The following is a 72,089-nucleotide window of genomic DNA, read 5'->3' as shown; positions in this document are numbered from 1 at the left end:
CAGCTCCTCAGGCCCCTTTGTGATATTCCAGTGGTGCAAAGTGACCTTAGAATTGGTCAAATGGGGCCCAATAGAATTCTTCCGGTTTAGGGTAATCCTGGAGTTTCACCAGGCACTTCTGCACCCCTCCACCCCTGCACATGGGGCATGGTCGAGCAGACATGGGGCTGAAGGAGCATGACAAGGGAAGAGAGAGTCAAGCTGCAACATGATGAAGTGATCCCCGGCCACTGAGTGGTCCCCTGGAAGACTGTTCTAGCTTGTGCAAATGATATCATCCCTGCATAAATCCAATTAGAGTCTGACTTGGCCCCAGATGCTCCAAGAACATGAAGAAGCTTGCAGGGGGCTTATAGCTATCTTTGCCTATCCTCCTCTTGTCTCATGAGTGCATGACAGAGAATTATATTTTTGCTCTAGAATGCGATGATTGGTTTCAACGGTCTATAGAAGAATCATCATTCTCTGCTAAGCTCAATAGGACTTCTTGCAGAGCTTTGTATAGCTGTTATTTGGTGGGGGGGGGTGTCTGCGTTTTCATTTATTGTGGAATGTAATAAAAAGAGACGTTTAAAATGTTGCTAGGGAAACCTAAAGCAGATGGAACTTGTTTGGACTTTTGTTGCAAACTCAAAACTCAGAGACGTCTTCTGCTGAAACACTGATTAAGGGTCATGAACCTACCGAGCGTCACTGGTCCCCTCTTTAATTGAACCTGCACTGGGTTTACTGTTTGCCATCTGCTTCCTGTTTAATTTTTGCAGTTTTGAAGGTCAGCAAACCTAGAATGTTTGAGACCAAGGGAACATGAATTCCAAAGATCAGCAGCCCTCACAGAGAATGCAGTGCCAAACAACTTTTCTCTCTGAAAAACTGTAGGTAGTTCAGCTCAAGCACATTCACTGATCTCAACTTTGGCAAGATGCTTAGATTCTGCGGCCATTAGAATCATCTAAGTCAGACCTCCTGTGGAATTCAGGCCACAGAACCTCACCCGTATGTTGCCGACCCCTCGCCCCACAATAATCACATCAGGCCATGAATTTTGAGAATTAATTTGGCAATTGACAGGGTCCTTTGTAAGGGCTTGATCCAATTACCTCACCTGCTAATTCCTGCTTTGGGCCCCAATAACATGCGGTGGAGCTAAAGCACATCTTTTAGAATGATATCCAGTAACAACTCCAAGTGATGGAGAATCCACCACTGTTCCAATTGTTAATTACCCCCATTGCTAAACATTTGTTCCTTATTTCCATTTTGAATTTTTCTAGCTTCAGCTCCAAGGCATATGCTTTTGTCTGCTATATTAAAGAGCCCTCTGTTTGTGAAAAATGTTTATCATGAAATGCACTGGGTTCATTAAACATTTACTAAAAAATCTGCCTTTACCCAAACCAACGTACAATTTATTCAGTTCCTTGACACTTTTCCTCTTTTCTAAGACTAGCCAATCTTATAGTAAAATTACTATTAATGCTTTCTAATCTTTTATCCTTTTTCACAGAGATCATTCTTAAGCCTTCTCAACGAGCCAAATGATCACCAAATCCTCCCCATGCCATATCATAAAATGTTGGGTTCTTAAAATTGCTTGTTTCATTCCCAGAAGAACTAAACCTGCTTCCAAAAGTCACTTTCTTCATATAATCTCAGAATCACTCCATTAATTTGTTCTTACACTCTTCACTTCTTATCCCCTTTGTATGTGCGTTGCCAAAACCAGCCATTTCTAAATGTGCCATTCTGTTCTGTTCATTACATTTCCACTGTATTTGTTAGCTTTACCGCTTGCTGAACTAAAAATCCATTTAGTCCTTAACCTCTTCTCACAAACCCCTACATACTCAACCCCTACATACATTTATAAGGCACTTGTACAGAAGCCGAGTGAGCCATTCAGGTGCACTGAATTAAGCTGATAGTGATCAGTAAATGTTCACCAGCATGTTCACTTAGCAAACATCAAGATTCCCATTATTTTATGATCCATCTGTCAAGTGAATTCAGTTCCGATGTGTCTCTGAGAGCTTAAGACACATTTCATGTTACAGGCTGAGCTTAGTAAGAAGGGAAACCATTTTCACAAGAATGCGGCGTTTTTTTATAAAAACCCTGACATCTATTTTCTAGGTTTTGAGACTTTATGCCAAAATTTATCACCATGGCGATTAAGAATTAAGTGGCTCAGAAGAGCTATGAAATAAATAAGAGCATCCATGCGTAGTGGGCTACATTCTACCCTGAGTTATACATGTGCAACTCACTGACGTCAATAGGGGATAAATTCATCCCATTTCCTCAGACTTTCCCAGGGCCGAGTATGCATACAGCTGACTTCTGAATGGTTCAATACATCTATTTTCCCCACTCTGCCTTGGTACCAGGAGAGAAAGAGTGTGTGTGTGTGTGTGTGTGTGTCTAATCCACCCTTAGTGTGCACAATGGACTACATGACATCTCGAGGTTCCTTCCAGCCCTACATTTCTATGATCACCACAGTGGGCAGAAGACCAGTGTCACATCTTGGTCACTTCTCATTCATGTTGAAGCCCTAAGGGCCAGATTCTCAGCACAAAGCATAGTTTAGGAAGGGGAGTGGTGTAGCGGTGGCCTTTACAATCTCTCAATCCTGACCCAGCGATGTGGCAGTCCATTTCCCTGGGGTCACTTGGAACAGCAGGAAGCCCCCCTTATGTTACACAGGTTGTCAACAGAACCTAAAGGTTGATACTACAGCTAGGAAGGGATGCTGTAGCAATGCTCCTTTCCCTTGGTCAATCCACCTAGGGCAGGAATAGGAAAGAGTATGAAGAGAAAAGGAGCCACAACACCAACTCAGTGCCACCATGGGATGACCCATTCCATTGTGGTGATCCTTCCTTGGCCAGCTATGTCAGTTTTAAGACAATGATCCATCAGCAATGTGGTACAAAGCTGCTGCACTGGACTGGAGGATCTGGCACTAGATCTCCAAAGAAAAGTCTCCTTGCTTTAGTATGATTCTTTAATAGTTGTGATGTACTGAAAACTCTTAAAATTCCAAGATGTCTCTTTAAAAGCAAAGAGTTTCCTGGTCCTGCAGGCAGACTAGGGGACTCTGTAGAGAAGCATGTTATCGGGATCTTCTGCTGTCAGTCTGCAAATAGCAAGCCGGAGAGAGTTGGGCCTCTCTGCCTTAAAGAGCACCCTATTTGTCTCTCTTTGGTTTTGGTTCTTGTGTATTAGGGTTCTGTTTTTTAAGAAATAAAAGTAATGTTACATGGCAACCTTCTGACCGAGTATTTAATGTTTTGATCTAACTTGTTTGCATGTATTCTATGAATATAATAGAAGGGTCTAGATATTCACGGTCTTGTGCGAAGAGAAAGAAAGCACTGAATTGTTTGTTCTCTACAAGATCATCAATATTCTGATTCTCTCTGATTAACAGAATCACAGTTAGGTTCCATGTGCTCTAGGAATATAATCAATTAAATATTACAGGAGAGCTAATTATATTGGCGTACCGATGATGTAAAACTGGGTAATTCCTTTGCAATGCTACAATAATTTTATCGAAAACCTCATTCCCAACAGAATGTAAGTCTCTATAAGAGGATTTTGTGTTCTTTTATGGCATTGGCCTCACTTTTACTTTTGATACCATAGTTTCTCAACAGATCAGTGAAATCCTTGATACTCTTTGAATATTTATTGTAGACAGCTTTCCACATACAGATAGGGAAATATTTCTAATCTCCTTCATTAACTCAACATTCAGAGGAATCTAAACATTTAAAGTATTTCCTGTTTTGAATATTTTCCATATGAGTTCAAAATCTTGCTAAACATACTGCAAACCTCTGTGTGATGTTTTGGAATGAGATGGAATGTAAAGACTAATACAGCTAACGCTTGCATAGAAGAAGATTGAGATTCATCTTTGCTTTTAGCAAGTGAACTTTGGTTTGACCACATGGGTGGTTTCATTTGTTGCACATTGATAAGAACGGTTTGATATAAAACAATGTTTTTGAAATTTAAAATATATATAATCAGTGTCACGATGAACACATCTACACACGAACTGGAGCTGTGATCTCCAGATTGGGTAGATGTAGGTGCACTAGCTTTGATTGAGCTAGTAAAAAGAGAAGTGTAGCAGTGGTAGTGTGGATGGCAGAATGGGCTAACTGTGCCAATTACAAACCCACCTGGAACCGTAGGGACTAGTGTGGCTAGCCTGTACTGCTGTGGCTACAGGGCTATTTTTAAAGCACTCGATCAAATCTGGAGTGTGTATGTCCACCCGGGCTGGAAATTACACCTCCAGTGTATGTATAATCATACCCAACTTCAGTAGTTCTCAAACTTGGGCTGCCGCTTGTTCAGGGAAAGCCCCTGGCGAGCCGGGCCGGTTTGTTTACCTGCCGCATCCGCAGGTTCGGCCAATCACGGCTCCCACTGGCCGCGGTTTGCTGCTCCAAGCCAATGGGGGCTGCGGGAAGGGCAACCAGCACGTCCCTCAGCCTGCGCCGCTTCTCACAGCCCCCATTGGCCTGGAGCAGCAAACCGTGGCCAGTGGGAGCCGCGATTGACCGAACCTGCGGACGCGGCAGGTAAACAAACTGGCCCGGCCCACGAGGGGCTTTCCCTGAACAAGCGGTGGCCCAAATTTGAGAACCACTGCCCTACTTCATATTAAAATAAATACAATGCTCCATGTCCGTACACGTTACCGTTGAGCCAACAAATCTAACTCACCTGTTTCTAGACACACTCACTGCTCTAGTGTCACCTTGACAAACAGAAACAGGAGATTCTAGTGCCTCGGTTATGGAGGGCAACTTGGGGCTGCTCTTGTCAAGTGGGATTGAGGGTTGAGGAAACAACATATTTCTATAAGTTCATCAATGGTTCATGCACCTTGCTGATATGTGCAAAGACAATAGACCCAAGCCTAACTCCATGTTTAGTGTGCTCTATGCCAGATGTTTCCTCAGTCTATATTGACCCTCTACAATGTCGGAGGTCCGTCAATCACCAATGAGAAGGAGGAATCCTTGGGTTGTACAGTTATGGGCAGGAAGGTCTCTGTTTGTTCTTTGGCCAACATTAGGGGCTCCCATCTTTAATGAAGTCTTTAGACACCACCACAATACGAATAACAATAACTCTCTAAAGGAGAAAAAATTAGACCTCTTTAGCAAATAGGGAAACTGGGACACAAAGAGGTAAAGACACTTGTCCAAGTTCACAGAGTGAGTCAGTGGTAGAGTCAAGAACAGACCTAGAGATTCCAGCGGGTGGGGGCAGAAGTAGCCAAAGCAGGGACTACTGCTTGATCATGGGGAGGGGTAAAACTGAGCCCAGCCAAGGACACCTCTCCTCCCGGCCACAGCCCTGAACCCAGGACTGTGCAGGAGAGATTCCTCCAGTCAGAGACTCCAGCCAGCAGGGGCAGAAGCACACAAAGCAGGGACCTCTGGTCCTTTGGACATTCAGAGAACAATAGTTTTGACTGGACTTTCTCTGTCCTGTGCTGATTGGCTGTTTGATTCAATCCTCCCGCTCTCTCACAGGCTCTTCACCTCAATTTCATACCACATCTGCCCCTCTTACCATCTTCTCCCTTGCCCTGTCCCTCTCATCCTCCTTCCCTCGCCCCCTGAATTTAGCTGACCACCCGCAAAAAATTGCTGTCTTTAAAGTGCTAACTCTGCTTGGGTGTCCTACCCCTTCCCCCACCCTGTGTCTGTCTTGTTTATTTAGATTATAAGCTCTGGGGGCAGGGACCATGTACCACACACTGTGTTTGTACAACACCTACCACAATAGGGCCCCACTCTTGGCTGTCCTTAGGCATTAGCATAATAAACATGATTATTATTAATACAAACCCAGGAGTCCTCACTCTAGGGCCTCCGCTCGAGCCACTAGGTTAGTTATTTGAATATTCGGCGCCCTTGTTCAGGCTTTTTAGATTTTCAGCAGCTAGACAATGGATTTGGTTTTGGACAATACAATTTGTACTCCAGGACCCAAATTCCAAGAGGACTTACATTGATTCCAATGCAGTTTTATGGGGTTTAAGTCAGTAGTAATGCTAAGCAGTATCTGTGTGCATAAAGGAAGTAGCTGTTACGTGCTGAGCAATTAATAGGTTACCTACGTCCTTGATTGTTAGAATGTCTTTGTTTTTATTCAGGGAGGGAAAATGTGGGGAAGGAGCCTGGGTTATCTTCATGTTTTATTTAAGAAATGTACAAGGAATCTGATAATTGTAGGAATCTGGCTCAGTAGCTGTAAATATAATAGATTTGTAGCCCTCTTTTGCCTTCCATGCAATTTAAACTGACAATAGAAGACTACAGAAAAAAATAATGAGAGTTTACATCATTAAAGTTATGAGTTAAAATAATAAGCAAGAGACTATCAATATAAACATCCCTTGGGGATTTTATCCAGCTGGACTTGTTTGATCATACTGCTTCTGCAATTATTTTACAAACTACACTAACCACCTTATTCTAAAAAGTTTTCTCGTTGAATTTAAAGAAAAAAAAAATCAAAACACCCACACATTTCCTAACTTTAGATGCTCATCCAATTTTCACATTATAATTAGCCAAAAAGGCCCTGATTCAGGAAAGAATTAAAGCAACTTCTAAATCCAGCCCTATTCAATAAAGTTTTTCCATACATGTTTAACTTTAATATTTCAATGGATGTTAATACTTTATAAAAATGATTTTAACTTCAATGGACTTTAATTGGACATACTTAAGTGCTCTTCCTGAATGTGAATGCATTCCTGAATACAGGCCAAAAACTTCAGTTCCCAACAACCTGGGAGTTTGGGGGTGGGGGATCAAAACCCAGATCCAGATGTCTACGTCAAGAATCCAAATCAAACCTCTGCCTCTGAACACCAACATACTTTTTGGAGTAGGGTTGGGGGGGTCAGAATCTGGATCTGAATTTTATGTATAGGGTCCATATCTACTTTAAAACAAAACATTCTCTGCTTTTTTAAGAAGGAAGGTCTTGCTGGTTCTATCAATGTACAAAAGGCTATTGTACTTTCAAGTATTTTAGATACCATTAGCATATCTTTCTTCAGCTGCCCATTCACAATCTCCTTTAAAATTACTTTGTCCTGCTTTAACTAACATGACTAATCTAATTACTAAAGCCTTAGACCAAAAGGAGCAGTTGAAAAGCATCATACAACATTGACTGGAGAAAATTTAAAATCTATATAGCAGCCCAGAGTGTAGCAGTTTTCCTGGTGCATGAATGGTATTTTAAATGAGCAGCTATTATGGATGAAGAATAAGTCAGTTAATTAAAAATAAGAAGATGATGTACCACTCATATATGCCTCTCTGCCTCCTAAAAACCTGCTCTGTGAAGGCTCAGAAAATGGCTGGGAGGGTAAGCACATTTCATGAGCAGTGGTGGCTGGGAGCATTATGTGTAATACTTCAAGATATGCTGAGGGGCTTATTAAATATTTACAAATGTGCTGGGAGGAGTGCTACTTGCTACACCTAGATAAAAAGCTTAGCACACACACTTCTGACCACAGCCCTGCTGTTGCCAGCTCGTGTGGGGAGGAAAGAGATGTTGACTATCAGCACACACCCACCAGACAGACACCATCCAAGGTGGTTAGTACTAACTGAAGCTCACCAGAGCACTTGTAGAAACATCATAGCTGTTTGCTGAACAAAAGAACTGGAAGTAGAGTCTCCATGCCTTTGTTATGTTCTCTAACATGTATTAAAAGGAGGAGACATGATTTAGTCCCAAACGTATAGAGGGAACCTGAATATCAACACCGAGGGCCAGTGCCTAAATCAGATTCCATCGCTTCCACTCCACCAAAGCTCCTAACCATATCCGCCCATTTGTCAGCTTCATATACCACTGCTTCTGTGCTCTCTTCCATGCAGGCCCCTATGCATGGCATAACCTCCCTCAGCTCATACACGAGGCCTGTATCCTGCCCACATCTAAGTCCCTGTTCAAGACCCACCTCTGCTGTGCTGTTTGCATTTAAGCAAGCTGACACAGAATCATAGAAGATTAGGGTTGAAAGAGACCTTAGGAGGTCATCTAGTCCAACCCCCTGCTCAAAGCAGGACCAACCCCAACTAAATCATCCCAGCCAGGCTTTGTCAAGCCGGGCCTTAAAAATTTCTAAGGAGGGGGATTCCACCACTTCCCTAGGTAACCCATTCCAGTGCTTCGCCACCCTCCTAGTGAAATAGTTTTTCCCTAATATCCAACCTAGACCTCCCCCACTGCAATTTGAGACCATTGCTCCTTGTTCTGTCATCTGCCACCACTGAGAACAGCCGAGCTCCATCCTCTTGGAACCCCCCTTCAGGTAGTTGAAGGCTGCTATCAAATCCCCCCTCACTCTTTTCTTCTGCAGACTAATCTTCTCTTCTGCAGACATATATACATTGTTGCTCCCATTTCCCTTGCTTGTTTCCCTGACCATCCATAGACTGTGCACTTGTCAGGGTGTAGATCATCATTCTTCAGTGTTTGAAAAGCCATGAGTACATAGTGGGGGTGTGACAAGTTTTGGGGTACAAACCAGACCAGTAAAGGGTTGTGTCACCACTTCCCCTGTAACATGAGGTTCCTCACAATGCTTTGCTACTGTAGCGCCCAACCTGGGACACTCACAACTAACCTACCAGCATGTAGGGTCACACCTTGAATGTCTGTGTGCTAGACAACCCTGCTTCAGCAGCTCTGACCCCAGAAGCCTGTCTACAGCCACACAGTCCTACTCTGGCTTCCATCAGCCTTGGTTAGTACTTGCAGAGTGGCTCCAACAGATTCCCAGTCCTGAATTTTCCTAAAACTGTGTGTTCTGTAATGCCTAGCCCTCTCCTGGACAGTTCAGAGAAATAATAAGATTCAGTTGTTCCTCTAAAGACACAAAAGCACATCTCAGCTTATTAAATTAACTAGGTATAAATACACCCTTCCCCTTAAACGCCGAACTGAGTTGGTTTATAGTAAAATAAAACAAATTTATTACCAATAGAAAATAGGTTAAATGATGCCAAGTAAAAGGAATAAAGTTAGAAAGGGTTACAAGCAAATAAAAATGAAAATGTACATCTAAAAGTCTAAAATCTAGCAAGATGCTGGCTTTGTTCAAGATGGTTTCTCTAACTAGTCATTTTCTTTCCAGCCATGGATGATTTTTCCTCAGTCAGGACCTTCCACAGAAGTACAAGACACTGGCTTCCCTTGTCTTTCCATGTGAAAGATCTTTGCCTAAGCAGGTTTCTCAACTATATTCAATTTCCAGAGACTTCAACCCCCTCCCTGCTTAGTTGAAGGAAAGATAGCAGGATGACCTCATGTTCTTCCCTTCCTCTGGGCATCCCATCCCCCCATATGTAAATAGAGCTTCCATTGTTTTGATTTCACCATTCTTAATTTACATAGGACACAAGTAAATAGCTGCCTTCTCTTCTGCCAGGAGGGAACTTGTTTCTCCCCATTTGGCCACAGACTTTCCATATTTCCTCATATAGTGTTAATACATAAATTTCACAATGATACTAATCACTAGGATGTCATTAGCTTTTAGATGGGACCTCGCTCTAAACACTGTATACAATATTACTGTATTATAAGAATCAGTTGATTCAACTGCTTATCAATTGAGGTTCAGCCCCTCTGTCTTTATAGACCAGTTAACCACTGAAAAGAATTTATCTGAGGGTTACCCCTCAAAATAAAGTTTATTCAAGCTGCTAGGAAGACAACATGGAGTCTGGTGGTGAGGGAAACTCCATGTTCTTGCTTCTCCCACTTCTGTTGGCTGAAATGCAAATTGTTCTGTTTCCTGCCATCTTCTCCCCCTGACATGTCTGGTTTAAACCCACCTTCATCATAAGTCGAGCATGTATCCATAACTCTTAATAGCCACTGCATACATACATCATGCAAGAATATTAATGATCAGTGATTTATTAGTTTTCAAATGATACTACACAAGGCATACTTTGTACCAGGATTAATACAATAGTGTGGAGGGTGTGAATATGGGGTGCTTAGTGTGAAAGTGGGTGCTATTGTAAATAAATAATAATCAAATAATGATGATGCTACAGCTGCCATGCTAGAGTCATCTCGATGATTTCTCCAGCTGCACATCCACTATAGAGTGAACTTTTCACTCCATTGCTATTTTCAATGTGAAAAGATCAGATGAATGCCAAGAACTCCTGTAAATACACATAAATGTTTGTAGAACCCAAGGAAGACAGACCTGCGTATGACCAAACAGTCTAAAACACAAATCTCTCTCTTTCTCTTATCCTTCTGCCATTTCTGCTTAAGACGTACCATTTCAAAGCCTGGAGGCGTGAAAGGCTTGTGTCACTCCTACTCTTCTCAGCATGCAGTGCTTTTAGATCTCCCATGTGTGTAGCAGAGGTGAACAGGGACCCGCAGAGATGTTAAAGGAACATGAAGTTTCAGGCAAGAGAGACTGTTAAAGGGCAACAGTGCTGTGTAAATTATGGGTTGAATTAACTCCAAAAAATAACAATCTGGCTTATAATATGTAGCTCAAGGGTAGGATACAGAGTTAATCACACTTAATAATTAAAACTCAGCTGGTTAAAAAATCTTGAGATTTACGGTTCAGTTGTGAAAGGTGACAGGTCTGGCCCTAAACGCACAGAGCCAGCGACCTTCCCTGCAAGCCCTCGTGAGATACATGCACACAGCCCATGGCAGCAAGCCTCCGAGCCCAGGTTAACCGACTTGGGCCTGTGGGGCTCTTGCTATCATGCTAGAAATAGCTGTGTACACACTGTGGCTTGGGATCATAAGCCTAGGGAGGACGCAGGCTTCAGAGCCTGAACTCCAGTCCAAGCCACCACTTAAAATACTGTCTACACAGCTCATCTGAGTACAGTGGTGCAAGCCTGAGTCTGTTGACCTGGGCTTGGATGCTCACTGCCGTGAGTGGAGTTTAATGGATTCTACAGTGATGCACGCAGATCAGTACTGAAGTCAGATGTCTCTCCTACCCAAAAGGAACATGGAATGCATTGCTCGTCTATCCTTGTAAATTCATGCTCTCAAGGTTTGGACAATTGCTTTGTGTCTTTAGCTATTCTCCTCCTCCTCCTTAGCATTGCTGTAGAAGCTAAGCTGTCAACCAGGTGAAAATGACATGATTAGGATGCCTGAATTCCCAGTGATGCAATAGAATTCCCTAAAGTGAATCTCATCCATCCTGAATTAGTCAGGATTGAGAGAGATTACTATATGATGACTTTTGATGACATTCACACAATAAAGGGGTGGCCTCAATCCATTTCAGATTAGATGCAAAAAATATCATTTGATTAGATAGAAAGTAGCAGCATCCTTTCTGTCACCAAGGAGAAAGGCTGGTCAAAAGTTTTCAAATAAAAATTGGCCCTCCCCCACGCTCCCACCCCAGACAAGAACTGAAAATTATTGAGATTTAAAAAACAGAAATATTGACACACAAAAAAGGAATCGTGCCTTTTCCCTTCTCTGAATTTGAAACTGAAAACATTATCACAGTGGTTATTGACATTTTTTCACATACCGAAAGACATTTTCTTTAAATTAAACATTTCAGTAATCATTTTGATAAAGCTTTTGATTTTTTAAAAAAGGGAAAAAGGATCGAAACATTTTGAAAGAAACAAAAATGGGTCTATTTCGAGAACTTCCAAATTAAAACAACTTCTATATTTTTTCACAGGTTATTTTTTTACTGGCTCTAAGGATTGAATGGGAATGGAGATTGAACCACTTCTTGACCTTAAATTTGACATAGTACCTTCAGAGAGAACTTTTGGTTTCCTGGCAATCCCAGAATGTTTTTTAAAGAAAATGTACTCAGTCAATTCAAAAAAGTAATACAAATATTATTTGGGGGTCAAATTAACTGTTTTGTTCAACCCAAAACAAAACATTTCATTTTTATTTCGAGCTTGACTTTTTGTTTTACATTTTTTGCATTGTTTAAAAATATACAGTCAAAGGGAACATTGAAAGAAAAGACCATTTCCAACTGAAAAATCAAAATGTTTCATTTTCAAAATGAAACAACTCCATGTTTTCAGAATTGTTGTGTTTTCAAGGGGAACGCTTTGGCAAAACCAAAACCAATTCACAAAATGTTTCAGTATTGCTGAATCTGCATCTTTTGCTGAAAAAGAGTTTTGGCTGAAGACTTTCACCCCGTTCTACCTCCATATCAAGGTTGAGGCACCCTCGCAGGGTCATAAAGCTGCTTATGTTGTGTTTGTTCCCCAAATAAACAGAGGACCTCATTCGCCAGGCTTGTCAATCTGGAACTTTTCATGTGCACTACATTTACTTTCAAGGAAAAGACATGATCATTCTCTCCTGGAATCTATACTGAAGGCAGCTATCTATGTCAATCTAACTTTATGTCTTTCTGCTTCAGTGATCCCTAATGAAGAAATATAATGGGAAGGAATATTGTATGTTTCTGAGTGATCGTGAGGTAATATGAATGAATGTTTATCTCTGTATAGGGCTAAACCAGGGGTCGGCAATGTTTGGCACGCGGCTCGCCAGGGTAAGCACCCTGGTGGGCCGGGCCAGTTTATTTACCTGCTGACATGGCAGGTTTGGCCGATCGCGGCCCCCACTTGCTGCGGTTCGCCGTCCTGGCTTCTCGCCACCCCCATTGGCCCGGGACAGCGAACAGCGGCGAGTGGGGGCTGCGATCGGCCGAACCTGCCGCGTCAGCAAGTAAATAAACTGGCCCGGCCCGCCAGGGTGCTTACCCTGGCGAGCCGCGTGCCAAACGTTGCCAACCCCTGGGCTAAACTCTGTTTGTGTGTTTTGCTGGTGGTAGTCTGTGTGAATAGTGGTATATGTAAATGTTGTCAGAGATTGCTATTCTTTGAGCTTTTCATAAAGAGGTAAAGATGGTTGTAGATATGAGTAAGCAAACCAGTGCAATTAAAATAAAGAAAACAACAAAGTAATGTGGTATTTTAGCTATGCCCTCAAACTGTATCTAAACCAATCTGCATTTTCACACACCTTTTGTCTTTCTGGCTCTGGTTGGGACCAGAATCAGGAGTGGCAAAATATCCTGAGACAAGCTCCACTGACAATATATCTGGCACATATGGGAAAAATGAGGCACCAGAAATTACACAGAAAATCCCTTCTTCCTAGTCTTTCCACGCTAATTGCGCAGGCTAAAGAGTTTAAAATAGGTCAGGATAGTGCAAATCATTGTCTGAACGAAGAGATTTTAATTTCAACAACATTGACCCACCAACATTTGTGATAGTCTCCCATTATCAATCATGTCCAGACATGCCCAAATGATGTGTTGCGGATAACATTTGCTGCAAATGTATCTTAATTTTGTTGATGAATAATTCCTGAGATATTCCTAAATTCTACAAAGGCATTTGCTATCAATAAGTGGCAAACACTTATTGACATGACAAATAAATTTGGACAAATAATTTTCAGGCTATGGTTCCTTCATTCATTCCCTCTGCTATTTGACTCTTTCATTGTTCATGATTAAGGCTATGAATTTGTCACGGAGGTCACGGATTCCATGACTTTCCGTGACTTCTGCAGCGGCCGGTGCATCTTGTCCAAAGGCAGCTCAGGCAGCCCCTGTGCCAGTCGCACCAGTGGCTGCTGGGGCAGTCTTGGGCCACTGCGCTCCCTCCCCCACCCCACAGCAGCAGCAAAGTTTGAGTGTGGGAGGGGGCAGGGAGTTGAGGCACGGGACAGGGTCAAGCGGGCTTTGGACGGCGCTTACCTGGGAGGCTTCCCAGAAGTGGCAACATCCCCCTTCGCTCAGCTCCTAGGTGGAGGCGTGGCCAGGCAGCTCTGCACACTACCTCTGCCTACAGGCACCGCCCTCGCAGCTCCCATGTGGCCAATGACAAGATTTGCCCCATAATTAATATAATAATTCATTACTTAAGTGCTGAAATACATTTTGAATGCCAGGCTCTGTGTAAAACTAGATTCTGCTTTAGTGTACACATGGCGGTTGCTCTGAATACATATACCTCTCTTTTCCACGGTCGCTTGCTTTTGAAACATTTCCCTAAAGCCCCCAGGGAAGATTGTATCCTCAAGATCTGTGTGAGAAAGGTCCTTCCCCTTCCTTGCTGCACAGAAGAGGGGGGCCAGCTGCCCCTGTCACATTATCCCCCTCCCCCAGCCCGAGGAGGTTGCCTGGAGATTCATGTGGGAGGAGTGGGCTAGGAATGCTCGGACTTTCACAGGGAAAGTTGTTCCCAGCTGTTAAGAGGTGCTTAATTAGAAAGTTATTTGCAACTCATAGCAGCAACTTTATTGACCCTGCTAATTTAAGAAGAATGCTACACATTCTTGGTGTGTCATTAGATGATGCTCTTTCAAGTACACACATGTTCAGCTACATTTCTTTTATACAGCACCCCTATAACTTCAGGATTTTCTATCTTTTTTAGCAGAGACACATTTAAGAAAGTTTCCAGGGGGAGTCCCTGGAGGAGTGTCCAATTAAAGTGATCCTGCAAGGGAGGGTGGAGACAGCAGTTGGGATGAAAGGGCCTTCCAAGGAGATCCCCTCTGTCATCCTGAATCCTAGTCCCAGAGCCTGGGTGAATTGACTCTGTTTTTATGGGACTCAGACTGCTGGGCTAACAATAGCAGTGTAAATGTTTAGGCTTGGATTGGAGCCCAGGCTCTGAAACCCAGCAAGTGTGCTTCCCAGTTTTACCAAGGGATGTGTTCATTCAGTTCCATAATGAGAAACCATGGACAGGAGCAAAATACAGCTTCTCCTGCCAGGGCTGTTTCATCCCTTTGTATTGGATATAATACAAAAAGAAAAACACCCCCCCGAAATCTCTCTCTGTCTAGGGGCCTGGTTCTAGGAGGTGATGAGTGCCCCCCACTCCCACCGAAGACAATCGGAGTTGAAGGTTTAAATGATCACATGGAGCTGCTCAGCTCCTATCAGACCCAAGGAAGGAAACTCTCTTAATAATAATCTATCAACTGCTTATTTTAAAGCGGAAACCGTTAGGGGTTGGTGTTTCTAAATTCCCACTAGGATAAGAGATCAAAGATTTGCAAGTCAACATTAAGTTCTTTTGAAATCTCATTTCAGTGTAGTGCAGTTCAGAACAATGGCACTCCATTTTATCAGCAGGTTTGACAATAAAGACCCTTATTAGATTGTAATTGATTCGCAGCAATCTATTCATTCTTAGTCAAATTAAAACCACCTCTTGTGCAGTGGCCCAATTCATGCAGATATCCTCACTGCTGTTTGTGAGTGCTTCCGTTTTCCTCCCCACCCCCACATAAAAATTCATAGCGCTGAAACTTGTCCTACAAAACCTCAGCCCATTAAGCTGTGAAATAAATAAATACAACTAACAAAAGGAGTTGTCCATTTTCCGTTATGCAGGAGTGCAGAGAGGAGCGAGGCGTTAAAGGTTCTGGATGCTTTTCACCTTCCTTTAAATCAAAAGGACATTTTACAAAGAGTGAACAAGATTCTTGGTCCTACATCGCTCCCTTTGTGTTGCTCGGAAACCACCGGCAATGCCCCCGTTGGGGGATCCCCACCCACAGAGAAGTCCCCAGAAAGCATGCAGCCTGCCCCTCTCTTTCCACAGCCCCAGCTGTATCAGGGGCTCGAAGAGACATGTCAGGTGCACTGAGGGGTGGTGAAGAACAGGGAGGGAGGGTGGCCAAAGTGAAATGTGCTCCACCTATCCCCAGATGGTGTGTAATCCCAGGGAATGGGGAACTGTAGTATGCTGACAAAGATTAGAGCAGTTCCCAGGCTGTTCTAACCTGTGCCTGGGGGTGGGTTCGATCCGAGAATCAAACCCCTCCCCACTCTTTTGCACCTAGAATCTGGTGCTAAATGTTGTGGTTGCCACCTGTAAAGAGGATCATTAGTGCCTTTAAATATTGTGTGGGCCAGATCACAGCCGTACACAGATTGTCCGTGCAGGGGTCAGGAAATTCTACAAAGTTCCCCTTGTGGGATTTCCTCTGAATTCTTCCATCAGAGGAGTAGGGCCTCATCAAAGAAGAAACCAGGAATCCTGCCTCCAAATCCCATGGATCCCACAAGGTGTGCATGGATCTTATCACTCCCCCAGGGCAGTATGTGAGCTGAATGGAGAGTCTGGGCTTTTCATCAGCTCCAGACCCCTGCAGCATGACAAATTCCATACACCAGCTGCCTGTAAGCCTTCTCTATCAGGGGATTTCCAAGTGCATAGGAAATCTGGCTGTATTGACTTTCCTCTTGAGTTTGCACTGGGTGCTGGCAGGATGACGCTCATTTCCTGTTGTGCTGGTCTACCTACTCCCTTCCCCTCCCAAAAGAGACCTTGTAGGGTTTGACTGAAGGAGAGAACAACGCCATGAAGGTACTGACCTTCTGTCTGCACATCGGGAGGGGGAGCTCTGCCCATCTGACCTTGTGTTACAACTTTAAATGAACCTCCTCTAAGTGCGCACAGCAGTAATGCGTCCTCACCAGTAACACATTTATGGGGCAGGGGTTAAGTATGCAGACATACGGGACTGCCAAAGAGGAGTATTTATATCAACGATTTATATCATTTCTGCTTTCAGTCAACAATCTGCATTCTGAAATGTCCTGAAATACTTATCCGGATGATGGATCATAACTCACATAACAGTGTTTAAATCTCCCTAAATATAAATTTAGATAATGGACCATAATAGCTTGGAAGGGCTGTTGTAATCTATTGGGTTGTTAATATGCATTTTCCAAACTCCCTAAATTCCTATTCTGAGAATAGTTGATAAAAGAGGAGATGATTATTCTAGTAGTATTAGGGTGGCGGACTCAGATTGGGGCCACATCCCTCTAGGTGTTAAGAGAACTCCTGTAACATTCAGCACTGTGCACATACATCAGACAGTCCCTGCCCCCAAAGAGCTTACAGTTGAAATAGACAAGATAGACAAAGGAGGGGAGAAAGGAAATGCTCTGATCCTCATTTTATTGATGGCAAATTGAGGCACAGCAAGATTAAGTGATTTGCCCAAAGTCAACAGAGGAGTTTATGGCACAACTGGGGATAGAACCCAGGTCTTCTACCCCTCACTCCAGTGCTTTGAACATAAGACAAGGCTTGGAAGGAGATTTTTATCGGTAAATGTCAATTTCACCCCCACACGCACAAACTGACAACAAATATTTCCATTGGTAATAACTGAAATTTGCAAAAAGGCAAAGTGGGGAAAAATGCTACTTGAGAACTTAGCGTTTGATTTACAGCTCTTTCCTTTATATATTTTGACATGTGAGGTTAACAATTTGTGGTTTAATGGTTACAAAGCTTGAACTCTTTGAATCTCAACATCTGCTGTCATTCAATAATTATTGTCTGGCCTCTCCTTCCCTCCCACAGTTTCCCACAACTATGAAAATTAAAGTCTATTACAATAGGAAAAATGCTTAAAATAATCATCAATGTTATCGGTTAAAATTATAAAACAAATACAAATGCATTCTGCCAAACCTACACAAGAACATCCTTCCTTTAGCTAGAACAGAAGGTGCAGCACTAGATGGTGCATAGGGAGTGGGGGCATGACCTTCACTTTCCTCCCCTTTCCATGGCTTGAATTTAAAGGGGCACACCTGGAGAGCAATCTGTGTTATGGAGAAAGGCATGCCCTGCTGCTGCATAGGGGTGCAAAAGGGATGGAACCCTCATGCCTAGAGCAGAAGGGAACAATCTGGCCCAGAGGGAACATACGTGGAGAAGCGAGAAAGACACCGAGGATACGTCTGTGGCTGGCCCATGTCATCTGACTCAGGTTTGTGGGGCTTTGGCTATGGGGCTGTAAAATTGCGGTATCAATTTTTGGTTCACGCTGGAGCCTAGACTCTGGGACTCCGAAAGAGGGCCCAGGCCCAAATGTCTACATTGCAACTTTACAGCCCCGTAGCCCAAACCTGAGTCAGCAGACAGGGACCAGCCAGAGATGTTTAATTGCAGTGTAGACGTATCCTAGGTGTCCAGATGAAGGAGAGACTAAAGCATACCTTTCATTTCTGACAGCTAGTATTTATCCTGGATTCATGCTTTGGGCTATATTTTTAGCTCAGTGTTAATGGGAGTTACACTGAAGCTCAGTGCTTTGTGCTGAGAATGCACTCCTAAATCTCGTTTGTGGGTTTAGCAATGCACAAACCTGTAGCTCCCCCAGAATACATGCATATTATTGATTTACAAATGCACGAGCCATTGTCAATCCTCCAACGTCAAAATGGAATTATCCATCACACTGGAGTTAGGCTTCCTGCAACTATGCTAAGTTGGCCATATTTCTGATCACGTCTTTTAACCACATACACTGTACAACGTAAACCATTACCTATTTAAATATGCATTCAATGAGGAGGATTGCAGCATTGCCTGGTCTTCAAAAAACCATGAGTCAAGTCCCCCCAAAATTGTGCAATATGTCAATGGGAACAGACAGAAGACAGGTCTGATTCTCTCTGCTGGTTCCCTAGGACTGCCCCAGCCCTGGTAAGAATTAGAGCTGCTCTCTCTTGTGCCACTCACCCAGAATCCTTAGTGGCCCGATGCCAACGAAACATAGGTACAGCAGAGTGGAGTTTCACCACACCTGCTCCGCACCCTTGTCTGCCCCTGACAAGTCCGCAGTGCTAACAGGAAGGGGGGTTCACGTAGGATCCAGCTGCACACACTTGTGCCAGCAGCGTTCTCCTTCAACACGGGCATTCTCTGCTATCTTGTTGTGGCCAGTTGCTGCCCTGCTTCCGCCACTGAATTGCCACAAAGGGCCTGGATCTAATGTTAGAACCTGGCCCAGTTATTTTTACCCACCCACACAGCTGAAATATGGCTAAACTGATTTGGCTTAAACCAAACAATTCTAGCTTCAGGGTAGGCTCCAAACCACAACACCTAATCCCCAAAGGTATTTGCATGAAAAAGTTAAGAGCCGTTAAAAATGGGTAAGAGAATGGAAACAGAACCTCCACCTGTACCAGCAGCAAGCACTACAGGTGCACATTACAGTATTATATTAGTATCAGTCCTTAGTCCTTGTTGCCATTACAAATTGCTCTCATAGCGGTTTGTTTCCAGTGAATTTTTCTACATGCACAACTCTGCATTGTTAAAGTGAAATGTCGACATTTACGTAGGTAGCATGCCCTATTTCCAGGATTGACAGCGAAGAAAGTAATCACTGAAACGTACAAGTGATAGTACAAATGACATTACCTAATCACTGCAACAAAAACAAACCCCCTCCTTTATTCTTCTGCTCTCCTACTTTTCTCACCACAACAACCAGTTTAAAGTAACAAAAGCCTATCTGCCCCAGAACACATGATGAGCACCAATTTAACTCTCTCTTAAAATTAGAAGAGTTAGAGGAAAGAATCAGAACTTCATATCACAACATCTTTTCAGGTTATATAATTGAATGTAACTGGGATTAGATAATGGATTCAGAAGATAATGTACACTACACCTTGGTGCTTTCCTCAACCAAATATTTGAAGAAAAATATTCCCTCAGTATATTATCTGTTTTCTTTTCACCCACAGGGAGCTCCTCATCATCACGTTCCCATTATGCCTCTGGCGTTTAGGGCAGCGATGAAGCTCCTCCTCTCCTGTCTGTTTCTGGTAAGTCTTTCAATGATTCCCCAGCTCTGCCCCAGGTTTTTCAGCTCGGCTTCCACAGCTCTTCGCCATGTTGTTTTCGGGTGGCCTAGTTTTTGCTTGCCTTCAGGTGTCCATCTTATTGCTACTCTGGTGATGGAATCAGTTTCCATCCGAAGCACATGACCGATCCATCTCCAACTCCTCCTGGCAATGATGGTGCTCATGTCCTCTTGGCTGCACCGTGTCAATAGATCTCAGCTTGAGATTGTTCCGGGCCAAAAGATATGGAGGATTTTTCTGAGGCAGGTTGTATTGAAAAGTTTACTTTGCACACAAGAGGCAGAACTACAAGAAAAATTTCCCAAGCAGCGACACAGCTGCTAGGCAAGTATGTGCTTTTCTGAGAAGAACTGTTATATTTGTATAGTCTTAAGTATACATGTGGATACATTAGGAGATATGTTAGGTTCTGCTCCAAGATCCATTAATATCAATGGAAAGATTGCCATTGACTTTAATGGGAATTGGAGTATGCCCATAGGATGTGATCTTATACCACTGAAGCCAAGGGCAACTCTCCCACGGACTTTAATCAGTGCAAGAATAAGCCCTGTGTCCTGCTTATCAGGATATGCTTTGAGCATAAGGTCCTGATACTAGACTCCCATTGACTTCAGCATGCTTTAGATCAGGCCCTGTAGCCACACAGTTCCACTCCTGCACTGTGCAGCATCCAGCCCTGAAGATTCCACTAACAGAGGATGCATTACAATATTTTAAAAAAAATCTTTGCTCAACAACATCAACAATGTAGATCTCCCAAAACAGGGCAAACTGCACCCACTGTTCAATCTTGAAAGAAAAAAAAAACACAATGGAATATTAGGGGCTTTAGTGCTTCCATATTACCCTGCATTGATTTGATTTTATCACAATCTGATGTTTATTGGCTCAATTTTAACTTTTCAGCCAACCTACTGAAAGAGGATAGTGTTTTACTGTCCCCCGTTATCTTATTTCTTATCAATGTAGAGCAATTGCCAGTAAAGTGAATCAATTCTTCTGCTGTTATACAGAATTAATTAGCTGCTATAGAAAGAATATGATTCAGTTTCCATTATTGAAAAAAAAAAATCTGGTGACTTTTTTCCCTAATACATTTATTCATCTGTGACTGTTGATGACTAATATCCCATGGATATAATACAGATCATTAAAAATTCCTCTGGTTACTAGTAAAATACAATACAACTCTTATAGAGCACATAGAAACTTACTTAGATAGCCTTAAAAAGTTTCCAATTACATATAGAAATGAACAATCCTTGTATACTGTAATCTTTTGACACCGGATTTTTCCTAAAAGATCACTGATACATATCATTTCATAATCAGCATCGTATTTTCTAGGACATGCATTCATTAATGTGTACATATCTTAGACTGTTGAAGCTTTTGAGATCTCATCAAATATTAGTATATATATCCATATGATGAGACCATGCATCGCCATATGATTCAGTAAGGTATTGTTGCCCTAGCTTCCAGTCCCTGTGTCCCAGTCCGACACCAGCAATGCTCCTCTGCCAAGTGGGAACAGATGTCCAGGGCTTTGCACGTTGACTTCCCAGTAAAGGAGAAATCAGTGAGGTGGAATCTAGGTATACTCTAAGTGTGACTTGCTTACACATTTACACCATCCTGACATGAGAGTCATACAGCATGCAGGGCAATTTCTTCTTCAGGGATCTCAGCCCAACACCAAACCCTAGTTCCCAGAGAGCAATTCTGCCTCAAGAATTTTACAGCAATCAGAAACCAAGACAGAAACCAAGACAGAAACAAACTCGCCTGCTTATCAGATAGCTCCTTTCCCAAGGACCACAGCTTTGCACAACAAAAACTAACACCACAAAAGCATGTCTTCCCAAGACTGAACATTTGCTCACACACTAAGAAAAAGAACTTGGAAGACTGTAACTGCACCATAACAGGCCGGCTCTCGGCTTTTAATTGCAGTGTAGACATACCCTTTGTGTCTCCTTTTCCCCATTGTAAAAAAAAAAAGAGGATACTAGTTCTCACTTAGCTCACAGGGGGGGGGGGGGAGGTTGTGAGAACTAAGTACACCTCTACCTCGATATAACACTGTCCTCGGGAGCCAAAAAATCTTACCATGTTATAGGTGAAACTGCATTATATCGAACTTGCTTTGATCCACCGGAGTGCGCAGCCCTGCCCCCCCTGGAGCACTGCTTTACCACGTTATATCCAAATTCATGTTATATCAGGTCGTGTTATATCAGGATAGAGGTGTAGTTATTGTTTTTAAAGCACTGAGCACTTACATAGCAGTTCAGATGTGCAACGTCTACCTACGAGCATTTTATTCGACTGATATTTTGTTAACATTCTGTATGCAATGTAGCCCTTTTGTAACATCTTCCTTTATTCAAGTTTCACTATTTATACACATACATTTTTCTCTTTGCAGCTTCCCTCAGTGGCGTCTTCATTTCAAATTTGAGGGCACAACAAGACAGCAGGTGGAAGGACTAATTCCTGACTCGGATAGACAGACACACACTAGCTCTGCTTGAGCTATCACCTAAAAATATTTGCGTGGCCACAGCAGCATGGGTGACGGCTCAGGCAATCTGCCCTCGTACATACCCGGGGGATTTTGCAGAATTGTACTTGGGCAGATAGCCTGAGTTACTGCTATGACCTCATTGCTATTCCGAGCAGGTGTATGTTTACCTGAGCTGGGAATTACCCTACATGTAAGTAATATATAATCATTAAATACAACTATTAATATTCATGACTCAAAATGTACTTACCTTTCGTAACCTTGTAACAACATTCTTAAGGGGTTAAACCATATTTAAGAGGGAGTTACTGCTGAATCCCATGGTTGCTGCATAGTTAACAAATTAAAGCCCATTTGTAAAGTAGTTTGTTGTGGTAGGTTTTTTTTTGTTTTTAAGTTCTGGCAGGCTTTATACAGCATTATAGCATTCATAGTTAAAGCTGGACTGCCAGCAATAATGCTCTGGCAGAATATTTAACCCCAGGCAGGACCAATGTCTATCGGTGAAACCCAGGTCTGAATCAAGCTTGATGAAGTTCCCCAAAATTTCCTAATATGTACAAACACGAAGAACTAAGTCATTCACATGAGCAGTGGAATCAGTGCTGGGGCACATATTTCAAGACTGTAGTTAAAAGGAAACATAGATTTCATAGGACTCCAAGACTTATACACTAAGGCAATGATTTGGATGTACTGAGTTAATCTATCTGATTTCTTCCACTAATGAAAGACTAGACTAGAAATGTTGGCTGTATATTTTACACATGACAATGTTAGAGCTGGTCACATTTTTTTTTGAATGAAACATTTTCCTGATGAAATATGGAGTTTTGTCAAAATTGATTTTTTCATGTAAAAAATGTCAATTTCAATTAAACTGTTCAATAGAAAAATGTGAAATGTTTTGATTTGAATTGACCTGTCAACATTTGTTTCACTTCAATTGAAAATATAAAAATGTTTCATTTCAACGTTTCTGAATAAACATTTTCTGTGCTACTTTTTGGCAACTTGTTTTTGATATTTTGACTTTTGTCCCCTTTCAGGATGAAAATATTCAAATATTATCAAATCAATATCAAAAGACATGGTGTAAACTAGATGTAATACCAAATAATGTTAAAGCACAACAGTGACTATGTATGATTCTTGAGAAGGTGGTTCTGTTGAGAAATATTATCAAACAGTCAAACAAACAAAAGTAAAAGTCCTCTGAGCTGAAGAAGTAAGTCAGGTAATGCTAAATTTAAGTCTTCAACAGGAGTTTTATAGTTGCTTGAAACATTTTAATTTAGGTTGCAGCTTAAGACAGACAGAGATTTTTCATCTCTCTTATGCAATTTATGACCCCAGTCCTGCAGCCTTTCATTCCATGAATAATCCTTACCCACCAGATTACACCCACTGAAATGTGTTGTTTGCCTGAACATAGGTTCAAGGTTTGGGCCCTTTGTTACAATGTCTGAGAAACTGCAATATGAATGAGTATTATTTCACTCATTTGTAGTGGTGTTGTAGCCGTATTGGTCCCCGGATATGAGTAACAAGGTAGGTGAGGTAATATCTTTTATTGGACCAACTTTTGTGGTGGAAGATACAAGCCTTCAAGCTACACAGAGCTCCTCCTCACATCTGGGGGAGGAAGCCATGTGTCACAGTTACAGACCCATTGTGACAGACTGTTAAGCAAAAGGTGTAATGTGTGTGTGTCACTGGTAAGACAAGTCCCAGCTCTGGCCAAGGTCTAGGCAGCAGTTGAGAACTGACAATCTCACAGCTGGAAGCTAAGCCAATTCACTTGTGTATTAGTACAGCTCAAAGTTAAATGTAGAAGAATGTATTGGGAGTTTAAACTTCATGAAAACAAATGGGATGCTGCATGCATTGTTTTCACTTCTCTGCATCTGTTAGACTGTAACTGCAAACATTTACATTGCCTATACCCCTGTAACTAAATAACCTATCAAATGAGAAAGAAACCTTATGTAATGCAAATGAAGAACTTTAAACAGGAAAGTGCAAATTCTTGTGCATTTGAAGCCAAGTGGTCGGTGTGATGATCAGAGATCAAAACCTCTAAATACACTCCTGTCTCTGTGCCATCAAAGAAAGAGCCCACATGGGAAGTGACCCTGTCAGCTTGTTGTCTGTGAGAAGCTAGAAATATGGACACAAGGAAAGAAAAATCATCCCTAGATTGTTTGGATTCTAACAAGGCAGAATAACTTAACAAGTAGACGGGGATCCCCAGAGTTACTCTGGTGAGCCCTGAGAGACTTTTGGGAAACTGCCAGATTATATTTCTGCTACCTTTTGAAATGATAGATTGTGATTCAGCTAGACATGTATATTTACCTGCTTTAACCTCTCAATAACTCTCATTCTTTTTTCTTAGTTAATTAACCTTTAATTAGTTTACTTTAGAATTGGCTATCAGCGTTGTCTTTGGTGTGAGGATGGAAATTGATCTGGGTGAGCGACCGGTATCTTGGAACTGGGTGTACCCTGATATTTTGTGATTTTTGGAGTAAGTGACCATTTATCACATATTCCAGCTTACCTGGGTGGCAAGACAGACTGGAGTGTCTAAGGGGACTAGCTGTGACTCTATTATGAGACAATTGCAGTATTTTGGGAGTTCACATTTGGTACTGGCTTGGTGAAATATAAGTATAGACCAGTTTGGGGTGTCTGCCCTGCTTTTGACAGTCTGCCCAGAGGTAGGCATTCATGGTCATGAGCCACTCTGGACAGTGTAACAGCATGCTGAAAGCAGTCACTTGAAATAAAGAGGGCAACTGTGGGCTGGATTGTTATTCAAAAAGGGTTGGAAGCGGGTAAGTAAGAGTAGCGGGCAGTGTGGTGTGTTCCAAGTTGTTGTAATGAGCCACAAAACCAGTGTCACTGTTAAGTCCATGATTTTTGGTGTCTAGCAGAGTTATAAATTCAATTCAGTTCACAGGCTTGCCTTCTGAAGGTGTTCTGCTTGTTTCCCATATTTCACTTAGCATAAATTGGCTCGTTACGTGTGTTGTGAGGACTCATTCATGAAAGCAAAAAATATACCCAGTTGGGACAGAGACACAAACAAAACCACTCCACCTCCTGTTACTGAAGATTTCCAACTGTGTGATTATTCTAATTTGATGTATGTATTTGCTTAAAGATGGGTTACTATTAAATCATCAAATCTAGTTATGAAATTGATTAAACCATCAAGTAAACCAAGAATTCTTTATACATTCAATGTAATTTGAGAAAGCACCCTGTTTAGCTATTGGCCCCAAAAGTAACAGGGTATTTTTAATCTAAATGACAATTGATACTGAAGTTTCAGCCAAGTAGCTGCTATAGGAAATCACTCCCAGGTTGAAGCTAATGTTGAGACTGTATCTCAGATGCCAGTTGAAGGAAGCCCACCCCCAAATTATGGGTGGTTAGGTAATAGCCAATCTTCCTCATGCCATAGATAAGGTTATATGAAGAGCTGTCATGCTGAAAGTTGTTGCATTTAAAATGCAAACAAGAATTTAGGTGACAATAGAGTGACCTCTCAGGCTTAAACATGCAGCTCTGAACTCATTAGATATATGCATGAGTGATTTTTTAAAGAAAACAAAGTTATTGAACCTAAGGCTGTGATGGGTGTTTAAGAAACTTTCCTATAAACAATAGTTTTTGATAAATTCTGTGTCTCTCTCTCTCAGAATCCAGGTGATTATGTTCTATTAACTTGCTGACCTTCGGTTTCCAGGGGCTGGTTCCCTTCCCATGAGGTTCCAGACAGGAGTTGAATGGCAATCGGCAGGAACTCAGCTGGAAATGTGGATACATATTGCAAGATCAGACCCAGACTAATGTAGGACCTAATTCTGTCCCAATTCATACCCCATTGGATCACCCTGAAATCAGCATATTGCATAGTGGTGTCATTTAGAGCAGAATGCAAAATCCTACAGGTTTAGAGTTATTCATTATGAATATTTCAAAACTGTAATTGCTAAGTTGCGGTTGTTTCCTTCTAGAATAAGGATGTTCCCTGACTCTTGATTTGTCCTCTGGAGGGAGATTCCCAAGCTACAGCCAGATGGCTGTGGGGCTGCTGCAAGGCCTGAAGCATACCGGCCAATTTATGGAGGACTGGGAAACCTTAGCCTGACACATTTCACAACCTGAGGGGGGGAATCATGATATATTTGATATCAATAATGCATCTGTATCCTTAATGGCTAGTTACAGTGCTTTTTCATATTGGACCACAGGATCCAGTAAAGATATATGAATTCCACTGGCATGGCAACCCGTCACATTTAATTACTGTAAAGCTAAAGGCATTACTATTAATATGTTCCATAGACCAATGCAGACAATTTGGAGTGGACGGGGAGAAATTAATATGTTAGGAATCTAATTTAAGTGCAATTCCTAAGCTGCTCAGGAAGGAAGGTGATCGTTTTCTTACAGCTGCTTATGAGTAACGTGCCCGATTATTTTACTGAGAAAGGGGAAAACGGAGACTAAGCAGAAATTGCAGTTCGGGAAATTGTGACCTATAAATTATGCTGATAAAGAAAGTGAATGCTGCCTGGTCTTTTTATTTTTTTAACATTCATAATGCTTGAGTTTCAAACTGAATTGATATAAATAAATGTCCTTTCAATGCAGGGTAGAGCAGTTGACTTCCTATCAGAGGGCCATTGTCTTGCTTTCAGGAGACCCTATCAGTTAATGAAATGGATATTTGTGCATTTTATTTACCTGATGCATTTTATGCAGAAGATCTCACATGGAGCAAGAATTTTGTGATGAAAAGGACTGTATTGGTCAGTCAACTATCCACACACAGATCTGTAAAAACTAAAAATAATGAAAACGTCTAGATTTTATCTTCTTTAAAATGTGCCTTTGCTTTTACAACTTCTAGTAGTTCCGAATTTTTTATAAATCAGAAAAGCTCATATAAAAGGCTGCTCCAAATTATTATCACATAATAGTTGGTTCATTGTTATTGGATATATGTAAGATAGTCTCAGCAGAAGAGATCGGGGGCTTGGATTCATGTCAAGGAACCTACTTTACTGATGACCATAAGCTAACTAGTAGTACCACACTTTTCAGCTCAAATCAGAGTTGTCTCTGTATTTATCACAGAGGTAGTGTGTAGGCTAGAAATCCTCACTGTGCTGTAATGATGGTGATAGCATCACCTCAGATGTAGATCAGAACATTAGAAGTATTTTATCATTAAACAAAAAAGGTTCCTGAATGGTGGACCTCCCCCCACAAGCCAGGCGAATCTTATTTAGAATACTCCATGCCTATTACTCAGATCCGGATGTTGGAATTCTGTTTTCTCTAGATTGGATCCACTCTCCAAATGGTCATTATTTAGCCAAGAAGTTGAGATCAAATTTATGCATAAATCTTTGGTCCACTTGATTATTCTGGCTAGCAACTACAATATGTGGTCGTTTTCCTAAATGACTGCAGAATGTCAGATTAATCTCAATCCCTCTGCTCACTATTTCCACAGGTGAGGGGACCACAACACATCAGTGATTCCAAAAACAGAGGAGGCATCTTTTTCACCTATTAACTTTATTTCTCCACAGTTGGAGATATCATCTGCATTTATCACGCAGTATGCTAAAATGCTCTCTCTACTCAGACCACAGTTCCCTATGGAAATCCTCTGGAGACAATACAGAGTTGGCAAGCAAGCTTCAGAAAGCCTTTGTTGTAGCATGAGAACACCTGGAGTAGTCACCATTTCTGCCTCTTATCCAACATCCTCTGTGGAATATGAGAGATGGATTTTTGGTACTACTTTAATAACAAAGGCCCAGACTTTAAAAGATAAATGGGCATTGTAACACTGAGTGAAGGAACCCCTAACTGATTTAGGTGACTAGCTCCTAAACGCTAGCTGATTTAAGAGGTTAAATCTCATTTTCAAAAGGGATTTAGGCACTGAGTCAATGGGATTTTACATCTAAATGCCTAAATCTTTTTTTGGAAATGAGATTTAGGTTCCTAAATAAGCTAGGCATTGCCACACAAAGTGCAGCAGACTTTAAGTAAAAATCTGGCCCAAAGATGCAGGCAGGTGGTTTTGAAAATCCTACTAGGTGCCTATCTGCATTTTTAGGCACCTAAACACCTTTAAACATCAGTCCCAAAGTCTCCAAAAGATTCAGCAACAGTTGATAATGAGTAAACTTAGCCTGAGAAGATCTAAAGCGGTCAGGACTTGCAAATGTATAACTACAGACAATTAAAACACAAGTGCACAAGAGTACAGCGATAACGCACAATATTATTTCCATTTGAATTCCATGAAGCTTGCCCTTGATTTCAGATCTCCCACAATTGTTTTTGCTTTCAGTGTTGTTGATGCTTCCTTTTCAAATTCAGGAATTGAAATTCTTTTGATGGATGTATTTAGGTTGCAGACTTTCAGTGCTTTTATCGCTCCTGGGGAAACAAATTAATGGAGCCTGGAAAACCTCAGGGCTCTTCTGACAAAATTAAATCTTCATTTTGATGTGTTGGTGCATTAGTTAGCCAACATATACTGCTCACGTCCAATGGCCATCCTGACCTAAGACTGCAGATGACATTGTCCCAGAGAGAAGTTTCCTAAAGAAGAACTGGTTCAACCATTGACAGATATTCCTACAAAGAGAATTATTAAAATCGATCAAAAATCTTCATGTTTAAATGACAGATATCGAACCTCAGACTTATGATGGTGAGATCTAAAGCAGTTTAGGGGATTTTTGGCTCTGTTTTGAATACGTATGACATATATTGCATTTTTAGATCCTCCTCCCCGATTCTGGAAAGCACTTAAACATATGCAGCAACTCTTCTACTCCAAAAATAAACTAGCAGGTAAAATGGGCCTAGACTTTGTCTACACTTGAAAGCTATATTGGCATTGCTACATCTGTCAGGGGTACGCAAAGCACCACCAATATTACCACCACATCTTTGACTGATGCAGCTATGTGAACATGACCCCCGGCATCAACATAGCTCCGTCAATAGAAGAATGCTTCAATCAGTGTAGCTAGTGCTGTTCGGGGAGCTGGTGTTCTTACACAGACTGAAAAACTCCTGCTAGTGTAGGCTGCATCTAGACAACAGGGCCACATTGGGATAGCTATGCTGATTCAGTGATGCTGGGATAGTCTCTGCAGTATAGACCTAGTCCTGCTGGACAGATCACACTGCTGTACTGCAGTCTCCCTGCTTGAGCTGCCAGACTTTATAGCTGAATTACAACTGCAGAGACTGAGAGGCAGGAGTTAAGCAGGGCAGAGAACAGTTTTCCTGTCCCACAAAAATTTGAGATTTAAAATATTTGTTCCTGTTCCGCATCAAGATGAAGCGGAGACTTTTCAAAGTGTTATCAACGGAAATTAATTTGGGTGGGAAAAGACTGTCACCTTGATTCACTTTTGCTCACGTTGGCCTCTATCCTCCATAAGAATGAGTCCCCTCCACTCCCACAGGAGTTAATAATAATAATGATTCCATTGAGGTCACATAGCACCTTGCAGAGTTAGGCCAGGCTCCCTATGTTATGGCCAAGACTTGCTTTGGAAACATCCACGGTTCTCCTTAAATAGCGGTAGGGGTTACTGCCAAGAGATTCAAGGCTCTGCTACTGCCAGAGCCTAAGAGTATGTCTACGCTTTGTTTTAAAATCCACGGCAGCGAGTTGCAGAGCCTGGGTCTTCAGACGTGTGCTAATGTAACCCCTGCACCTTCTGGGTGTGGTGTTCTGTCCTATCTAGTGGCACCAAGGCCACTGAGAACTGGGTGGGGAGGGTCAAACTAAGATACGCAACTTCAGCTACATTATTCGCATAGCTGAAGTCAAAGTATCTTAGTTCGACTTACCTGGCCATCCTCACGGCGGCGAGTCGACCACCGCGGCACCCCCGTCAACTCCGCTTACTCCTCCTGCCGAGGTGGAGTATGGGTGTCGATTCGGGGATCGATTTATCGAGTCTAGACGAGATGCAATAAATCGATCCCCGATACATTGAACACTACCCGCTGATCTGATGGATAGTATACACGTACCCTTAGAGAGAGAGAGAGAGAGAGAGATAAAATGAATTTGCTCTTCAGCCTTAGCTAACAGGCAGTTGGCTTTTAGCTCATGCGGTAGAGGCTCATGCATTAAGCTCCAGAGGTCCCCGGTTCAAACCTGCCCACTGACGACCAGGGTCTGTTGGCGTTACACGCACAGATGCTGGAGCTCTGGTTCTCGAGCCTGGGGTGGGAGAGTGGATGTCAGTGACAGAGCGACAATGTCTGTGTTATTTTATTTTTAAGTAATCCACTAGTATTAATAATAAGCATGCGCCTGACGAAGTGGGTATTCACCCACGAAAGCTTATACTCAAATACGTCTGTTAGTCTATAAGGTGCCACGGGACTCTTTGTTGCTTTTATATTTGCTGTACTACTGAAGTTGTTATTATATGATGTCAAGTAACAGAGGGGTAGCCGTGTTAGTCTGGATCTGTAAAAAGTGACAAAGAGTCCTGTGGCACCTTATAGACTAACAGACTAATATTGGAGCATAAGCTTTCGTGGGTGAATACCCACTTTGCCACATGCATCTGACAAAGTGGATATTCACCCATGAAAGCTTATGCTCCAATATGTCTGTTAGTCTGTAAGCTGCCACAGGATTCTTTGTCGCTTATTACGTGATGTCATTTTCTTGCTGCTTTTGTTGCTGCACTATATCATTTCTTCTTTCAGAAGAGTCTGGTCTTGCAGGTAATTATTGCAACTGTCTCAGATTTCATCTATGCACTTGACCATTATTATTCATGATATCATAAAATTGAAGTAGCACTGCATTCTCTTAAAGCCACAGTAACACCATAGTCTACACGGATGCTTTTAGCACCAGGGCATGAGGTCTGTAGACCTCAGCTGTGTGACTCGGTGCCATGGGTTTTAAAACACAATGTGGACATACCATCAGAGTATTGTCTGCATACAATGGATATCCTGCTACCTAGGACACCCCGGTAAGCAGTGTAATATCATAACACTTAAGTTGTACTTGACATGGAGCCCACATTGACTTTGTACAGAGAAAGGCATAAAATTCAATGGCCGCAAGTTGAAACTAGACAACGTCAGACTGGAAATAAAGTATAGTTACTCTCACTGTTTAAAAGTAACCATTGGAGCAACTTACCAAGGGTAATGGCAGATTCTCCATCACTGACCATTTTAAAATCAAGATTGATATTTTACTAAAAGATTCACTGTAGGAATTATTTTGGGGAAGTTCTATGGTCTGTGTTCTACAGCTCAGACTAAATGATCACAATGGTCCCTTCTAGTCTTGGAATATATGAAGTGTTTTGCCGAATCAGGGCCTAAGCAACTTTCCCTGATTAAGGGCCTGATCCAAACCCCAATGAAGGTAATGGAAGCAGGGGAGGCTCTAGCTTTTTTGCAGCCCAAAGCATGGCAGGCTGCCTTTGGCGGCTTGCCTGTGGGAGGTCCCCGGTCCCGCGGCTTTGGCGTACCCACTGCCGAATTGCCGCCAAATCCTCAGGACCAGCGGACCTCCCACAGGCAAGCCGCCGAAGGCTGCCTGACTGCCGCCCTCGCAGGGAGCGGCGGGCCACCCGCTGCGGCTTGCCACCCCAGACACGTGCTTGGAGCGCTGGTGCCTGGAGCCGCCGCTTAATAGAAGGACTCCTTTTGACTTCAAAGAGCTTTGAATCTGGTCCAAAGACCCACACCTTAAGAACAATGGGACTGCTCATAGTCTTAAAGTAACATGTTTGCAGGATTTGGGCCTAAAAGAAAACTTCATTTTCAAAAGTCTGAAGAGTTGACTGACTAAAATGACAGGCACAAAATGTATATGAGGAGTCAGTGGGGTTGTAGAGATGTAAATTGCAGAAGTTGACTGATCCTTTATTAGATTCTAAAAAAGAGAAAATTGTATTCACTGTAATAGGCTCATGAGACATAAGTCTCATTTTCATTAAGGTTTATCTGTCACCATTAAATTAAAGACTCAACTGGATTAATTAAATTCCATTTCTAATTCTGAAACTTTTTTATTATTATTTTAACTTAAGTTAAACAAAAAAAATTACAGAAAAACCCTATGTGTTGTGATCAAATCAGGCTCTTCCTTTAATTATATGGTATTTTGCCAATTTTCCAGTCATTTCAAATTACAGTATAATTATAACAAAGATGACACAAACTGCAGAGAAATACTTTTGAAATGGTAAGTCTTGCCCATGTGGACAGAATTTGTCTTCTCAAGGGAGAGAGGCTGACTTTGTGGATTAATTCTCAGGAGGGAAATATAAACTAAATCCAGTATGTCATCCTTACTGCTGTAGCAAGGCATTGCTGGTTACCTCAGTAAATCAAGTCTCCGGGGTAGGTTCTTCGCTAGCATTCCATAAGTGGGAAGGGGACTTAGATCAGCTGGGACAGGCAAAGGAGTGGTGGAGTACTGGCTTGAGGACATGCTCCAATCTTATTTCACACACCATCAGAGGTCATATGTAGTAATCTGACCAGGCTGGAAGAGAGGCAGGCCAGAGACAACAGTTCTCCAATCTCTATACTGCTTTGCAGTAGGATTTTTTTCCCCTATAGTCATTTGAGGAGTTGCTTGCATATAGATTGACCAAGCGTTCCCTTCATCAAACTGTAACCCCCTTGGGCTTTAGAGAGTACGGCTCCTTTAAACCTTTGTCCTGAGGTAGAGGATGTGCTGGTGGGTCCAGGGGCATGGGGAGGGGGAGGGAGAGAGAGAGCGCATGCACGCTACAGGGCTACAGCGAGCAGGCCCTCACATAGCAAAGCAGCCAAGAACCAGCCTGAAGCCCAGGAGGGACAGACTGGCCGACCGGGGACACCACAGAACAGGAGCCACAAGGAGCACTGTACCAGGGAGGAATCACCTGACAAGGACAAACTGGAGCTGGAGCCAGTATCACTGCTACCCAGAGCAGCATGGGTCCCATGAATACTGGGGCTTGTGACCTTGCATTGGGAATGAGCGGGGAGGCTGTAGCTAGGTAAGTGGGGAGATTGTCGCTCTGCATGGGTTTGCAGAGAGCGGCAGAAGAGGGCACCGGAGAGTTTGTTGGGGAAGGTTGGCTAGTGCCAAAGATGACCAGGAGCACCCAAGACTCACTGCCAGACTGGAACTCCGCCCAGTACTCCTGAACTCCGTGTCTGTCCTTTCAGACTGTGGTACCACTGGGCCTGTAGGATATAACCCTGTTTTATCACTCCACCATCTTCCCCCGTTTTTCTCCATTCATCACCCTTGATCGATCAGTCCTTCAGCACTCCACTCTGCTGTCAGATCACTTCATTGGGGACTCGGTCACGGATTGAAATTCCAGAATTCTTCTTTCCATCGCCCTCTCTGTGACAGCCAATTGCTGCTCCGCTGTCTTCGTCAGCGCCCATGTTTCGCTGCCGCACAACATTGCTGGCAGAACTGTTGAGTTGAAGAGGCTGGCACATATTGCCTTGCTGATTTTTCTTTGGAGGACATCCTTGATAGAATTGAAAGCGCATCAACCTGCTTTCACTCTTTGCGAGAGTTCACCTTCCTGATTGTGGCGCACGTTAGTTTCTTGGCCTAAATAGACATATTCCTCAACTTCTTCTATTTGTTCTTCCATAATTGTTATTTGGGCTTTTGGCAAAGTATCAGACTGCATAAATTTAGATTTGGAGCGGTTACTTTTCTGACTTGGCTGCTTTTTGTGTTGAGTTCTCGCAGCATTTTCTGTAGTTTGATAGTATTTTCGGCAATCAGCACAATATCATCCGTGAATCTGAGATGGTTTAACTGTTCTCCATAGATGTTGATTCCACCCTTCCAATTCATCTGCCTCATTACCATTTCAAGGCAGGCTGTGAAGAGTTTCGGTGAAACCATGTCTCCTTGTTTCACACCTTTCTTAAATAAGATGCGAAAGAGGTATCAAATAAAGTTATATCTGTAATACAGTCAGAATTTGCTTCCTTTAATAATTTGATATAGTTTGTTTCAATGCCCTGTTCTGCAAGAGCTTTCAACGCTGCATTGATCTCTACACTGTCAAATGCTTTTAGTTGACAAAGGCAATGCATAAAGGGAATTTGTATTCCTATGAGCATTCCAACAGCTGGTTTATAGTGGAAAATATGGTCCATTGTGCTGAAATTCCTTCAAAAGCCTGCTGTTCTCTTGGCTGCTTGTCCAAACTCTGTGAGAGTCGGCTTGTTATTATTTTGGTGAACAGCCTGTAGACATGTCAGATCAGACATATTGGACGACAGTTCTTTAGATCGTCACGATTGCCCTTCTTGTACAGCAGAATGGTGTTGGACTCCTTCCAGCTAGATGGTATCTTCTGCATTTCCAAGTAAAGGCTAAACCTCTGAGCAAGGGTTTCCCAGAGGTCTTGGCCTCCAGCTCTTATTTCAATTGTCAGTCCATCTTTACCTGGGGATTTTCCTTCCTTCATTTGGTGAATTGCATGTCGAACTTCGCTGACAAGGACTGGGAGTACATGCTCATTAGTCTGTTGAAGTGTTGGTACTGGAACATTTATCTGAGATGTGAACAGTTAGGTGTAGAAATCTCTGCAGACCACTTCCATCCCTGTTCTGTCAATTATTGGTTTTCCATCCCTGTTCTTTAGTGCCATTATTGTTGACCTGTACAGTGTCAATTCCCTTTTGTATTTTTTGAGGCTTCTGTGATCTTCAGCCATCATTAAGAGACTTTCATTTCAGTACTTCTCAAAGTCCTCCTTTAGTCTTCTTCTTATCAACTTGCAGAAGAGGGAGTACTCAAGTTTGTCACCATCATTTTGCTTCATATTCCTCTGCTTCTCTAGCAAGTTCCGTGTTTCCTCCGAGATTCTTCCCTTTGTTCTTTTTGGTCTTTCTTTCTCGGCTAATTTCACACATTGCCTCAATTTATCAATTAAGTTTTTATAATCCTCATCGCAGTTATCTATAAGACTCCAGTCTTCCTTGGAAATGTTTGTTTTCAAGATTGCCTCATCGAATATTTTTGGCAGCTGTCTCTGATTTGCCATCTGTAGCACTTTCTTCTCCACCTCTTCATTGAAGCTGAGCTGTGATCTGAGCCAGTGACGGTCACTATCGGTGTTAAATGATGGTACTACTGAGATGTCTTGTACAATGAGCCGCTTATTGACCAGAATATCGTCAATTTCATGCTTGTTCTTCGTATTGGGCATGATCCATGTGCACTTCCTCTTGGCCTTCTTCTTAAACCAGGTGTTACCAATAAACATTTCTTTTGTCTCCGCCAGAGTTGCCAGTTGTTCTCCTCATGGATTCCGTTCACCAATGCCATATCTTCCAATGAACTTTTTGCCTTCTTTCCCTCTTCCAACTTTGGCGTTGAAATCTCCCATCACAATCATATATGTGGATTTTTGAGCGAGGGTTTCCTCGAGCTCTTGATAGAATTCTTCCACATTGTCATTTTTGCTTGTGCTAGTGGGAGCATAGATCTGAACAAGCTTGAGGGTGCTGTTCTTGTTCAGTTAGAGGCATATCACTCTGATGCATGACTTGAACTTGCATGAGATGATTTTTGAAGACCATTCCTTGTTGATGATGAAGCCATTTCCTTCAACGGTTCTTATGCCTTCTCCTTTTCCCAACATGATGGTACTTTCATCTCTCCACTTCACTTCCGTCTCCTTTCTTTGTTGTGTTTTGCAGAGACCAAGGATATCTCAGGTTGTCCTTACCTTCTCCTCCATTAGATGGTTGATCTAATCGTCTCTCATCAGTGTCCTGCAGTTATAGGTAGCCCTCTTTCTGGCCCTTGAGATTTTTAACAGCCTCTCATCGACTGAACTCCCCACCACTGTCATAGAACAGATCAAGGAGCGGACAAGGAGTTGGGGCTCCTTTATTCATGCTGTTTTAGCCATTTCTTCATCCCCCCCACTGGCTATGCTGTCAATGGCATGTTTACCTCCTTAACTTAGCTAGCACCCAACCTCAAGAAGGAGAGCAGCTGTCCTCTCCCTGAGTTGGCAGTCTGACACCTTACTAGCATGGCTGAACCTACTAAAGAATACACTCCATTACCCTCGCTGTGAGACAAGCCAGGGTCACTGCTACACCACTTTGAGGTGCTGAGGTAGGATTTTTCCAGCAGCTCCATTCATCCCTTTGAAAATAAATATTTCCATTTCTTATACTCATTGTACTATTCTTACTCCAGGTGGGGTGGAACAGGTGACCCGGGATAGAAGGATGTGTCCCCTGCTACGTTTCTGTGCGCGTCTTTCCTTGGCTAAAGCTGCCTGCAGAACACACTCCATGTTGGCCATGAGGGTGCTACAGCTACAAAACATTTCACAAACAGCCAATTTTATAACGGATGGATACAGAGAGAGAGAGAGAGAGAGAGATGGAATACAGGACATTGTGGTATAAAGGGTTTTATCAACATGAGTTTGAGATGATTACTAATGAGTGGCACCGCTTTGAAGGAGCTATGCAGATTATCCCAATTGAGTACAGATAAAGCCTTTATATTACTCCATACCATTGTGTGTTTTGCATTAGCCACATAGGCTCTAGAAACCTGTTTTAGTAACAGAGGGTACATCTACCCTGCAAACTAAAAACAAAACAAAAAACAGCAGTGAGCCTCGGTGCCTGGGTCAACTAACTCAGGATTGTACTACAGGGCTTAAAACAGCTGTGTAGATGTTCCCACTTGGGTTGGAGCCCAGGCTCTGAGACCCCACCCGCTTGCTGGGGTTTGGAACCCGGGCTCTAACTGGAGATGGAACATCTACACTGTTCTTTTTAGCTCTGTAGCACAAGGTCTATGAGCCCAAGTCAGTTCATTTGGGCTCTGAGACTCACTGCGGGGGGAGCGGGGAAGAGCACAGTGTAGAAAGTACTTTAAGGCACAGGACTTTGCAGTCAATGGGATGGAAGAACTAGTCCTAGTAGATTTTTTTTGTTTTGTTTTTAAAATCTCGCTGTAAAACACGGCGAGCATGCACATGTGAAAGTCACAGCTAAAATGTAAATGAGTGCCGATGGCATCTGGTATGATCTAGTGTCTGAAATTAAATTAAGACAAGCCAGAGTGGAATAATTAATGCTTCTTTATAACCGTGGAGGCACGAATTTTGAAACCGAAAAGCTGGAACAATCTGTCCTGGACCAGCATCATCAGGGAAAGTGTTCTGGCACAAATGGTGTGGGCTCCCATGGGATTTGAGACCAGAATCCGGCTCATTATTTTTAAATCTTTTGAGATTATAGATCAAAAGAAATCAAAGCCATATATATAAAGAAATAGTTTAACCTAAACTTAATGCCCTTTAACGAGGCATGCATCATTAACCATAATATACATTGTTCTTTTTACAGATCTCGCTTAGTGGAATATGTTTTAAATTGTGATGCTTCGGGATATTCATTAGCAGCAAAACCCCTTCTGAGCTGAAATGTGAGCATCCCCTAGAGCGTCGGAGAGCTGAAAAAAGGGAGCGGGAACATGTAATAAACTGATCTGAACAAAATGAAGGTCAGAGTCCACATTCATGCAGAAAAGAGGTCGCCTGAGAAAGATGTATTATTAAATAGGACCTGGAACAAGTAGCAGGAGGAAATAGTTGCTTAGCTTAGGTAGTAATCAAATAGTAAATAATCAAGAGGATCCCCTAGGCGAGGAAGAAGAACAGCTGAAAAGCTGCAATGCCTCATCGAAGCTATATCACACTGGCTTGGGAAATAGTTTATGACTTACTCGTCAGCTCCTCAACTGGTATAAGCCGGCATAGTTCCACTAAGCATAATGGAGCTGTGTTCATTTACACCAGGCAAGGATATGGCCATATGTATTTTTTTTTTTAAATGCAGACGTATGAATGATTTTGTTACTTCCCAATAAAATGGATTGAGTTTTATCATCAAAGAATTATAGGAGGAGGAATGACAGCTTTATGTTGCAACAGAAGCAAGACACAAACAGATGTGAAATTAAAAGTAAAGTAAAATACATCACTGAGATGATCAAATGAATGACAAGTGGGAAAAAAACTCCCTCCAGACAGATATCATCATGTGGATAAAGACTAGCTATGGATGATGAAGACCGATCAGCATCACATTCATTACCCTGGAGGGAGACAAAATACAGTAGTAAACTCAGAGCAGCATGGGTGCAGAGCGCTGTGAATAGAAGTGAGCAGGTAAATTATCAAAGAGAAATGACTGACAGAGCACCTGATGATATACTTGTGTGTCCCATCTATCAATGGCATGCCTTGTGCTGTTCACCTACAAGCTGAGTGAGATAATAAAAGTTTAATGACTGTCGGTGGCTCTCGCAAAGCAGCAAAAAAGCCAAATAAATGTGACAGCACAGTGTGATGTTTGACGTTGCAAAGTTATTCCATTCCCAATTCATCTGGGAAGTCCATGAAAGAAGGATCGGCTACTAAAATTCACCTAGAATGATGGCCATTGGTGCTCTCTCCTTCCGTAGAGGTTTTTAAGGTCAGGCTTGATAAAGCCCTGGCTGGGGTGATTTAGCTGGGAATTGGTCCTGCTTTGAGCAGGGCGTTGGACTAGATGACCTCCTGAGGTCCCTTCCAACCCTGATAGTCTATGATTCTATGATTTTTGCTGTCTCTGTCTAGCAGTTTGTCTTAAACAATCTCTTCCTACCTAGCCTGCTGCCCTGTAAGAATTTTAATTTTCACACTCAGTAAGCTCCGTAACCTGATACACAGAACTGCAGCCTTTCAGTCAGTTTTTAATATGGCTATTCCTCCCTTTCTGTTTTGAACGCAATTTACATAAATTTAATACTTACACCTAGTGATCAGAAAGATTTATTAGTTGTCAGCACACTGTAAAAATTACAGTTACTACTCTGCAGTGTGGCAAGAAACACAAGCATTAGCCTAACAGGTTAATACTGACACTGCCAATGACCTGTGGAGGTATTCACAAAGCATGTATATAAGAAATACATGGAGAGAAGCTGAAAAGCTGACCTGTGATTTGTGCTATGGTTTGCAATCTCACATGACTGTAACAATTAGATTTAAAATTGTAGATCACAATTCAGTCCCTAGTCACAACGGTGCAAGTCTAGAGTAACTCCGGGGAAACCAAAGGAGTTCCTTGGACTTCAGATCAGTAAAACTCATAGCGGAACTGGGCTGACCACTCTCATGATGCCCATGTTGGGCTAGGAAATGTGTGTGTAAGAAAGCCATAGCTCAAATGTCAATGTGTGACTACGGACTACCATATGATCAAGTGACAAACTGATGACAGACGGCATTGGAGCAACAAACACTCCTTTATAATTGTTGGTGCAAAGACTAGACTATAAAACTTTTAGGGATGGGCAAACTCCGTTTGCCCAATGTCAAGTCCACTCAAACACTGACTGTTAGCCACTCTGGGTTTGTCTACACTGCAGCTGGGAGCAAGTCTCCCATCCCTGGTGGACAGATTCACATTAGACAGATTCGCACTAGAAGGGCTTGAGCTAGTGTGCTAAAAATAGCTAGCTCAACCAGAAGCTCAGACTCTCTAGTCCACCCAAACCCCCAGGCTCCACAGCTCAAGTGCCAATCCGAGCGGGAACATCTGTACTTCTAGCTGCAGGGTAGATATACCCACTAAGGTCATGTCTACACTAGAAGAACAACATGTGTTGGCTCATATGGCTTTAAACACAATTTAACTACCATGATTTTGGACAATAAAGGCCAGCTTCTCAAAAGCTATTTAGGTGCCTAACTCCCACTGAATCAGGAAGAGCCAGAACTTGAACCAGGGTTTCCCCACATTCCAGGTGAGTACCTTAAGAATTCTGAAAGGTCTCAGTTTCATCCCCCTGTGGAATGGGATTTTTTTTTTTTTTTTGAATCTCAAAAATTTTAGTAGGATGGGAAAACCATTTTCCATCCAGCCCACGGATGCAGAAAATGAAGCAGCAAACACATTTCCAAATGAGGTAAGTTGACGTGTGCCCAAGCCTCCTGTCTATACTTGCCTCCATTTAGCTTTAGTGTGGTTCCTAATACGTAGCAAAGGCTTCACAGCATTTGTTTAGTAAATCACGCTTGGGAGGAAGGTTTGGGAAACAAGTCGAGAAAACGAGTTTGCAAACTGGAGTTACTTTGACAAATCTCCAAATAGTCTGAGATGTTAGCAAAAGTCAAACTTTGTGAGATCCATTCACTTCACTAAATCATTGTCAATAAATCTTTACTTCTTCCAACAGCTGGCACCCCTTTGTCACCTAGTGACCTAATGAGGTACTGAAAATGATCAGCCTTTAATAATCCTTATTGTTCAATACAAAGCAAGTGGTGTCTCTTTCGCCTAGTGTGTGAACTGCTTTATCTCACAGTGCAGAGAAGTATACCTTACATATGCATAGCAATTTACAGATATACAAAGAAGCAAGGTCCCTGATGTGTACTGAACCTCCTTATGCAGAAGAAGATTGTAACGGGCTTTTAACACTACAGATGTATGTCTGCGTCTAAAAAAAATGCCTTCTCTTCAGTCGAGTATCTGATTCAGATTTCCTCCCACTTCACATTTACTAAATACAGCTGTTAATTTTAACAAGACTTTAGTCCACAAATGGAAACACCTACAAAGATGAAAAAAAGCTAGCTTCCAGGAGTGAATTGTGGAGGGTACATCTAATAGCCTAGGCCTGTCGTTATATTGAGTAGCATCTTGCTCTATAGAAGGTCCTATTGACTTAACTGAGGTCACTTGTGGAATGAGAGTACCCAACATGAATACAGGTGTTCTAATCTGGCCCATTGTACAGTAAATGACTTCATGAGTAGCCCCACTAAATGGTTCTGATCCCCCTGAAGGATATCAGAATCTGGCCCATGGTATTTTTCTATTACCTGTTTTTATTCTAGGTTTATAGAGTGGGTCAGGTTAATATGTAACTTTTGGGTAGGCTAGAGTTTACTTTACCACCCCTCTCCTCGTGCTTCAAAACATAATTCCTATAAACACACACACAATTCAGTCACTGAACATTCTCAGCCAGAGTCAACTTCCTCGAAGTCCAAAAAAGAACAGAAGGAATTAACTTAATTCTTAAGCACTGACTTTACAAAATTGTATAATAATAAAGGAAAATAATAATAATAGATTATTTCTACCTCATAACAAAGCTATTTCATAATCCACATATATTACCTTCATAGTTATAAATACAAAAAAGGAAAATTAAATCTAAACAGATCAGTCCCCACAGACACATAGGGAGAAGTAACTCAGAATTCCCAAAGCTTAGACTGAATTCACCTGAGTCTCAGAGTCTTTGTTCCATCAGTTCTACACAGTCGGCTGAATCTAAAACACTGCAATAATATCTTCCCTCCTCTTGCTTACAGAAATCTCCAGTCACAAACCATACAGACTCTTTTGCCTCCTCTGCTGTACTGTGGAATCACTCCATTAGTTAGTCAGCTAACAAATTAACCAACCAATCAGTAGTATATTTATAAACGAATAACCTTGCTGCAAAATGCTTCAGAGTTAAGGGGAAAACAGGCTGCTTTCTGCTTCTTTGCTTCTCCAACCCAGGCCAGTCGGTTGCTTTGTAAAGCAGCTGCTCTAACTACTAGCCCTCAATGGACTAGGCTAGAAACAGGGAGCCTATTGAGCATGCCCAAACTACCACACCCACATCCAGAAATTTCTGGGAATGGAAAACTAATTGCGAGTCTGCCTAGCCACAATGACCCAGACAACTCATTCCTCCCCCGTCCCTTCTCTCGAGATCCGTGGTTTACAAATATAAGGGATGCCATCAGGTTAAAAATTATATAAATACATTTCAAGAAGCAAGTTCTTTCACTTGTGTTATTAACATAGTCGATTTTTAAAATACTTGCAGCAATCTATTTCCCACCCCCCCATTTATGCTGATTTTACCTGGCAGTGAACAGAGATTAGTCACGTTATACGCTTCTGGTGAGTTCCACTTTTTGGCCACCAGGCCTGAGCACAGCATTGCATTGTCTGGGTTACAAACATGGATGGGGAGCATTTCAAATCCTAAAAATAAACTGTTTTCTTTGGAATTTTAAAAGGTCACAGAGAGAGAGTTGCATTTTAGTCTTAGAATTTGTAAAAGCTTGTTTCTACCTTTGAGGCCTAAATCAATCAGTCTGATAGTGTCCCCTTTTAAGAATATCTTTAGAGATATTGTGGGGGTGGGGATTTAAATAACAAATCTTAAAGATCACTGAGGAAAGGTGCGCACATACCACCCCCAATCATATACAGCCTTGTAAAGAAATCCAGACTGCGGGCATTATATGATCAGAATTAATGGACAAAAGTATGACTATAAACATACAAAAGGTTTTTATCATAATCAAAGCTTGTTAAGTAGAGGCCTATAGTAGATGGAAATGAAATCGGAGCATGTATTCATCTGTACTTCCCTTCCCTACTTGGAAAAAGTAATTTAATTCTACTAGAGAGAGTAGAAAAAGCCAGCAAAACATCAGGATTACATGGTGTGCCAGAGGGAAGGAAGAATAGGATATATATTTTTGTATTGAAATATTAATCTGGGCATCTCTATAAAATTCTATCTGCATACATTTTACTGTGCTATGCTATTGAATCTAGGACTGGAAAACATGGCTGAAAAGTGTAGTGGAGATGTTCGGTAAATGAAAGTATATCTTAAAAGCATGCAAAGTGCGAAATGGCGTAGGTCAGCATAACTCCACTGAAGTCAATTGAACAATGTTGATTTACAGCAGCTGGTGATCTAGCCTCAGATGTCCTGTCTCTGATAAGGATCATGTTTTGATTTCTAGCCTTTATTTTTAAAATCACACCAGGACAGGTGCAAGGATTATACAGCACTAACCTGAAGGCCGTTTTGCCATGAAGATATCAAGATTGCCCATCTTCATTCAGCGATTCTGCAAATTAGTCACCAAAAGGGCCTCTCGAGACCTTTACCTCGGCATCCAAAGCACTGAATCATCTGAAACTGTCTGTTGCTGATCAGATTAGACACAAATTAATTTCTAACAAAACTGCCTCATGACATATCACAAGTTATCACATGTGACACAGTGCGATGCCTTATTATGTACAATGACGTTACTAGGCGATATGTTGTGTTCAGAGAGCACCAGGCGTTTAATTGCCTGTCACCTCAAAAATAATTTATTTTATTTCCCCACAGTTGGAATTACACTGTATTCCAAATAAAGAGTCTTCTTGGGGAAAAAAAATAATGCTGTTGGTTTCCTAAAAAGGAGATATGAGAGTATTATTTTATTTACTTAGATTTATAGCTTCACAAGTAGCATGCGTCTCACACTCTCGGTACCCCTTACAATTAAAAATGCAGTCAGTCTAACCAGAAGGGAACTAGATGTGATACCACAACTGAAATCCAAAGATATACTTCCGTCCTGTCTAAGCATCATCCCTCAAGCTGTATTTGAAATTGTTGTATTAGGTCTTGATAACAACTTACCAACGGAATTTAGCCTTTTTTTAAAAATGGACTCTTCTGCAAACAGAACTTGGTTTCCATTATGTGCAACTATTTACAAACAGTTTCTGTGAACTAATGTTAACCTATTAGGTGTTTTCAAACTTTTCACTTTGACGGTTTGCTGTTCAGTATTAATGGTATATTATTACTGATATAAGCCACATTTTCCCCCGGTTCCCTGAATAGATGACTGAAATGTTCTAAACAACAGAGCAGAGAACAAAGAATAAGCAGAGAATAATGAATATTCTGGTTTGTGCATGAATGTCTTTGTTCAAATCTAAATTTGCATGTTCATATGAAGCACTGACATTCCCCCAAACAAATACCTAGTTGCCCAGACATTCTCAAATAGCAAACAAGAGGTTTAAACGGGAACAAACTGAACATCTTTAAGGGATCCAAACTAACATTTTCTACCACTGTTTTCTGGTATTTATCTGTCTACAATGAAAAATAATACATATTTGTTGAAAGTGCTGTATTGTTATTACTGGGTATCTAAATCTCTTCTTCCAGTAAACTCTGGGGAGATAACCAGATATCTAGCAAAACACTCAAAGTACTTATTTTCTATATGACATTCTTTTTTAATGTATACCTATCAGAAAATACATGTGCTTAATCACTTCTCTATATGTTCTGAAAAATCTACCACTCCAAATAACTTTTTTACCTTTGAGGCAGAGAAGAGATGCAATTTTTTTATATTGTAAAAACCTCTTCCCCATACATAAATTCACAAGAACATTCTTCTCTTGCCATTTCCTTCATTCTTAGCCAAGAATTAGTCAAAACTAGCATGTTATATGGACTATACTGTAGTTGTAATCTGTTGGGCAATACCGATGGTAAAAACACTGCTACGTAAGGTTCACGATTTATTAACTGTATCAGTGTTTCATTTTTCACCAGTTTGTTTTGTGAAAGACCACGACATAAAATGTTATAGGATGAAGATTCTAAAAGGCAGTAGATATTGAATGGGAGTTTCACAAGTTATGGGGCAGATTTACAGAGGTCTTTAGGCATGTAAAGAGAGGTACCAAAGTGCCTAAGGAGGTTAGGCATCTAACTCATAACTTTCACTGACTTTCCTAAATACCATCATAACTCTGGCCCTACATGATATAGGAGCACATCACTCATTGAATTTCATGTATTCCAAAGTAGAAATGGTAGAAATTTTTGCAAAGGAAACGGTTTTCTTCTTAGAAAATGTTGATTTGACAAAATTGAAACATTTCATGGGAAAGTATTGATTTAATAAAATCATTCTGGGAAATTTTCAAAACATTTCACTAACGTCAAAACATTTTGTTTTGCCTTTATCATTTTGCCTTTTGTTACATTATAGTTTACAATACTAGAGACAATATAGTTTGACCGTATTAAAACAAAATATCTTTTCTATGTAAAATTGAGGTTTCGACTTTGCATCTTGATACTGAGCCAAAACTAAACTTAAAAAATTCTGAATTTCAGAAAGCTCTACTCCTAGGCCACCTAGGAACATTTGAAAATCCCACCTTTTATGGCTAAACTGATTTGAGAATATTTCAAAAGAGAATGACTTCAGTTCATTCATTTAGGCCCAAAACACTTAAGCATGCACTGAACTTTAAGCACATGGTCAACTCCTGTTGAAGTCAATGAGCTTTTCTGTGGAGCTAGTAAACCTGGCTGATGAAGCTGGTATTTGTACAAGAAGCCTTCCTTGAAGTACTATATTTCACATGGTCATACTTTCATGTTTTAGATGAGTTAATACCACTGCAGCCAGGCAAACAAAGACATCTATTTTGTTGTTATACATTGATAATTTGGTGGGATTTTGATAAATCATCCCCTATTCTCAGTATCATGGAATTACTGAATATTTTCAAGATACTAAATAACGCACTGAAATATATCTTGTATGTTAATGCTTTGACCAAAGAATAATTATTTGCTCTTTTTCATCTTTTACAAGCTGTCTATATATAATGCTTTGTCAATGCGAACCATTTAAGTTTAAGATTATGGCAGTATGCCTGGTTTCCTTTGTCCAAGTTACTGAAAATATCTTAAGAATTTAATCTATTAATTTAACATAGCTAATAATTCATAGCTAATCAAGTTCATGGCAAGAAATTAAGTGCTATTTTTAAACAAAGGCATGGCTGAATATGTATCTATTAAGCACTGTCTTAGCTTGAGAAGATTTAAAGGAATTCCTGAGCTAACAAGTTAGCACTTTCAATTGCCATTATTTCCCATGAAAGTTTAATTTTCCAATAAAGTTAATTAATCCAAGCTGAAAACTGCTATGTCAGAAGAAAGCTAGAAAAGCTACCATACAGGACAGGTCATTGAAAAATCATGATGAGTGTAGGGTAGGATTTTTAAAAGCATTGAAGCCCCTTAGGAGCACAAGTCTCTGTGACCCAAGGACCTCTTGATGCCAACTGGCAGAGGATACAGGGAGGCATAAGGGTTACAGGGTCTGTTATGTACATTCTAGTTCACAAAAGTGGGTCATGTAAGGTTTCTACTGAAAGCCTGTGTCACACTTGTCATCATAATCTTTGTGAAATGTACGTATGGATAATATGTAAGGCGACAGTATATTCCTAAGGCCTTACAATTAAAGGGAAAACACCCAGCGGTAGCTCACCTTGAGGCAGAACTTCTCCAGAGAGGTAGAATACATCTCCCTAGATGACTATTACATATTCTGCATCTTACACTAGAAGTCTATTAAAATACTGAGCTAACGGCTGATGAAATCTTGGGGATGTAAGAAGGAGCAGGGAGAAACAGGAAGAGGTTAAATGGAGGTGGAGAGAATCCCATTTTAGAGGTAAAGAACAAAAGGAATGTTCTGGTACATCTGGGAGAAAGAAAGATGCCCTGGCACCCTTCATCAGGGGGAGGCAATTGGGCTTCGGCTCATGAGAGAAGCGCCTCAGCCATTCTGGTTGAAAAACGCTCTGTGAAGCCCTTCAGGGGAAGCATTACCTTACTAGACAAGAGGACACCTTGTGCGGTGTTTTTAGGCTCGAGCATGCAGGTTATGATTTTCTTGTATAGGTTAGTTTCTATTAATCCTACTTGCTGTCATTTGAATCTGTTCTTTGTTAAAAAGCCTCCTTGTTTTCACTATAAACACGATAAACATATGCACATGCTGTGTGTTAAGCAGACCTGAGGTCTTCAGTGTAAACAGCACGCTGCAGGGGACAGTTTCTTTGGGAACAGCAGCTCTGGGAATATCATTCTTTGTGCCTTTGAATTGTTCCCCCTACATTCTTTAATAAAGAGAATCTGGAGACTTAAGGGGGCAGGGAATGTTGGACAAATTGTTTGTGCAGTATTATGAATTGCTCTGCCGTAAATAGATAAGAACAGTTTAGATATTCCTGTTCTTTACTGGGGGGGAAATTGTGTTGTTTCTCATTAAATAACTAAGTTATGGTGATGCTTATGGGAAGGGGGGTCAACTGGGACGTTCATTAAGATAAAGCTACCCAAAATGGCCACCCCTGCAATGCAATTAAGATTTTGCTGAGATTAGGGCATAAACCAATACAATAATCCTCATGGGGGAAAGCCACTAGGAGCTCCATCCTGCACAGTGCAGTCATTTGGCTCTAAACATATGCTTAACTTTAAGCATGAATCGTCCCACTGAGTCCAATTAGATCAACCACACACTTAAAATTAGGATATGTGTACGTGTTTTGCTGGATGGGGCCAGTATGCTTAAAACCTTGCAGGAAGGAGGTCAAGATGATGTTCACATAAGAATGTCCTCTCGAGCTAGGTTTTCATCCTGATAGTCAAGTGCCTAAAACACAATGGGCCATTACTTAGCAGTATCAATTACAAGCTGAAATATTCTTTTTCTGCAATTATGAGAGAGACAACAAAGAGAATTTAAACCAGTGAACCTTTATTTTTGGGTCATGGGAAAGATTGCTTGTCTAGAGAGAGATGTGAACTTTAACTAAGCTAGTACCTGGTTTGAACATGGAGACAAGAGTCATATGAACTTTTTTAGCATCTGCTAATCTCTTACCGACATGGGAAGGCAAGGGTTCTTACTGGAGCTGAACAGGCAGATGGCTCTAGGAGCTGAGTTTTGCAGTTTCATTGGAAGAGTGCAGGCCAAAGATCATATGGAGTAAATCACAGAGATCCCCTCAGTCAATGCTGGCCAAGATCCTGCACTGCGTATTGTGGGTAGTCAGTCCATATATAGACACAGGAGGTCAGAAACACACCATGGGAGAATTTAGCTGAGCTCTGTAATGCCACTCTAACAAAAAAAAAAAAAAAGTTTAGTTTTTATTTTATTTACTAAAGGTAAGAAGTAATGAACTTGTTTGTAAAGAAATTTGTGATCCTTGAATGAAAGTAACTACATAAAAGTGCACAGGAAGATATTATGTATAAAGCCTCCATCAGAAGCAGTCCCCAGGACAGTGTCTAGTCATACACAACATTAAGTCAACGGGAGCACACTAGAAAGAAGACCATCATTCCCTCAACAACAACAACAACAAAAGTGGATAGTATGTAAATAGGGAAGATATTGAAGCCAATGGCGTTGCATCCATTCTCCGCTAATGTAACTGGATATTCCTGTACAGCAGGGAGTGACACCTAATAAAGCTTAGTGCTATTCACTCTAGGCACTGGTGGCTTTTAATTATCATTTATTACTATTAATAAAAGAGTCAGCAGGAGCAGCAAAGGTGGCCTCTCACCCAGCCCATCCAAAGCGCAGCGTGCTCCTCGAAGAAGCCACCTCATTTTCAAGTGGCTATAGCTGGACGTGTAGCTTCCTATTTCACCATAGCCTACCAGCCAACCAGGAACATTCTATTTCTCGTCCCCCTCCAAACGGTTCGTGATCTACCTCAGCCAAGTCTGCTAGAATCAGGAACAATAAATAAATACAGATGATTCCCAACTCACAATGAAACCACAAAACAATTAGACAATCTCCTGCTAACCCAAACTCCCCCGTCTCCTCCTGTTCCAAGTATATGGTCCTATGGACACGGAAGTCAATGTTAAAACTCTCATTGACCCCACTGGTGCGGGATCAGGCCCTAAATGCGTGCCAAGAGCCACAGGAATAGGAGTGAGAATTGAATGAGAGTTTTGCCATTCAAAAATATCAGGTGGATTAGCCGCTTTCTCCGTCTGACCAGGTTTATAACAAAACCCAGATGCAAACAAAGGCCTGGTCTACGCTACCTACTTACTTTGGTATAACCATGTTGCTCAGGGGTGTGAAAAATCCTCACCACTGAGCTATGTAGATATACCAACCTTAACCACCCGTGTGAACAGCACTAGGTCAACCGAAAAGCTTCTCCCACCAACATAGATACCGCCACTCTCAGAGGTGGCATTATTAAGCCCATAGGAGAGCTCCCTTCCATCGGCTTAGAGCATCTGCACCAGACGTACTATAGCAACACCGACGTAAATTTGTCACGTAGACCTGCCCAGAGTAATCAACTGGATTAGACTCACACTCTGGAACAGATTATAATTTGCCAGTCACTGGTTTGGAATCATTACATTACAGCTGTAGGTCTGGAGTCTTCTCACTTACGCCAGCAAAAGCCAGGAGTAATTCCATTGAAGAACTGGAAAATGATAATGTGTAAAATTAGTGCAAATTAATAGGCTACTGTTAGCTCAGATGCTTCCCACTTCTGTTATTCGTCAATTCAAAGGAATTTAGCCAAACTGCACAAGCAGAAATTGTTCTTCATTTGTACCTTTGACCTAGGTGAACAGACATTTTATTAACCTTATTCTCAGCCCATAACAGTAGATCTCAAGACTGTGCAGCATGTGTGTCAAATCCTTTTGTGACATGACTCTATTCAGGATTCTTCTACGTACCCGATGAAATTGCTGTCAAGGCTTTGAGATTTTTTGTACATATGGCAACTTAAAAAAAAAAACAACAACAACAACAAATGTTTTCTGAAGCAGTGTTTCCATCCAAGCTGTGCCACCAAACAGCAATTAAACAAAACCACGCTCATCATACAGCCTAATAATAATTCACCTATTGATCTGCAGTCACTGACTTGAAGCTCTGTGCAACCAAGTAACTGAGCTATGAACAGGGAGAAAAGCGTATAGAATTCTTTGCTTGGGATGGATGAGAATGCATTAGCCAGTAGCAGCACTGAAGCTGATAAAGAAGCAATCATTAACACAACTAAAGAATGGTTGAGCTGATTCTCATTTGCAGTCTGAAGTCCATTTTACATTGACAGCATTACTTAAAGCAGCAGTAGTGTAAATGAGAATTAGGCCTGGTATATTTTAATCCTGATTTTTGTAAGGCTTATCCTGATCTCACATGTCAATTTTTCAAGTGATTGAAAACCAGACTGTCGAGTTGGTACATTTTATAAAGTTGTCTTAACTTTTCACATTACTTCTCCTGCTATTAGTGTTTCTCTTCCATCTCTTGCCCACATATCATCCTTTCTATGCACTTTAGTTTAGAATGAAACCTGACGAAGAGATCACCCAAGGGACTGACAAAGATAATTTCCATCCAGCTATTGATTTCTCATCCTAATACGGGTGGAGCAGAGCTGTACTCAGTACAGTTGATACTCCTATAGTGTGATATCTTAAGGCAGGAGGTTGCCTAACTAGAGTATCAGATTTTAAAACACAGCTAGGAAGTGGTGAATAGAGATCACGGCTCCTGATGGGAAAAGAATAATACACATCCTATCATTTTGTTAGATCATCCCTTCTCTCACCAGCCTGCTTGTGCATTCTTTCACTAGTTACATCTTGTCTTTTAGAGTATAGACTCTTTGAACTAGGAAATGTCGTAAGTTTGCTCAATGGCTAGCACCATGAAGCCCTAGTTTGGTTGGACTCCAGCCAATATAGGAGGTGTTGGGGGGAGAGAGGGGGGAAGTTCCCATTCCAAATAGGGACAAAAAAAATCTCAAAATTTAGTGTGAATCAAGAATCTGGGGGAAAAAAAACCAAAAGATTAAGATCAATCAAAATGTTGTCTCAATAACTTGATTTTTTTAAATTAAACCGTTAACTTTTTTAGTCTAAGTTTTCAAAACAAGTAGTTTCAACTCATACAAATTAAAAAACACAAAAATAAAAAAAGTTTAGATTTAACAAATGGCCAAATGGTGCATTGACAATTTCTATTCCCCCCACACTTTTCTTGAGTCCAGGTCGTGTCAAGACTGACGCAGAAACCGTTCACAGAACAGGAAGTCAGCATTTTTTCTGTGGAAAAAAAAAAGTTAGTCAAAAAAATCCTGACCACCTCTACCAGCCTTTATCACAACAAATATGAAACAACATATTAAATAACAGGGCAAAATAAATGTGCTGTGTAAGGAGAGAGGACATTTGGGCAGAGATCATGTAGAATTTGGAGCTTTTGATGAGTTGCTTCATCTGTTTGGGATATTTAATATTCAACAAGATCTCCTTTACTAGTTTAGTTAAATAATGAATATTTTTTCAGTGACATTTAAGTGTGTTAATTGATATCCAATTTACTGTTTTGATAATGCCAATGAAATAATTAAACATTTCTAACAATTTTAATGAACTAAAAGAATATAATTATTCATTTATGGCTTCTGTAATTTTCAGTTAATTAGATGACAACTAGATTTCTATTTTGGATAATAATTATACTTCAGATTGTGTCCAGTACAGGCTGAAATGTAAGGAATTATTGTCAAGAGGGGACAAACAGATTTAGACCATACAGCATTCCATCCATGTGGAACTTTCTCCCTGTTCCTCCAGAGATATTAGCTAAGGCTGAATTAAGGAAGAATGAGATTTTTAGAAGTGCCCATTGGCCTAATTCAGCTCCCACTGAAGTCAACTGTAAAACTATTGACTTCAATGGGACAGAGCTAGAAAGACCTCACCTTCTCCACAAAAAATCAGCCATTAGGTGCATGCAGGGGTTAAATTCTCAACGATTATTTCCTGAAGCCTCCCATCCTATTTGGGGCTCAGGGCTTTCAGCCCCACAGGAGGAGCGGGGGCTCCACAGATTTAAAATTATTTACCGGAGCTCTGCTCCAAATGGCTCCAGCTGAATATAAGCCTGGGTAGATGTCCCCATTCGGCAACCAAAATAGGTCAGAAACAAACCTTGTGAAAACTGACATAGCTTCATTGACTTCAAAGGAGCAATACTGATTTACACCAGCTCAGGATCTGGCCCATACTTTTAAGTTTATTCTTCTCCTGGTGAAGTGAATCTTACTCTTCATTTATAGACCACAGACCTGAGCCTCCTCTCACTCACACCGAAGGAATCTAAGGGGTGTCAGTGGAGTCACTCCTTGTCTACACTGGTGTAAGTGAGATGTGGGTCAGGCCCAACCAGTTAATTTTTCTGTCAGCCATTTTGGGCCTGAACATGTTGAACAGCAAAACTCACAGTGACCTCAGTGGGAGAATAAAATCAGGTGCCCAGAACAGTCTGAGGAATTCTGTGACCAGCTGCTTTGCTGTCCAACAAAATCAGAACTCCACCCCTTCTACTCTCCGTCCTTATTAAAGTCAGGAGTAACTCAATCATAACATTATCACGTTCTTATCCATCAGACCTTTAAGTTCAGAGCTGGGCAAACAGTAGAAGGCTAGAGAGGTTTTCATTGCCAATCCCGGACACCATGCTTGGGAGTCAGAGCGAAATTAGGGCTGCCAAGACAGAAAACCTGTGTCCAGCATAACGCTGATGAGTAACCCCCATGTCCCCAGCGCAAGAAAGAGCAAGTTAAACATGTGTCTTTTCATGAAAAACTTAAATACATTTAACAACCAGGTATTAATAATTATGTAACAGTGACAGGTGAAGAGTAAAACAGAATTCAGATGGTTGAAGAAGTACTTTGGACAAATGCTTACAGTTAAACTGATATATCCTTCACACCATGCTGTGGCCTCCGGGTCTAGAATAGAGATATTTTGTATAACTTCAGGTACATTTCAAGTTCTCCTTGCGTACATTTATGTTGCTTATCTCCAATGTCACTGGTTCATTTCTATATCTTTCCACACCTCAACCAGAAACTGAAGGTCCAGGGTCTGCCTTTTTCATACACCCCAATTTACTAGAAAAAGAATACATTTTTAGGGCACTATCAGGAGACGAACGAAAATGATCCAGAGATCTTAGTGTTTGGAGGGGTCTATAAAATGTTAACACAATCCTGGATGAGCACAGTGTATTGAAAAAATTACACAACCAACTTTCAACCACATTATGAATTGCTATAAATTGACATAGTTCTATTGGAGACAATTGGGCTATACCAATTATTACCAGCCAATGAGCTGGCCCTCCATGGCTAGCAATGTAATTTGCTCTCATTTCTGAATGTAGTAATTCCTAACAGGATCAGCTGGAGAAATGAAGTCACTCATGATTTTTGGGTGAAATACTTTCAAGGATAACATTAAACACATGATGTCCTACTTTTCCGCAGGTAATGTAGATAGGCCATAAATGAAATAAACAGCAGTAGTATTTCATACCACTGCATCTCTAATATGAGCCAAGTTCAACATGACATATAAAATACCTACTTAGTACCTGACCCAAAAGTCACAGAAGTCAACAGAAAGACTTCCATTGATTCCACTGGGATTTGGAATAGGCCCAGAGGCCCAAATGTTCCCCTTCATTTCTGTGAGCAGAATGGATCAAAAACCATGTTTCTGGAATGATGTGTACCCTCCCCTTGGTCAGAGTGTTGCATGGGATCTTTGTCTCTGGCACCCCCTACTGGGCTCTCCCTTGGCCCTGCAATGGCCTTTCCCAGCTTCTATCTTTCTCCTGACTGACCCTCCAGCCAAGTCACTTGAAAGTCTAAACCCCTTCCAGGGTAAGACACAAACAAGTCCAAATGACAATCCGAACAAGTCTTGAAACACCCCCCATTTCAGGATTCTCTGTTGGCCCACCCTCACGGCTTCCCCTGTAGGAGCCTAACTGGCACCTGTAGTGTTCTTCCTTCAGATTTCCTGTCTGTTAAAACCCATCTCAGGGCTTCTCTCTGCCAGACAGACTTGTCTCCTCTGGAGTCTGTCACCAATTGAGCTCTCAGTCTACTTAGAAAGCCTAGTTCCATGCCCTCTGTACAGGAGGCAATTAATCCTCCCTCCCCACACACACCCTGTAGAGCATGACTAATAAGGCTTATTTCCCTTGCCTTGCTGGTGATGGCAGTTAAGCCCCATCTCAGTTGGGTATAGGGGCCAAGAATCAGGGATTGGCAGCTCTGTAGCCTGGTTTCTCCTTCTGCCTCATCCCATGCATATCATTCCTCAGAGTGGGGAAGAAGTGGGATAAAACCAGGGAACAACTATTGTGCCATACACATTCTAGTAAGCTGAGTGGAACTGAAGATGTCAGGTTTCAGGAGGTACCTACTTTGAGGGACACTAGGGGTTTAGGAGTTCTGGGGTGTGTGTGTGGGGGGGGGGGAGGAATGATACCAGACAAACAACTCTCACAGCATGTAACACTGGCCTCTAAGAATGCTCAATAAATCTCTAGAACTCTTAATATTCTAGAATAAATATTCTAGAACTCTGCGAGTTGTATCACGTATTATGCTCTCCCTTTCTACTCCTGCTGGAAGGGAAGAGGTAGATTTGTAGTCTTTGCTGCTGAATGGAACACACACTCCAGGAGGGAAGGCAGACACCAGCAGGTGATAGTGGCATGGTTCCAGCCCATGCGATCAGAGATTATGTAGGCCAAGCTTCTGGTGGATGCTCATAAATCAGGAGCTCCATGGCTCACCCTATTGGTTCTGCATGATGGAAGAAGAAGAAAAAGTTCCACCGACCGCACTGGAGTGCTGTATCAGAAATTGCTCTGGTTGTCCATTCTCCTACACAGGAAAAATTCAAGCAAGGAAAGCTTTGGACCAAGGTTTTCTAACATCAGAGGGGTAGCCGTGTTAGTTTGAATCTGTAAAAAGTAACAGAGGGTCCTGTGGCACCTTTAAGACTAACAGAAGTATTGGGAGCATAAGCTTTCGTGGGTAAGAACCTCACTTCTTCAGATGCACTGGTTTTCTAACAGTGACTCATGTTTCTGAGTGCCCAATCTGATACCCACTCTCTGAAAAACCAGAGCTCTAGAAGGTGAATCACAAGGAGACATCCTGACTCACTAGTCACTTCACAAAAGAGGGTTGGTCTGTATTTACCACGTATCTAAAAACAAAATCCAGTATTATTGCTAAATCATTCGATGAACAAATAAAAGCTGTCCTCCAACATATGCATAAATTCAGTCCAAGAGAGAACCAAATAGAAACATTATGATTAAAGGGAAAGAATGCTACTTCCAAGAGACTATACATGTACACATTTAAAAATATTTTCCATTGTGTTTTAAGGTGTCCCCAATGATCAAGGTTATAATGAGAAAAATATGGAGAAAACATGCTGTGCCATGTTATTCGAGTTAATCTGAAAGCCTTTTACTAGGAAAAATCCTGCCAAAACATTTACAACATCAGGGCACGCCTTATAATGTCTTTAAGATAACACCAGTGATCTAGAAACTAAGCCCTACCTATGACAATGGGCTATACCATGTTGCATTCGACCACAACTATTAGTTTTCTAAATATTTTGCTAGTGAATCACGCTAATGCTTTGTAAGGTTTTTTCTCCACGGTCTAATTAATTGTCAGGTCTTATTACATAAGTCGTTGTATGCCACCCTCATCCTTTCACACCAAGTGAAAATTCACTGTACAGGGTGATTAGCAGAGTTGCAAGAATCATAACTGTGTGCTTCAAGGCAATCAAGATCTATTGAGCCATATTTTGCTATAAATCCAAAAACCAAACTAGTGCTATTTCATTCTAATAATGAAAAGATGGATTTATGTACATTTAAGTTAGCCAAACAGATTGTTTCAAGTGGATGTTGCCTTTTCTTCATTATACAACATCATAATTAAGACATGCACTAAATTAAAAGTTCATTAGCAATACTGATTATGTATTTATATTCATCAAAAGACATTTGGAACACCAAGATGCTAATTTGTTAGTGTGAATCTCTATGACCACATACATTTCCATAGAAGTTAATGGGGCCAATGCGAGTTTACACCACCTGAGCATATGAATGGGCACTAATCTCTTGGTGCTAGCCCTGGATTTTTACAACACACACAAGCAGAAAAGGGATTGCTAAAATTGAAAGGCTCCATATTTTCCGCTATGAATCCCCTGAGCCATCCAGTATTCTGCCCTAACAATTATTTAGGCCTGCAACCACTTATGGATGTGCCTAACTTGAAGCATATGAGTAGTTGCATGGATTTTAATGGTGTGTAACAAAACTGCTGCTTACCGAGCACTCCTTTCTAGCTAGGGGTCTCTCTATCAGCCCCACACATCTGTTTTTCCTCTCTTCGGGGCTCTTTAAGAACTCACAGAGACTCCCTCTAGTTAACAACTCCCCTTACTTGGGGCTAGTTTAATACCAGAACCAGTTTACAACAACCCAGAGTCCCAACCTAAAGTCCATTCCAAAAACACAAAGAAAAGGGGCCTATACTTAGCTCTCATGTTCTCTTTCACCCCCGCACAGCTCCATCCACTTTGATCTCCCAGCCAGTCTTCCCTGATCCCCCTCACTGGAACTCTGACATTCAGCTCCAAACCCCGTCAGGGTTTCCCACCCCCCTAGAAAACACCTGCTAAACTGGGCCCTACGGCATTGGCATTTCTGCCTGGGGCTATCAACTCAGCTCTCCCAGTTTCTTCCTTTTGCTGCAGCCACCTGCTTTTTATGGGAAATTGCCCGATTCCCCTCAGATGGGGCTCATTCCATAATCAGGGCTGGCTTAGCCTCAGGCCAGGGGACAAGCCATTCTCTTATAGGGTTATTATATTAAAAGCTAAGCACAGGCTTACATATGTTACACCAAACCTTTAAGACATTTTCTTAATAACATAATGTTGAAAAAAGCTGTACCATAAAGAGATGACCAACCTTTGTCCAAATTCTGCTCATCTACAGACTCATTAATAGTCTTGTTGACTATTGGTGGGTGTATGGTAAGCAGGATGTGACCTCTGTATATGTTCATGTCAGACCTAGATACAATAAGATGAGTTTCCACCAAAGAAGGAGAAAGCCCCATAACAACAAAAAGGAAAGACAAATTTTAACAGGGACCCTGCTTTCAAGCAGATACCTGGAGATAAATCATTCATATCACTTGGCTGTGATTGCTTAAACACTGACATATTATGGCCCGATCCAACAGAATACTTAAGCATGTGCTAAACATTAAGCAGGTGAGTAGTCCCATTGAAGTCACAAGCACATCAAATCAACTTGAAATCAATAGCACTTGTGATTTCAGTGGTACTATTCAACTGATTAAAATTAAGCAGATGGTTCAGTGCTTTGGATCAGAGCTTATGATACTAAGGCAAAAATCATATACAATTATGGCAATTTAAGTGATTTTGCTACTTTAAAATATCTATGATTTACTCATAATTTAAAAAAAAAAGACTAACACATTTATTGGCTGAATAGCCAGTAAAAAGCTCTTCTGTCTTCATATTTCAATTTTCAGAGTAACAGCCGTGTTAGTCTGTATCCGCAAAAAGAAGAACAGGAGTACTTGTGGCACCTTAGAGACTAACAAATTTATTAGAGCATAAGCTTTCGTGGACTACAGCCCACTTCTTCGGATGCATATAGAAGAAGTGGGCTGTAGTCCACGAAAGCTTATGCTCTAATAAATTTGTTAGTCTCTAAGGTGCCACAAGTACTCCTGTTCTTCTTTTTGCATATTTCAATTGTGTTTAAAAATATATTCCTCCTTATATTTTCTTTTTTTCCTTTTCCAGGTCAGGTTATTCAAGCCTTCCACTACTACTGAAATGGAGAGGACACAATATGACCCATTTTGTAGATACTCTAAAAACAGGAAATTTGATTTCCTGTCTATATGGTGTGTTTGAAAAATGAATAAAGTCAAATCATTTTTCCTTCACCAGTTATCTGCTAATCTTTACCAATTTATTTTCTTGCAGACTGCAGGTGCATCTGTGGCCTAAAATGGTCAAAATCCAAAGCACTAGATATCTAGCAGTTAAGTGCAGTTGTACAGTACTTGTAATTTAACAATATATTTTATTTGTTCCCTTCTTTCCTGGGAGGGGAACCTATGAGCCAGAAAGTTTGTCTGCAATCCACAAACTCCTCATTGCTGAAATCCCTAAAATGTCAGAGTCTATGAATTGATGTTCTTTCATTCCCGGCTGGAGGCATAACTGTTAATGAAGTTGCCAGGTCTGTTGAGATTCTAAAGATTTATTTGTTATACTGAACATAATATCAAGACAGAGAGTTATTGGTTACTTTTCTTGGACAGTTTTATTCATGGAGCAGAGTACTGGACCTTGTGGAAGCTTAGCTCCTTCAATATATGGCTTCTGAAACTTTGTTAAGAGCTTAATGCATACTTTGTTTAAAAGGGAACAATTGAATGCAAATATTTTTATAATGAAATTGCTTCTCAAGCTAAATGAATTACTCTGCCATATAATCACACAGAGGAAAAATAAAGGGATTACTTGCTTGTGGTAGACCACCCTGAGCCCAGACAGCTGAATTCAATGTTAGAAAAGCAAGTGGTGTTCTTCATTTATATCTGTTTATTTTCAAACACACTGAGCCAGTTTCAGGACTCGACATCAGATTGGGAGATGGCTTCACGTTTGAAGCAGCAGGGAGCTCCCTAGCTCTGGAGAGTAAATGGGAATTAAACGTCAGCAACTGTCATTACTTATTTGTGCTAAGAGGCTCTGACCAAAATAGGAGCCCCATTGTGCAGAGTGCTGTATGGACACCTAGTAAGAGATAACCTCTGTCCTGAAGAGTTTACTATCTAACTAGATGTGACAAAGGGAGGATTTTTAGTCCCATTTTACAGATGGGGAACTGAGGCATAGAGATATTAAGTATTTATCCAACACCACACTGGAAGTCTACAGCAGATCCAGGAGTTAAACCTGAGGTCAAGTCCAGGAACAACAAGACCACCTCCCTTTCCTTCCAGGCCAGCCTTCTTTATAGCTGGCCAGCTTTGAACAGTGGAATGCCAGATCTTGGGTCCCAGAGAACAGGAGAATGATGAACTGAGAGCCAGCACACAGGAGGCTCTCATATTCTGAATCTCTATCGCAACTACAGACCAGAAGAACAAGGCACTGACGGCTGGCTTATCAGTTAGCCATGACGACCCGTTGGTCTGTCATAGTGCCCCATTATATTATGGTCCACAGTTTTCACAGCTCCTCCTAGCCTAGCAGGCAAGTTTCTTACTGGACCTTCCCAGGGTTTCTCGCAAGGAAGCTCAGCGCTCTAATTACTGGGCCACCATGCTTTTGATATACGGTTAGAACAAACGGTTAGCACAGGTGAATGGAAACATTATTGTAATATGGCAGGGGAGCTTACACTGGCCTCGTCTTTGCTGCAGTGTTAGCTTGAGTGAATGCCTCTTGAGTTAGCCTAGCTGCACTGCAAAACAGACGGATAGTTTTCGCAACACAGAGGATTTGAATTAGCAGCACAGAGCAGCTGCATCCCCGCTGCTTTACTAGTTTAAGCATAAGCAACACTCAAGCTTCAACCCACCCCACCCCACTTACCCCGATGGGCCAGCTGGCTTGTTTAAAGCACCATTTAGATCGATTTCCTCCCCCCACCCCTGTAGTGTAGAACACCCCTTATACTTCTGAGATAAGTCTTTGGTGCTGGCTGGATTGGGACCATTGACAGATGGTGGGAAAATTACTTCTACAAAACCTCAGGAGAGTTCCCACACCTTTTAGACCTCAGTGGAAAAGAGATAAGTTTGCTTTAAGCTCCTTCTGGGCTGTATGCCAAAGTTTGGCAGAGTACATAAAAGTAAACAGCTCCCAGCTCAGCAGTCACTCAAGCCTGGATTTGGGGTCTGCCAAGGAATGCCTAAGATGAAGCAAAACTAGGAGTGCTGTTTTGCTTTGATCAAGTGAATCAGGTGGTACAGTATCTCTTGCAAGAGGTAATTGAAAAAGACAAAAATCTATCTTTTTTCCCAATTAGAATGGTGCATGTGTGTGAGTGAGACAGCATCGGGAGTAAATCCAGAGCCATCAAAGTAACTACATGCATAGACATCATAATTTGCCAACTATTCTGTGGGATGATTATAAGAACATAAGAATGGCCATACTGGGTCAGACCAAAAGTCCATCTAGCCCAGTATCCTGTCTTCCGACAGTGGCCAATGCCAGGTGCCCCAGAGGGAATGAACAGAACAGGTAATCATCAAGTCATCCATCCCCTGTCGCCCATTCCCAGCTTCTGGGAATATATATATCCTCATGTGTAATTTTTCAAATGCACATGACAGATTAGTCATAAATAATAATCCAATGCACAATTGTAGGCTACACCTGGGGGGAATAATGCCACATTATTTTCACTTGTGGATTATGAACCCTCACGTTAATTCTTGGCATCAGGTTCTTCCAAGTCCTTCAGGCCAAAGAAACTTGTGCTCCCCACCTTCATAAATAGGGCTGGGCTTTTGTGGCTAATTTTTTTTTTAAAGCAACTGACATTTGACTGCTACATCTTAACTGTCAATTGAGAAGCACTGGAAAGGTTGCCTTCTTCTACCACTGTACAAGAAGCTTTATAACAGGGTTTCTCAAACAGGGGTCGCTGCTTGTGTAGAGAAAGGCCCTGGCAGGCCGGGCCGGTTTGTTTACCTGTCCCGTCCGCAGGTCCGGCCGATCGCGGCTCCCACTGGCTGCGGATCGCTGCTCCGGGCCAATGGGAGCTGCTGGAAGCAGCGCGGGCCGAGGGACGTACTGGCCGCTGCTTCCAGCAGCTCCCATTGGCCCGGAGCAGCAATCCATGGCCGGTCCGGCCCGCCAGGGGCTTTCCCTACACAAGCGGCGACCCCTGTTTGAGAAATCCTGCTTTATAAGAACAGTGTCACTCTTAAAGTTACTGCGCCTCTGTCAGCTTCACAGTGATGTTCCCTCCTATCAATAAGCCTCTTGAACGTCCTTCAGTGGTTCCACCCACCTTGCTGACAACAGTGAAAGAAGGGGTCAGCATGGCTATTCCATTGACCAGGAATCCCTTTCCTGTGTGGCATGGAATGCTCTGAAGTCTCTTGAAAAGCAACTTCCCTCCATGCACAACACTGTGCTGGGGTCTTGTTGGGGCACAAGGGGAAGTCTCGGATTGGATATCGGGCAGTGAAGAATTGGACAGCCACTTTCCTTCCACTGGATCTTGCTAGGTCCTAGGATTTTGCCACCACCCCTCGCCACCAATTGGGTTGCATCTCATTGATGACCAATCTGCTGGTCACACCCGACCAGTCCTTCCAAAGACCATGATCAGAGGCTTGATAAGCCTCAGGACATTGAATTTCTATAGGATCCCTGAATTACTCCCTTCCCTTCCTTCCTGGGCAGGCTACTCATCTGTCTGATTGGCTGGCTGTCACATTTCTACCTATTGTCATGGTAACTAAATGCTCCTAACTTATTATGGGCCCTCTATTCTAGAGGACACAAAATGGTGTAAATAACTTTTTTCACTTGTAGGTTTATGAAGTGTCACTTAAATTCTTGGCATCAAACTCCAAGTATCAGGGGGTAGCCATGTTAGTCTGTATCCACAAAAACAACAAGGAGTCCGGTGGCACCTTAAAGACTAAGCACCCTACTCTGCTCCTGGGATGTGTCACTCTCAGACAAGTCCTCCCATACCTCCCATGGTAATCAGCAGAGCTCCTCTATGCATATGCTGGAATAATAGTTGATATTTTTATATACTCAATTTGCTTACGTTATCAAGGTTAAGAAGAGAAGTATGGTCCTGCAGAGTTTGCTCTTAAGTCTATTTAAGTTTACAGTGACACTGTAACAATTCCACTCCAGTTTAGAAGATTAAAGGTCTATATATGTTTTACATGCACTTAGTTTTCGACACCTTAATTCGTTAGTCAAAAGCCGCAGGATGCAAGTTTCATTCATACTAGGAAGGGAGTGCAAGCTCTGTGGCATGAGATGGTCTTGGAGCCCTCATCTGACTCCCAATTTTAAGATGACACGTGATAACGCACAAGTGAGACTAACATGTCATTATTCTCCCCAGATAAGCATAATTGCCTTTTATAAAATCAAAGATAATTTGTTTCCAGCTGACAGTGGGAACTAAAATACATCATGAGTGGGGTCATCAATAATGTGCTGAATTGCCTCAATGGTGTCGTTTCCACAGCAGCCTATAGGATGCTTGCAGAACTGCAGAGAGAGAGAGAGAGAGAGAGAGATTGCAGAGCTCACGGTGCAATCTGCCTTTTGCACGTCGCTCGCATTTGACAAATTTTTCAGCTAACATCAGTGAACGTTTCATTATTTCATCCTCGGCCCAGGAAAAGGATAACAGGAAAATGAATCAGATTCCACACCCTGCCGATGATGTTCATCAAACGATCAGCACAGACTGTACTGCATTCTCCGCTGGCCGGATATAAACATACATGGTGAACATATTTTTGGACATTCTGTTCATATAAATACAATGACTGATGCAATCTGTATAATTCGTAGTCTTCTAGCAGAAAAAAAGAAAAACAAAACATTTCCTAGATTTTTCCAATTCAGGAAAGTTAATTCCTACTTATGAAGCTCCTGCCATCACAGTCATATGTTGTAAATAAGGAGGAACAGGACCGAGCTAATGAATAGCTCAGGGGTTCCATTTTTAAAAAAAATTAACTATGGCTACATTCCTCTGTGGGATGCACACCTTCATCATCTGGACCATATTCCCCCCATCTGCAACCATTCATGATGCCTGAGGCAGTGTCCCACTCCTCCTTGGCATACCATGCCCTTTGCTCAGGAAGTGCCTAGGTGGCATGATCTAGCCATAATTTGCCTCCTGAAGGTATCGGTGTTAAAGAGGTTTATGCTTTGGCAAAAGCACATTTCTTTTGCTAACAAATCTTCTCTTTAAGAGCTTGGTCCTGCAAGGTATTTAGCACTCAGAGTCCTGATCCAGCAAAACACCCAAGCGCATGATTAACTTAAAACATGTGAATAATATCCTTGACTTCATGAAGAGATGGAGGATGCATTGAAAGATGGACTTCGGTTAAATTAACTGTGTGCTTGGAACTGGCCGAAACGCTCACCACCATGCAGGAGCTAGGCCTCGATGAGCAGGATTTAATTTAGCTTGGTTTACCCTATATGTGGCCAAGCATTTGTATTCCAAACCAGCTGATGAACATGTGCTTTAGGCCTTCTAAAAACTACCAATTCTATTGTCAGACTTCTTTACTGATGGTTCTTGCTGTGGCCACCACCTACGGGTTTGCCTTCCATCGTAAGTGCAGGGCATCTACCCTCTCTGATTCTTTAAATACATGCAGATCATTGACATGCTGGCTACTCCCTATTTTTAAGTTGACCTTTTCCTTGGTTACACCTCTCCTATTGATCAAGCTTAATTCCCACTGTGCTGCACTGTCCAGCTTACCACCTTCTGCAGCATGTTTTTGAAGTGCTCTCACCTTTCTTCATGGCTGGGATACGGATTCCAATGGCGTCCCTTTTCAAGTACAGAGGTGTGACCCTCAGAACCCCCCAGGGTCAACTGGCAATGGGTTCGCTGTTCTGTAACAGTAACTCTTGTCTGGCCTGACAAACTCACTGCACCTAGCACACCGCTTTCATCGTATTTATCCCAAAAGGGTTCAGGGAGGTGTCTAATGGAAGCTTATGTCATGCCAATCCTCATAATTGTTGGGCTACGTATGTACAGATGGTATTTAAGAACGTGTACAGGTGTATTGAAACTGTCTTTTAGAATCTATGTCCCTGGAAGGGTTGCAGACAAACTGATGGGATATCCCCTGCTTTTGTTCATATGTAAACTAAGCATTGTAAAGCCAACATAAAGGAAGCCCCATTTATATGGGAAAGTCAATAGGAAAAAAGAGCTCGACAGGGTGGATGTGAAACAAACAGGAGACTGGGAAGACACCTTGGAGGCAGCACCGCAGGAAGGAAGCCACGGGGAGTTATCCTGATTTGTGGGATAAAAACAATGGACTTTGAGGTATAAGAGGATGACATTAGGGCCTCTCTTTTATCCTGCACTCAGGAGGGGGGTAATGAAGCAGTGTGGTAATATTCAGGAAAACAGGATATCAACCAACCCCATCTGAAACACTGAAAGCAAAGGTTTTGGTGAGACATTTCCTTAGACGAGGATAGCCTGTAAAAGTTTTAGTCTAGTAGAAGTGGGTTATGCTTTTGTTTTATTTTTTAACCTGTTGTTCTTATTATATTTGCTCCCTGTCTCTGAAATATTTATCTTGGTTAATAAATTTGTTTTCACTATAAATAGATTACAGTGCTATGGTGTTACATTGGAGCTCATACGCAGCTGACTCAACCAAGTTGATGTGTGTATACTGGACACTGCAGGGGGATGCTTCTGAGGTGTTTGGACACTGGAGTAAACCAAGTGTTTACTTGCAAGGCAAAGTAGGGGCTGGTGGAGCTCCGAGGAAGTTGACACCCTGCTACCACAAGAAACCCTCCTGCCTCCAGTGAGAGGGAGGCAAACATGGTGCCTCTCTGTCCTGGGTACCACAATCTCACCACAGGTTAGTGGCCTTGGGGCTTCTCTAAATTGTGCCAGCAGGTTGTTATCCACCAGGTGGTGAATCCCAGATGTGCTGCTCTCTCTGAAACACCCTTGCCATTCCCTTGTGCCACAGGCTCTGGGGGAGGGAGATGAAAGACTCTATACCTGCCAGGGATATCTCCATGCTTGGTAGATCCCCAGCAGGCTATCTGTTTGTCTCCCCCTCACCCTTTGCACCACCTTAGGGAGTAGCTTAGGACAGAGAATCTGATCTGATGTTTGTCGTTAGTTTAATTACTCTGTACATTAAAGGTTGGTCATATAGCAAAAAAGGAGTTACTGGATAGAGTTGGCAGAATATAATGAGTTACCGTATAGAGTTGGGGGAATACACAAAAAATACTTTGTGAATATTAATTTGAATTTCTAAGCTCTATTCATAGAATCATAGAAATGTAGGACTGGAAAGGTTCTCAAGTTCAGTCTCCTGCACTGAGACAGGACCAAGTAAACCTAGACCACCCCTAACAGGTGTTTGTCCAACCTCTTCTTTAAAAATCTGCAATAATGGAGATTGCACAACCTCCCTTGGAAGCCTTTACTATCCTTATAGTTGGAAACTTTCCCCTAACATCTAACCTAAATCCCTCTTGCTGCAGATTAAGCCCATCATTTCTTGTCCCACCTTTGGACATGGAGAACAATCACCATCCTCTTAATAAGAGCCTTTAAATGTTTGAAGACTATCACGTCCCCCCTCCTCAGACCATTTTCGCAAGACTATACCGGCCCAGTTTTTTTTGTCACCTTTCTTCACAAGTCAGGTTTTCTAAACCTTTGATAATTTTTGTTGCTCTCCTTTGGACTCTTTCCAATGTGTCCACTTCTTTTCTAAAGTGGGCTCCCAGAGCTGGACACAGGACTCCAGCGGAGGCCTCATGAGTGACAAGTAGAGAGGGGCAATTACTTCCTGTGTCTTACATAGGACACTCCTGCTAATGTATCACAGAACAATATTAATGTTTTAGCAACTGAATCACATTGAATATTAGTCAACAATTTGGGATCCACTATAACCCCCTGATCCTTCTCAGTAGGACGACTAGCCAGCTAGCTGTTTCCCGTTTTGTATCTGTGCATTTAATTTCTTCTTCCTCGGTGCAGTACTTTGTACTTGTCTTTACTGAACTTCATCTGGTTGATTTCAGACTAAATCTTTAATTTGTCAATAAAAATAAAAAAAAATAGAGAGAGATATACCTATCTCATAGAACTGAAAGGTAACTGGGTCCAGCCCCCTGCCTACACTAGCAGGACCAAGTATAGATTTTGCCCCAGATCCCTAAGTGGCCCCCTCAAGGATTGAACTCACAACCCTGGGTTTAGCTGGTTAATGCTCAAACCACTGAGGTATCCTTCCCCCTGATTGTTTTGAATTTTAATCCTGTCCTCCAAAGAACTTGCAAGCTCCCTTGCCCCCAGCACCACCTCCAGGCGGGTGTCAGTTGCCAATCTGATAAGCATATTCATGTCTCTGCGTTTGTTTTCTTCAAATACTATAGCAAACAGGCTTTTCTACCATAAAAAATTGCAAAAACCCAATACTGTATACTTGAATATTCTTGAATTGCAATTGAGAAGGTTACACCCAAATACGCAATTCTTACTGTTGTTGTTTAACTATAAGTCATCCAAACAGAGAACAGAAAAATGTACCATGTGACCAGGTTAAGTGACCAACAATGTGTGAAGTTCATTCCTTAACAGTCAAAATGAGTTGTTTGTGAATGGCTAGCAATTACTGGCGGTGGAGGAAAAAACCCTGCAAATAATTCTGAATAATGAATAAATCAGATAATGCTGAATTGATCAGGACACAGGAGAATGAAACGGAGAAAGGGATGGATTTTAAAGGAGAAGGTGCAACTTTTAACTTTAATAAGGGGGTTAAATCCTGCCTCCCTCACAATAATCTGGGTCTAGCATGGTATAAAGTAGTCTCCAAGCCAAATATTGAGTTCTGGTCATCTTCAGCCTAACCCCTAGGATTCAGCCCACCTTCACCTCCCCCAGAAGGTGATAAGAAAGGTACCTCTGCCTGTAATAGGACCCACCAGTTATCTCCTGGGTCTCCTGTCCTTATCCTTATTAACCTAAAACTGGGCCTTCAGGATGTTGTGGGGAAGGCAAAAGAATCCACTGGACACTTTGCCAGTCTTGCCCTGGGAGACTAATTCTTTCCTGATCCCCAACACTGACGAGCGGTCAGACTCACAGGATTTGAAAACAGTTCACAGGGTGCCTCCATTGCAGGGCATTGGCTGCTGCATACCATGAAGGATTCATGTATGAAAAGCAGAGGGTGCAAGAGATCATCAGCTCTATTCCTCTTCCCCGCCTTCCCCAGCCCAGCCAAATGGCAACAGGGAGAGATCAGGTAATCTCTCCTCCTTCCCTTTCCGCTCTGAACCCAGACATGATTTCCACATGCACAGGGGGCCTCAAAACCAGCCAAATCTGTCCCTCCCTTCTCCATCTCCTCTCAGGAACTCCCAGGTTACATTTCCCCTGCCAATCTGATCAGACATCCCAGGCACTGAGAGGGGGGCAGAGGTGTGAAAAAGATGCAAAATGAATGGAGAATATTATTCATAGAAAATTGTTTGCCCAGCTCTTATATGAAGCACTGAAAATGTACTTGAGGCAGCTTTGCGATTTTGTAGTCGACCTTATAATTACCTATTTATTTCATCTTAAAATGATACTAAATTATGGATTTCACACTGAAATGATTCCTGAATGTCATGATGCTATATACAACCGGGGGAGGTGGGGAGGGGGAATGTTAAATTTACTACTTGCCTCATTGCACAAAGAACATTTTGATTGCTTATTTATTGAGTTCTAACGATTTTTTTATATACAATGCAGTCAGGCCATGGACTTAAGTGACCTGTAACATGTCCGTTCTTTTCTGACCAATAATATTGGAGGTTCATGTTGCTTTTTATGTTCCTATGGGTCAAATTCTGAAGCCCTTATCAGAGCAACACCTCCACTGAAATCTGTGGGAGCAACATATTTGCAACTGAGAGAATGATCTGACCCCAGAAGAATGACTGAGAGACAGTAAAATGAACCAAGCCTGGACATTTAAAGCCTGTGAGAAACAGTCAGAAGTTTTCCCTGTTGGGGAAGTCTCTTTTCACCAGAGACTTGAGGTTTAATGGGGTCCATAACCTTGGTTTGATCTACATTAAGAAATGTGTCCATCGGAGCAGAGTTGTGCTTGGTGTATGAGGATGCTTTCTTAGTGGAAACCTAGGAGATTGCATTGATTTTCTAGTGAGAGATTACAGCATTCCCTCGAGTTAAAGTTAATTCTGTGGGATGCTGTTTATCTGTTTAAGCAACATTGACATGGACCATTTTTCAATATGAGAAGATTTAGATACCTATTTGTGACCACTGTCAGAAAGGATTCCTGCCTCATTGAACTGAGAACAAGCTGGGAAAGCATGCACCCTGTGAGAATTGCCTGCCGTTAGTAAAGCAGTATATTTTTCAGTTGTTGTCACAGTGTGTCACTCTTCAAAAGATTCCCCAGAGAACCCGCGCTATCTAACTGACGAAGCATAGGTGAGCTTTGTGACAATGCGTCCAGGAGTCTTATAGAAGGTTTTTCCAATCCAGTTTTTGCCAGTGATTTCCAATGCCACATCTATTTCCACTGAGACAAAAGTCTTCTGATAGTCCTCAAGAGCATCACGCAAAATGGCTTGTATCTGTCAATCTTCTCCGGAGTAGGCGTCACTTCCCCCCACGCCGCTCCGAGAGTCCCCTTAAGACTCAAATTCCTCTTAAAGCCTCTGTGTGGCAGACATCAGACAGCAAGAGGCTTAAACAACACTAAGGGGAGCTACATGCCAGCAATAAGTGAAGAGTGTAGCCCAAACATTTTTCCAGGGCTTAAATTCAGGGGTTACAGTAAGAGGTGCAGAGGTGGAAGAGGGAAATTCACATTCCCCCTTCCTCCCCCCCAAAGTTCTCCCCCTCTCAGGAAAGCTTTTCACTGCTGCCCCTTTCCCTTGGGGGAGCTCCCCTTCATCTCAGCCTGGAGAAGTGGCCCTTGACAGTCTGGAAGTGGGAGCAGGTCGAAGAGCTAATGCCTGACTGGGGAGTTCACAGACTTTCAGTCTTTTCCTTCTGTGGTGGAACAGCAATCACCGTTGTTGGAAAAAGCACCAGTTCCTGAGCTCCTCTTCTCTGAGGGAAGGTCTGTCACTTGGACAGCTTCCCGGCCCCTATATAGGGAGACAAGAACAGGGACAATCTCTGCTGCCTGTCCTCCTTTATGGAAGCAGACGGGAAGGAGGATGGTAGTAACTCCCACAAGCCCTCTCTGGGGAAAAGGGTAAACACAGAAGTGGCATGAAGATTCTCTTTTTAAAGGTCCTGATCTATCTCTGGGTTTATCCAGATGCCCATTACTGTAGTATCTAGGTACCGTCCATGTAAACACAATAGCAATAGGGAAATCCCTAGTGGACTTCATGGAGACTCTGGCACTTCTCCCTTTTGAGGAAAAAAAAACCCACCAAGTCCGTTGGGGGTGGGGGAGTTGTTTGGGGTTTATTAGGCGGACAGGGATGTCAATATTTTTAAACACATGAAGATTCTCGATCCTGGTCATATTCTCTTTCTGGGTAGCACCCGGGATGTGCCCCGCCCAGCCCTAACATTTACACACACGCGCGCACACACACACACCTTCATTTGGCTGGCTGTGAATCCTCTAGATTCACTTCTTCTTTCACCTGTATTCTCGTCCGCTTGCTGCATCCCATCACTACAGGAAAATGCTTCATTACTGAAGTGTGACGATCAAGACCGGGGCCTCCCCCATTGCCTACTGATGTCAATGTAAAGGCTCCCATTGACCTCAATGGACATTGTGTAATTCTCTGCCACACGTCAATCGCAGCAACAAGGGCTGTGCTCAGTGTGCCGGGGTCTGTTATAAAATAAAACAATGGCACAAGCCCCATTCTTTCACCACAAACCCCACCCATGGGTCAAGTCAGCCTCAGGGGTAGCCTGCTCCAGTCCTGACAGAACTGGTACACCAAGTCCCACTCTAATTAACACCTACCCCTTTCATGAGTACAGTACTGATAATAAACAATCATCACATTTACACACTACGACTCACCCTGCGGCACCTCCTGCTGGTCATCCAGGGAATTAGCTCGCCAGCCTCTGGACCTCCCTCTGCAGGCTGGTGCCCTCGCTGCCCGCTGGCCCCGTGTCCCTCCCGGACCCCAGTGCCCCTTTCCCTTGGGCGCTGACCCTTGGCAGTACCCCTTCAGCTCTCTCCCAGGGGAACCCCCCCAACTCCTTATCCCCACCTCGCCTCTGTCTTGGGCTACTCATAGACTCATAGACTTTAGGGTCAGAAGGGACCATTATGATCATCTAGTCTGACCTCCCGCATGATGCAGGCCACAGCCGTCCCAACCCTTTCCCTTGACTCTGCTGTTGAAGTCCCCAAATCCTGTGGTTTAGAGACTTCAAGTAGCAGAGAATCCTCCAGCTAGCGATCCCTGCCCCATGCTGCGGAGGAAGGCAAAAAGCCTCCAGGGCCTCTGCCAATCTACCCTGGAGGAAAATTCCTTCCCGACCCCAAATATGGCGATCAGTAGAACCCCGAGTGTGTAGGCAAGATTCTCCAGCCAGACCCTCATTGGCCATTATACTATTTACCAGCGATGGCACGCTGTTCCTTGACTAAAATCATATTATCCCATTAAACCATTCCCTCCATAAACTTATCTAGCTTAATCTTAAAACCAGACAGGTCCTTCGCCCCCACCGTTTCCCTCGGAAGGCTGTTCCAATATTTCACCCCTCTGACGGTCAGAAACCTTCGTCTAATTTCAAGCCTAAACTTCCCCACGGCCAGTTTATATCCATCCGTTCTCGTGTTCACATTAGTACTGAGCTGGAATAATTCCTCTCCCTCCCTGGTATTTGTTCCTCTGATATATTTAAAGAGAGCAATCATATCCCCCCTCAGCCTTCGTTTGGTCAGGCTAAACAACCTGAGCTCCTCTAGTCTCCTTTCATACGACAGGTTTTCCATTCCTCTGATCATCCTAGTGGCCCTTCGCTGTACCCATTCCAGTTTGAGTGGCTACTGCCAGTCACCATCTAGCCCCCACTCACTGGGGCAGACTGCAGTGTAAAAACCACTCATCATAGGCAAGGGAGGTTTGGACCTGCTGCCTGTACCTACCCTTGGGCTGCCCTCTGCAACCCTAGTACCCTTCTGGCTTTTGTCAAGGCCTGCAGCCTGGGGCTTTCCAGGCCAGAGATCCCCAGCTCCTCTGGCCGTTCCCCAGCCCTGCTACGCTCCAGGTACCTTGCTCAGATCCAGAAGTCAGGCCCGTCTCTCTCAAAGGCTGTCGCTTCAGCCTAGCACAGCCCCTTTATAGGGCCAGCTGCAGCCTGATTCGGGCGTGGCCCCAGTTGAGGCTGCTTCCCCAATCAGGTTAGGCTTTTCTCCCAGGGGCAGCCCTTTCCCCCGGGCTGTTTTAACCCCTTCAGGGCCGGAGCGGGTGACCACCCCACTACACACACCAACATGTAAACAAATTCCAACCAACTAAAAAAACTCAGTAGATGGAATTATGGAAAAACAACATCATAATGTATCTAAATTAAGCTGCTCGGAACAGGCATTTATAATTCAACAGAGGGAGCAGAGAGCTCTATCCCTCTAGGTCTTCCAGACAGTGGGTTAACCGTTGGATCTGGGCGTTGGTGCACTCCCAATTATCTTGATCTACCTTAATTGCTGGCCAAACTATGAATTTGTAACAGTCAAGTGAATATAAAATATATTGCAATGCACTGATCCATCCTGTTATAGAGACTATAGGAGTGGGAATGTCACAGAATATGTTAGTAGCATAAGTGCACTTGATTTTTAAATGCAAAGTGCAAAATGTAAATCTGTCCTTTACGTCCCTCATTGATATTGCAATTGAAAGAGTCTGCTACCTGAGTGGCTATGGTGGGTGATGTTAAATACTACCTGCAAATACAACAGGACAGGTTCATAATGGAGATCGCTAACTTGAAGCCCCTTTGGCTTGGTGCCATTTTAACTTTAACTTTGATTCCATTTGTTTATGTAAACTGGAACTTTAACATGATCCTCAAGTTTTTCAAATGTAATTCCCTTTCACAACTTGGGCACTACACACAGTAGGCGTCCATTAACAATGGAGCAGCTTCGACAGACTAGTTCCAACGTCAGCAGATGATCATCAAACAGCTTCAGCAACCTACAGACTCTTTGGGAAAAGGGAGGCAAGTTGTGCAA

The 72,089-nt window shown here is 42.1% G+C and overlaps 1 long non-coding RNA gene across 1 annotated transcript; it reads right to left on the bottom strand.

Moving 5' to 3' along the window:
• Positions 1 to 27,938: 27,938 nt before the first annotated feature.
• LOC128843437 (uncharacterized) lies at positions 27,939 to 48,845 on the bottom strand. Its single transcript, XR_008446266.1, has 4 exons — positions 48,690 to 48,845; positions 47,999 to 48,238; positions 43,297 to 43,432; positions 27,939 to 28,991 (listed from the first exon to the last, which is right to left on the bottom strand). It is a non-coding gene; the product is annotated as an uncharacterized LOC128843437 (long non-coding RNA).
• Between the last annotated feature and the right edge of the window lie 23,244 nt (positions 48,846 to 72,089).

Source organism: Malaclemys terrapin, chromosome 9 (genome assembly GCF_027887155.1).
Source record: "Malaclemys terrapin pileata isolate rMalTer1 chromosome 9, rMalTer1.hap1, whole genome shotgun sequence".
Taxonomy (NCBI): domain Eukaryota; kingdom Metazoa; phylum Chordata; order Testudines; family Emydidae; genus Malaclemys; species Malaclemys terrapin.
This window is presented reverse-complemented; position numbering and strand designations above follow the sequence as displayed.